Source organism: Sus scrofa, chromosome 7, assembly GCF_000003025.6.
Source record: "Sus scrofa isolate TJ Tabasco breed Duroc chromosome 7, Sscrofa11.1, whole genome shotgun sequence".
Lineage (NCBI taxonomy): Eukaryota > Metazoa > Chordata > Mammalia > Artiodactyla > Suidae > Sus > Sus scrofa.
Window position 1 is genome coordinate 23,310,163 of NC_010449.5, and position 71,591 is coordinate 23,381,753.

Consider the following 71,591-nt stretch of genomic DNA (forward strand, 5'->3'; position numbering starts at 1 on the left):
TTCATCCACTGGCCATGCTTACAGAAAGGACAGCAGACCCTCTTGACTTTTTCTAATTTGTATACCTCCAAATTAGATGATCCATAAATACTTCTTTCCAAATATCTGCATTTATTGTGGATTAAAAAAGCTGAGCTGCCATCAGGATCAAAACACTTGTCTTTAATTTATCCCAAATTACAATTCTTAAAAATCATTACTTTCTCAGAACTCTTCACATTCTCATCATTTCTATCACCAGTGTTAATAACTGGCTTTTTTTTTGGAGGTGAGGAGGTGCAAAGTTTCAGTTTTTTATTTTTTTGGCTGAGGGCAAGTGGAAGTTCCCAGGCTAGGGATTGAACCAGAGCCACAGCAGTGACAATGCCAAATCCTTGACCGCTTGCTAGGCCACTAGGGAATTCTGAAACACAGTTTTTAAAAACACTGTTTTCCAGTAGTTGTCTGCCTACTGGACCACCTACCGCCTAGTGGCTGAGTGGTCAACCACACCCAGCTCGTGGGGGTGAGGGGGTGGGCTTCTTGCCAGTGCTTCAACAAAACCATGTGTTCCCACAGTCAGGGGTCTTCCCTGACAACTAAAGCAGCCAAAATGTTGGGGTTGCAGATGCCACATGTTTACTGAATAGCCATATCAAGGAGACACAAGCAAGGAATAAAGCCATGAGATCTATTATTCACTGAAATAATTCTAGATATGATTAGTGGTAGCTACAAACTTAAGCCCCAATGTTAATTATGTTTTGGTGTGTGAATTTTTTCTTTTTTTTTTTTGACCACACTCACGGCATATGGAAGTTCCCAGGCTAGCGACTGAATCTGAGCCACAGCTGTGATCTACACCACAGCCGTGCAATGCCGGATCCTTAACCCACTGTAGTGCCAGGCTGGGGATGGAACCCTCGCCTTCGCAGCACTCCCAAGCTGCTTCAGTTGGATCCTTAATTCACTGCACCACAGCAGGAACTCCTGGTGTGTTTTTTCGGGTAAAATTAATGGGAAAACAATTCAAATGTTGCTCCTTCACTGGGGACAGTCAGAATCCATGCAACAGGAGTTTGCTTTTCTGCCTTCTGTGTAAATTCCTCTCCCTTTCTGTCATTATCATTATGTCATTATTGAATCTTCAAGGCATGACCCTTGTTAGGAAATGATGGAAAAAAATGCAATGGTTCTATAATCACCAATTACATTGTCACTTCTTGCATGTAAATGCACCCAACTTTGTCTCATTCATTTATGATAAAATTGTAAGAGGTCCAACAGTCTTTGTTCAGCTGGATTTCCTGAAAAAGGATCCAGAATAGTGGATGGCCAGATGACTCGCTGTGGGGGAAGCAGCAGGCTGGTCATGGGTCACATCAAACACGAAGCCCTGACTGGAAGAGCTTGGCATCTTTTGGACATTTTTGTAAAGATGGCAAATTTCTTTATTTTATTTACATGCTTTTTTTTTTTTTTTTTGCTTTTTCGGGTGGCACATGCAGTATTTGGAGGTTCCCAGACTAGGGGTCTAATCGGAGCTGTAGCTGCTGGCCTATGCCACAGCCACAGCCACAGCCACAGCTATTCAGGACCCGAGCCACGTCTTCGACCTACACCACAGCTCACGGCAATGCCGGATCCTTAACTCATTGAGCAAGGCCAGGGATGGAACCTGCAGCCTCGTGGTTCCTAGTTGGATTTGTTTCTGCTGTGCCGTGACGGGAACTCTTATTTACTTATTTTTTGATGACCAATTTCCTTAGATAGGCCTCTGCTTAAACATTACATAGAAGAAGCTTTGTTGATTGTACCATGGAGGTCCATGGCCCCCTAAAGACCTCAGACCACCCATGTTGGACTGAGACTACCCCTCCACCAACTTTGCTACACATATGAAAGCATTACCTGCTGGGCTGTTGAGCATATAACAAGGGATGATGCATGAAAAGGACCTAGTCTAGCATCTGGCAGGTGGTAAGAACTAAATAAACATTAAGTTATTACTATTTTTATCATCTGCCTAGCAGTTTTAGTTCTCTCAGCTTCATATGCCAGTAACACTTCCTGATCTGCTCTGCCTTGGGTCCTTTTCTTGTCCTTCCTTGGGTTCTTTTGTTTATCTTAGGTTCTTCTGTCCGCTGAAATACGGAGTGTGCTCTCCATATCACATCTAGGGTTGAAGAGCTCAGAGCAGGGAAGGACTCGAGTGCTGCTGCAGTATCAGATCGGGATGATGGCTGATTCCCAGGTCTTCTGACTTAAGAACAATCAGGCCCTTGGGACAGGGTTTTCCTTTCTCAAGCTGGAATCCCGTATTGCCCAGTTTATAGTACTCCAGTCTGTGGTGGTGCTGCTGGTGGTATTTGGTAGAACATCTCAACCACCTCCTTTTCCAAATCGCAGGCCCAGTTGGGATCAGGGCTGTTAACTCACTTCACACAAGCAGAACGTGTTTATTTGGCACATTCTGAATGATACCAAAACCTGAGCTCTATAGGAGCAAGGGCCTGGATGAGAGCAACCTCAAGAGAATCATCTGCCTGGAGCCACAGTCTGAGTAGCTCAATGTTCTACCCACCTGGTTTTCTCTTCTGCTGCGGGTGGCCGCAGGAGCCGGGAAGCCTGGGGGGCCAGGAGGGAATGGGAGATGTGGCTTTGTCTGTTAGACTCTTGCTCTGACATGCCAACTGGAGGAGTTGTTCCAACCCTGTGGTTCTGGGCTCTGAAGTGGTTTTTACTTATAATAGCAGTAATGCCAGGCTCAGGCCAGTGAGAAAATAGACTGGAATCTAGGAGCCTCAGATTTTATTTTTTTCAGATTCCCCTAAACCTCTTATATCTTTATGAGCTTACTTTTTCTGAATCAGGATTGAAATAAAGTCCATTCATTACTTTGGTCGATGTTTTTCTTGTTTCTTTTGATGTATGGGTTCTCTCTCCCATTCCCCCCATCTTTTTTTTTTTTTTTTGTCCTTTGTCTTTTGAGGTCCACACCCGCGGCATATGGAGGTTCCCAGGCTAGGGGTCTAATAGGAGCTACAGTTGCCGGCCTATGCCAGAGCCACAGCAACAGGGGATCCGAGCCGCATCTGCGACCTACACCACGGCTCACGGCAACGCCAGATCATTAACCCACTGAGTGAGGCCAGGGATCGAACCCACAACCTCATGGCTCCTAGTTGGATTCGTTTCTGCTGAGCCACAACAAGAACTCCTTTTTTCCCCTTGAAATGTATTTGTAAGAAACTGTGTGTATGGGTGCGTATGTGTGGTGGGGGAAGGAACAGGGGGTTTCTTGTAGAATTTCCCACAGTCTGGTTTTGGTTGACTATATGCTTGAGGTACTATGTGACATTTTCCTCTCTCCAACGAATTCCCTGTAAATTGGTAATTTCATCTAGAGGCCTGATTCAGTGTTTACATTTGCAGGACTCCTTAGAGAATGCTGCCAACTTCCGACCGAAAGTGCATAATGTCTACTTATCTCTCTTTTGATGATGTTATCAGTCATTAGTCATTGTTGACTAATCCATGATTTTATTAGGGGTTGCAAAATGGTGACAGTGAAAGTCTTGGAGTTCCCGTCGTGGCGCAGTGGTTAACGAATCCGACTAGGAACCATGAGGTTGCGGGTTCGGTCCCTGCCCTTGCTCAGTGGGTTAATGATCCGGTGTTGCCGTGAGCTGTGGTGTAGGTTGCAGACACGGCTCAGATCCCGAGTTGCTGTGGCTCTGGCGTAGGCCGGTGGCTACAGCTCCAATTCGACCCCTAGCCTGGGAACCTCTATATGCCGCGGGAGTGGCCCAAGAAATAGCAACAACAACAAAAGACAAAAAAAAAAAAAAAAAAAAAAAGAAAGTCTATCATTCCACTCATTAACTAGCTGGATTACTTCTGTAAGAGAAATCCCCTCATCAACCATGTGGTCAGGTATGGTTCCTACAGAAAAGATAGGATAAATGTTGATTTCTCTTTATTAGCAGTTTTCAATTTCAGAGCTGGCTACCTGGAATCCTCCACAAGTGATCAATTAAAAAATCCTGCAAAAGTCATAGGTTTAAACGTACTCAGTGTACTTTAGTTCATGGTAGTTATGACTCTTGTGAACGCTTACATTGTCCATCTTTGGCAACAGCACCTCCTTTCAATGTGAAGGTTTTTGTTTGTTTTTCTGCACCTGCAGCATATGTAAGTTCCCAGGCCAGCAGCTACGGCCAGCAGTGGCAACACCGGATCCTTAACCCACTGCACCACAGCGGGAATTCCTTAATAGATTTTGCTAGTTCTTGAACTTCCAATATGACAAGATATCCAAGCACATCTTGTACATTTCCTTCTCCAGAATGAACACCAAACATTTTTTCAAGGTTTCTATTGATGGGAATGGCAATTAGGGACCATGGTCAAGGTGCTAGAGATGCTCATTGCTACTGGGTTGGTCCTTGTCTCTACAGCTTTCTTTCTTTCCTTCTCTGTCTTTCTTTTTTCTTTTTGGTCATACTTGCAGCATATGGAAATTCCCAGGCCAAGGATTGAACCGAGACCTCCACAGTGACCCTAGCCACTGTGCCATAGCAGGAATGCCTTCATTCCTCTTTTTTTTTTAAAGAGTTTGATTATTCTACAACTCAGTTTTTAGCTCGAGCCCCCTGTCTGCCTCACGGTGAATACTTTTGCCAATTCCAGGAAATCCACCACTTCTATAAGCTTTCCCTGCCACGGTCTAATTTATGCTTTTTCTTCCATTTTCTCCTCCTTACTTCTATTTTTTTAATTTTTTATTTTTTTTTTGTCTTTTGTCTTTTTAGGGAGCCAGTTGGAGCCAGATCCGAAGCTTGTCTGTGACCTATGCCACAGCTCACGGCAATGCCTGATCCCCAACCCACTGAGAGAGGCCAGGGATCAAACCCGAAACCTCATGTTTCCCATCGTTTCCACGGCGCCACGATGGGAACTCCCCTTCATTCCTTTTTTATGCTCCATAGTTCTTCGCATTTTATTTAAGCAGCCCCTTATCATTGGACATTTGCGTTGTTTCTAGTCTTTTGCCATTACAAACAGGGCTACAATAAATAACCTTATGCAAACATTTTTCCATATTTTTGTCAGTGATGTTTTGGGATAATTTCCAAGAAGTGGTATTGCTGGATCAAAAAGGAAGTATATATGTAACTTTGCTAGTTATTGTCAACCAAATTCCCCTCCATAGGCATTGCCTCATTTTGCATTCCCACCAACAGTATACTTGAATGCCGGTTTGCCCACAGTTTTGCTTATCAAAAAAGTGTTGATAAGCTTTTGGATTTTTGCCAGTCTGCTAGGTAAAAAATACTACCTTAGTATGGTTTTGTTGTATTTTTCTTATTAGAAACTAGATTGAACATCTTTTTATACATTATGGAGTCCTTTCCATTTCTTTCTAGAACTGTTTGTTCATGTCTCTTGTAATTTTTAAGTTGAGTTTGTGGGAATGGAAAAAATTTCCCTTCTTCCCTTCTAGATTCTTTGGCTGGTCTATTAATTAAGTTGACATAATCCAGATTAATAGGAGAAAAAAAACAAATTTATGACATATAAGAGCCCCATAAAAACAAGAAACTCAAAGGCAGTTGTGTCATTGAGGCTTATTTATTCATTTGTCTTTTGTCTTTTTAGGGCCACACCTGTAGCATATGGAGGTTTCCCAGGTTAGGGGTTGAATTGGAGCTATAGCTGCTGGCCTCTGCCACAGCCACAGCAATGCCAGATCTGAGCTGCATCTGCAACCCACACCACAGCTCAGGGCAACTGGATCCCCAATCCACTGAGCAGTGAGGCCAGGGATTGAACCTGTGTCCTCATGTTGTGAGCTACACGGGAAGTCCAAACCTGTGTCCTCATGGATGCTAGTCAGATTGTTTCCACTGAGCCAGGATGGAAACTCCCTTTTTTTAATTTTTTTTTTTTCCTGCAATTGAGGCTTATAAGCCATCCTGAGCTAAGGAATGAGATAAGGGCCTGGGGCTTTAAGGGAAGGTAGGTAATTCACAGGAGGATGAGAAGAGCAGATGTTGAGTAGATATTTGTCTTGCCACACAGGTAAGTTTTTTAGATGAGAAAACCATCTCTGATTAGAGCTCTCTTTCTGGTACAGGCCCCTTATTTAAATTCTCTTAGGCAGGCATTCCCATCCTGGTTCAGTGGAAATAAATCTGACTAGCATCCATGAGGGTGAAGGTTTGATCCCTGGCCTTGTTCAGTGGGTTAAGGATCCATCGTTGCCATGAGCTGTGGTGTAGGTCGCAGATGTGGCTTGGGATCAGTGCTACAGCTCTGATTTAACCCCTAGCCTGGGAACCTCCATATACCACAGGTGCAGCCCTAAGAAGACCAAAAAAAAAAAAAAAAAAAAAAATTTATCTTAGGCAGTTAAAGGAAAGGTAAAAAGCTTTTCATAAGTCTACTGGGGCTTGGGCTCAAAATGGCCCATATGCCAAAATGACACATTTTGGGATGCCATATTCTGCTCCCCTTCAAAGTGGTTCTTTTCTCTCTACTTTTAGAAGCTCTTAATATATTAAGGATGTCAGCCATTTGTCTGTGATGTTTGTCATTTACTTTGTTTCTGATAATGTTTTTTCTCTTAGAAAAGTTTCGGCTTTTAAATTTTTATATAGTCAAATGTATCATCTTTTTTCTCAACGGCAGCTGGATTTAGTCATAGTTATGAATGTCTCCCCCACTCCCAAATTATAAAGAAATTCACCCATTCCCCCCATCCCTAGTACTTATATGGTTTCACTTTAAAAAAAAAAAAAACGATATGGAATTTATCCTTTTGTATGTTGTGATAAATGGACCATGATTTTTTTATCATATAGAGTTTCAAATTTGACATTATGAGCTGCCTCCCCAGCTTGCCTTTCTTTGGACATTTTATTCTTTTCTAGGTTTGCCAAAACTGGACATGGATCAAAATAAACGTCTCTTCAACTCCCTGCATTTGTTTTCATTTTGCTGTCTATTTTTCTTTCCTGGACTCTGTGATTTCTGCACAGTGTTTTTCCAGCAATTCAAGAGAGTTATGACCTTTTGGGCGTCAGGAAGAGTGGAATAAAGACCTGTCCAGAGAGTGATTCAAACTGGAGCAGTTTGTGCAGACACCCGGGAGGGCTGGCTCTGGGGGTAGGGTAGAGAATGGCTTCCTGGGGGTGGGAGTCAGGGTGGAAAGGTGCTCGCAGGTGTGGGGCCTTGAGTAGCTCAGTGTTTGTGGATGACCCATGTTTCCTGTTTCCACACACCTCCCGCTCTTATTTTCCACAGTAGAAGTGTTTTCTTATTTATTTATTTATTTTGCTTTTTAGGGCCACACCCGTGGCATATGGAGGTTTCCAGGCTAGAGGTCCAATCGGAGCTACAGCTGCCGGCCTACACCATAGCCATAGCAATGAGGGATCTGAGCCGCATCTGCGACCTACGCCATAACTCTCAGCAACGCTGGATCCTTAACCCCACTGGGCGAGGCCAGGGATCGAACCCGCAACCTCATGGTTCCTAGCTGGATTCATTTCTGCTGCGCCACAACAGGAACTCCAGGAAGTGCTTTCTAACTGGAGAAGACTGGTGGCAGAGGGAGGAGGAGAAGGGGGCAGAAAAAGGGAGGATGGAATACAGAGACAGGAACCTCTCCTCTTGTACTGTCACATGATATCCAAGGTAGAGCCATTTAGTAAACCTCCCGTTTACTAGCTGTTTTCTGCAACCAGGTGCTAAATGCCTTACAGGGAGTAAATCATCTCATCTTGACTGTTGGTTGACTATGGTTGTTATTCCCAGAAGGGAGAACAGGTTCAGAGGTAAGGTCACTCAGTTGCTAAGTAGTAGGACTGGGGTCTATGTGACATCAAATTCCAGGCTCAACACCCCTAAGTCTGTGGCCTCAACACCCCTAAGTCTGGTGCTCCACAATTCTGCTCACTTTTCCATGTGAGGGCTAATCCTTCCCACTTCACTACCCACCCCACTGAGCTCAGATGTGGGCATCATGCTGGGTTGTAAGGCTCTATGGCTGGGGTGGGGTGGGCACGTCATCGTTTTTTTATTCTGTTGCCAGCACAGTGACGTACGTGGTGGACATTCATTAGGTATCTGCTGCTGATGGAAGAGATGAAAAAGAAGGGGAAAGGAATGTGTGCTGGAGAGGAAGGGTCACGAGAAGAGGAGGCCCAGGGGAAGAGAGGCAGATCTGGGAGTAAAACAGTGGGGCCTGAGGGGTGCTGGTCAGGTGGCTCAGGTTGCTGTTTGTTCAGAAGCACAGAAGAGGGGTTACTTGCAGGTCAAGAGTGTTTTCAATTTTTTAGCAATTTGATCAGTGAGAAAATGACTGTGGTCACCTTTTGTCTCTTATCTTTTTTTCAGCTATATTTTGTTTTCTGAACACGTCATCTAATGTGCAGACCTGCCCAGAGCTGCCCTCCTCACCTCTGAATGTGTATCTCCTCTTCCAGCCTTCAGATTTTGAACATTTCCATTCCATAGTCAACCCTCTACCCTCCTTTCAACTGGGAAACAAAACAAACACACAAACCCTGACTGTCTTTGACCAACAAGCTAAGGTGAAGGAGGTGCTCAGCTCCTGCAGGTTGCAGAGAACCAGAGACACCCAGATCAGCACCGGGGATGGGCTTTTTGTAAGGCCACAGAGGGGAGAAGGGAAAACAGCAAATGGCATCTGCAGGCCTGGGGGAGAACTGGACTGCCATTCAGGATGAAACAGCCATGGGACAGCGTGGCCTGGCAGAGAGGAGGAAGCTTGTCAACAAGCACAGGAGAAGATGGCAGGAGCTCTTCGAATTCTACCGCCCTTCCGGGACCTGACCAGCAGCCCTAATACCACATCAGCTCCAAACAAACACTGCTCCACTTTCTCTGCTTCTTCTTTCTGTTCTAGTACCACAGCTTCTAAAGCTGGCAGGTTTGTCTCTTTGTTTGTTGCGGGGGGGCAGGGAGAGGCATGCCAATGGCATGTGGAAGTTCCTGGACTAGGGAGCAAATCTGTGCCTCAGCAGTGATCGAAGCTGCTGCAGTGACAACTGCTGGATCTTTAACCCACTGTGCCACAAGAGAACTCCCATGGCTGTTTGTTTGTTTTTTTCCCTTTTTCCTTCTTTTTTTCTTTCCTTCCTCCCCCCATTCTTTCTTTCTTCTTTTCTTTCTTTCTCTTTTAGGCATATGGAAGTTCTCAGGCTAGAGGTCAAATTGGAGCTGCAGCTGCCGGTCTACGCCACAGCCACAGCAACGTCAGATCCGAGCTGTGTCTGCGATCTACACCACAGCTCATGGCAATGCTAGATCCTTAACTCACTGAGCAAGGCCAGAGATTGAACCCAAATCCTCATGGATATCAGTGGGTTCGTTACCGCTGAGCCACAACAGGAACTCCATCTTTCTGCTTTAGGGTATGGTGAAATCATTAATTTTGGGGAATACTGCTCTTTCGTGAGAGAACATTCTTTTTATTCTTTGATTACAGAGTTTGAACTGAGAGGCTGTTCAAAGAGATGTTCCATGCTGAGCACAATGAAGAGAAAGGGTGTCTTCCTTAAGCAGAGAGGTGAGAAATGCCCAGAGTGGGGCACCCTGGGGCAAAGATCATTTTAGGAATAGTCATTTCTGGAGTTCCCTTGTGGCTCAGTGGGTTATGGATCCAATGTCACTGCAGTGGCTTGGGTCGCTGCTGTGGCAAGGGTTTGAAACCTGGCCTGAGAACTTCCACATGCTATGGATGTGGCCAAAAAGAAAAGAAAAAAAAAAAAGGAATAACCATCTCTGACATGGAATTCCACCATGTCTCCTTTTCTGGGCTATAATTTCCCTTATTTACTTGCTTATCTGTAGTTCAAGCCTCCACAGAAGCTCATTTGACAACTAGCCCAGTGTCAGCTTGTAAAGGAAAGGAAAGGCTGAAGAAGCTGGACTCTCACAGGGAGATGGTGAGAGAAAGGAGAAGCAAGAGGTAATATTGACCAGGAAAATGATGGCACCTCCTGGATCAGGGCTCTGGACTTCCTGCAGTTGTAGACAAGTGGGAGCCTAAATTATGTGACTGTCAAAAGAAAAAGCGATGGCCAGAGGCTGAGACAATGGTGGGCTTTCCCTTCTCCATGCAGAACCGCTGTTCTCCCCACAGTCCCTGCATACTCCTGTCTCTCTCTGCCGAATAACTCTAACCCCTCCCTACTCACTCCTACCTTGTCTAGTCTCCTCCTTTCAAGTCTTTATCTTCTTGACCTTCTCCCTCCTTTCTTCACTCCCTCCCCATCTCTTGCTCACATTCCTCAATATTTTTTCTTTCTTCCTTTTTTTTTGGCTCTTTAGGGCTGCACCCTCGACACATGGAAGTTCCCAGGCTAGGGGTCAAATCGGAGCTACAGCTGCTGGCCTACACCACAGCCACAGCAACTCAGATCTGAGCCAAGTTTGCAACCTACACCATAGCTCACGGCAACGCTGGATCCTTAACCCACTGACAGAGGCCAGAGATGGAACCTGCATCCTAATGGATACTGGTCAGATTCGTTTCTGAGGCGCCATGAGGGGAACTCCCCATTCCACCATCTCTGGCCTTTTCCGTCTCCTCCTCTGCCGCACCTACCTTCAGGCAGCTCTTGCTTGACCCCTGCATTTCTTTGCAACAGCTTCTTATCCCAACCATTCCGCATACTAGGGGGTGCAAACTGATGGCCTGCTGCCTGAATATCTTCAGAAACATATAATTTGCTAACAGAATGTTTAAAAAAATATTGAATGCATTCCCAACATTTAAAAATGGGCAACTGTACACACACACACACAAAAATCCAGATTTCCAGCTTTAAAAAATTTAGACTATCTGCATTGTGGGGCCCACATTCATTGCTGGTAACAAGGGAACCGGATGGTAGCTGCCCTTCTCAGGTCACCAGAGTCTACACTCTGGCCTCCTTAATCCCGAGGGAAAATGTCAATTGACATTTATCATTTAGCTTGAGCAGCTGTTTTTCCTCTAGCACAGACATTTTAGTCCCTACCCACATGTTTACTCCAAAGTGGGCAAACAAAGAGACAGCCAGAGCCTTGTTTTTCTCACCCCCCAAGTGCTGTGACGGCGTTTGCATTTCCTGCTTTGCTCAGGCCGGCGGCTGAGTTTGCAAACTTTGCTATTGACAAAGACTCTGGTCTCCCTCCCTGCCTTCTCTCCCCCTCACCTCTTTCTCCATTGTACCCTCTCCTCCCACCTTCGGTTCACTTGAAGACTAGTGTTTATGGCATTGCTGTGAGGCTGAATAACTTCAGGACCACTGAATCCTCAATCTTCAGAAAAGGTCTGTGAAAGATCATTGTATTTTTGCAAGTGTTTCATGTGTGTACACAGAAGATGAGGGCAGTTACTTTATCAAGAACTTATTAGTAGCTTTGCTGTTTGTGTCATCCACTAACAACTTATTCCTATGGATGAGATCTAAGAAACCCAATGAGCCAAAATAGCCTTCTTTTACGGTCATTATTTGCTGGGGGATGGCATCTACTTGGTAGTAACAGAAACATGAAAAACAGTGATCAAACAAATTAGGGGTTCAATTTTTCTGCATTTAAAATAACTCTCAAGGTGAGAAAAGAGCTCCTACTAGCATAGCAGGAACCTGGCTCCCTGCAACCTTCTGAGTTCTCATTTGTACGGGTGACCCTGTCCTGCATCCAGAACCTCATAGTAAGTTAGAATGTGGTGTCAAGAGTTGGCTCCAGGAGTTCATGTCATGGCTCAGTGGTTAACAAACCCAACCAGGATCCATGAGGACATGGGTTCAATCCCTTGCCTTTCTCAGTGGGTTAAGGATCTGGTGTTGCCATGAGCTGTGGTGTATGTTGAAGACTCCGCTTGGATGCCGAGTTGCTGCAGCTATGGTGTAGGTTGGCAGCAGCAGCTTGGATTCGACCCCAAGCCTGGAAACCTTCATATGCCAGAGGTACGGCCCTAAAAAGCTAAAAACAAACAAACAAACCCAAAAAAACCCCAAAAAGTTGGCTCCAGAAAAGAACTCTTCTTGCAAGTCCATTTAGTGACTTAGGCTGGTAACCCCTTGGCCAGAACTTTGTCACCTGGGTAGAGGACAAAAGGCTGAGGAAAAAAGAATTTTTTTTAAAGCAGAGGAATATTGCTAATAGAAATAAAACTGGGGTTCTGCTGGATGGAGGAATTGGGGAATGGAGATCAGGTCTCTGCACGGTGGCTGTCTGATGCCCTTTCTTTGAATGTCTAGAGCTCCAGAGAACATCTACGGGCCCAACATCAGCTTCCTTGAACTTCACCACACTTTGATTCCTTATTCCAGGAACTATGAGTAGTAAGATCCCCTTCCCCCAAATCTGCTGACAGTTCTATTTTTTTTTTTTTTTTGTCTTTTTTTGTCATTGTTGTTGTTGCTATTTCTTGGGCCGCTCCCACGGCATATGGAGGTTCCCAGGCTAGGGGTCAAATCGGAGCTGTAGTCACTGGCCTACGCCAGAGCCACAGCAACTCGGGATCCGAGTCGCGTCTGCAACCTACACCACAGCTCACGGCAACGCCAGAATGTTAACCCACTGAGCAAGGGCAGGGACCGAACCCGAAACCTCATGGTTCCTAGTCGGATTCGTTAACCACTGCGCCACAACAGGAACTCCTGACAGTTCTATTTTTAGGCATTATTATTCTTCCTGAAACATTCAGTGGCTTCAGCTCTACCCTACAGGCCTCTGACTGTGTGTGTGCACATGTGTGCATATGTGTGTGTGTGTGTTTGCACAAACCTGTGTCCATACGTCACAAAAAAAGAAGAGGGAGGAAGACTTTCCACACTCCTTCCTCCACCCTTCCAAGGCTGATGCTGCCCAGAACTGAAAACACTTTGATAAATAGAATGCAGACCTGTGCACCCCAACAGGTAACTGGAAGCACAGGAAGAGCTGGCACTTCGGGGTGAGTCACTAGTAGGGGTGAATTCCAGCCTGTGCTCAGCTCCCTTGGCCTCACACCCAGGCACAGTGTGGGGGCTGCTTGCCCAGAGGAAGGGGCCCTTTTTTCTAATTTGCACAAAAAGTGCCCTTTGTTGCCAAGCATGTAGGCCTATGGGTTGCTTGTGCCCAGAGGAAGTGCCTTTTCCTACTTAATTCACCCTGAGAAGGAGTCTTTATTTTATTATTATTATTTTTAAATTTATTTTTTGCCTTTTCTAGGGCCAAACTAGAAACATAGGGCATATGGAGGTTCCCAGGCTAGGGGTCTAATAAGAGCGGCAGCTGCTGGCCTACACCACAGCCACAGTAACATAAGATCCAAGCCGCGCCTGCAACGTAGGCCACAGCTCACGGCAACACTGGATCCTTAACCTGCTGAGCAAGGCCAGGGATTGAATCCGCAACCTCATGGTTCCTAGTCAGATTTGGATTCATTAACCACTGAGCCATGACGGGAACTCTGAGGAGGAGTCTTTAAAATGCACCGAAAGGTGCCCTGTGGGCTGGCTGCAGTCTCCCCTGTAGGGTGGTTGGTAGATTTCGCCCCTGCTTGTTCTGAGAGCCAGAGATCTGTAGGTTGGACTGACCACCCCATTCCTTCTTTCCCTCCACAAAGCCGATCAGGCTATTGAAGGAAAACAAGCTGAAGGCAGACACATTCTATTCCTCTCAGCAGACCAACACCTTCTGTTAAGAAGCCATCTCCCTGTGTGTTGCTATGAGTTAGAGGTAGCCCAGCACATGTGGGGTCCAGCCTATGCCCTGCTCCATTGAGGGGTACTCAGGAATATCCCAGTTTAGTCACAGCTCATTTCCAAATTGCCTCTGCAGGTGTCTGACCTCAGCCTCCCTCATCTTTTTTTTTTTTTTTTTATAATTTTATTGGAGTATAGTTGACTTACAATGTTGTATTAATTTCAGGTGTATAGAGCAAAGTGAATCAGTTAGACAGACATACAGCCATTCTTTTTCCCATATAGGTTATTACAAACTATTGAGTAGACTTCCCTGTGCTGTACAGTTGGTTCTTATAAACAGCCTGCCTCATCTTTTTTTTTTTTTTTTTGTCTTTGCTATTTCTTTGGGCCGCTCCCATGGCATATGGAGATTCCCAGGCTAGGGGTCGAATCAGAGCTGTAGCCACTGGCCTACGCCAGAGCCACAGCCATGTGGGATCCGAGCCGAGTCTGCAACCTACACCACCGCTCACGGCAACGCCGGATCGTTAACCCACTGAGCAAGGGCAGGGACCGAACCCGCAACCTCATGGTTCCTAGTCGGATTTGTTAACCACTGCACCACGACGGGAACTCCAGCCTGGCTCATCTTAATGTCCTCTTGGAGAGTGACATCTTCTGATACTAGCACCCAACTGGGATAAGCTAGAGCCCCATGTGCACTGATCACACCTTCTTACTTGGAGACTCTATGAACGTATGAAATAAGCTGACCTTAAAATGCTCAACGAATAATGAAAGTACAGAATAGTTGCAGAGCAGACTGTTTTTGTTTTTTAAATAGACAGATTAGCCCACATATCAAGTTAAATCTCATAGAGAATCTCACTACATAACAGAAACATGAAGGCGGAACCTCTCTGGGAGAAGAGGGTGGAGGCGTTGAGCACTGCCCCCTGTGTACCTGCCCCGGATATAGGTCAGAGCCCCTCAGGCACCTCCTGGAGCGCCAAGCATCTGCTGAAGGTGGTTTGCACATGTATAGGGTAGTGGAAAGAACCCAGGTTTGGACTTAGGAAATGACTTGGGTTCTTGCTTTGCTACTAACTCTCTATGTGGCCTGCGGCAAGTGAAACAACTCAGGCATGCCTCATCAGCCTCGTGTCACCCACAGGAACAGGAGAATGAGTCGTGCAGGTACCTGCAGCTCAATGGAGAATTAATTACTTAGGCATCACCTCCTTCTCATCTACTTGGTATGTCCTTTCTCATCGGCCTCCTCCATCTCGGCTTTTGGCTGTGTGTCTTGATATACTCTGGGAGGCTGAGCTGATGGCCGCTTCACATTCTACTGTCCTCTTCTCCCTCAACAGTGGAACCTCAACCGTGTCTGGGTGTCAGTGTGCTTTTTTAAAACACTTCCTTGGACCCCCTTTTGTCTAGGGCTGGCCACATGACTGTTTAGCTAATGAGTCATTAGAAATGTGCTTTTAGGAATTCACTTAGTTTTCTGATTGACTTTTGGTTTTTTTTTGGCTGCATCTGCCCAAGGTATATAGAAATTCCTGGGCCAGGGATTGTACCCATGACACAGCAGCAACAATGCACCATTCTTAATTGCTAGACCACCAGGGAACTCCCTCAGATTGACTTTTTTTTTTTTTTTTTTAAGACAGATTCAGTTGCGATATGCCTTTTTTTTTTTTTTGGCTGTGCCCATGGCATGTGGAAGTTCCTAGGCTAGTGATTGAACCCACACCACAGCTATAACCAGGGCCACTGTAGTGACAATACTAGATCCTTAACCCACTGAGCCATAAGGGAACTCCTGCCTTTTTTTCTTTTCACTTCCTTTCTGCTTGAAATGTGGATGTGATGCTTGAGGGCAGAGCAGCCACCTTGCACCCATGAGGCAGAGGGATGGACAGATTAGATTTTTGGTGACTTATTGAGCAGCTGCATCAACTCCGGACTGTCTGCTCCAGTCTTTGAGAATACTGCATAAGAAAATAAAATCCTATTTGGCTAAGCCAAACGCAACTTGAACCAGGATCCCCTCTCTCTATGCAATTTTGTTTGGAGCTAAGTAAACAGTACCTGCTGTGTCCCTGCCTTACAGTGCTGCTTCCCCAAACTGCTTCCCAGATGCAAAATTCATAAATATATGAGAGATGCCCATGCTACCCAGTCCCTCAGGCACTGCCAAGGCTTCTGGGAAAATAGACTCAACCCCTGCTTCTCTGTGCGGGGGTTGGACACAGCATCTTTAAGCTCCAGTTTCCTCCTCTGTAAACTGGGGAATTGGTAACTACTTAGCAGGAAGAGTGTGTGAAAATCCCCAACCTCATTAGCAATTATAATTATTACCAGCACTCCTCATTCCTCTGCGGTTTTTTCAGCATCTTCCCAGTGGGAATTGAGAGCATTTGCTGCCAAGCTTACCACATGAGGTCACCAAGTCCACAGCATTCTTGTCCTCATGAAACTTCATTTCTTTTCATTTACAATAGAGAACGAGAAAGAATGTTCTCAGTTACAACTGGGACATTTGGGCCCGAGGCAACACTATGGACAACGTTGTACCAAACCAGGAGCGATGGATCAACACAGCAGCAACCTCTTGCTTAGTGAGCACTGTGTCCTCCTTGGGGCGCTGGATGGAGTTGGGGTCTGGGAGCCACTAACACCTCTTGACGGATGATGGCGAGAAGAGAAGTTCCAAAAGAGCGGGGTGGCTGGTGTGGGGGTGCTGTGAAAGTAACGGGACAGAGATTTTGCCTCTTCCCCTCCACCTTTTGTACTAATATTTTAATAATCTTTTCCCCATGACCTTGCCTCTCTCTATCTCTTGGGGTATGTCTATAGTCTCAGTATTTGGCCTTAGCTAAAAGAAAATTTCCTTACTATTCTTCTTTATTTTACAGTTTTCCAAAGATATTCTTCTAATATAGCCTTTTGCCATTTGTCATTCTTCTCTCTCGTCATTGCGTATGAGCATTCTTTCTTGCTTATTTCTGTCGAATGATCTATCCTTCTAGGTCTGTCTCAGGCGCCTTTATGGAGTCCCCTTGGATGGAGATGCTTCCCTTCTGTGGAGCCTCACAGCACTTAGTTTCTATGGCTTCTGTGATCATCAGCAACCTGGCATGTGCTTGCATTAGATTTACTGCTTGCCCCACCCTTCAGATTCCTTAAGGCAGGAATTGTGGCAGGAATTGTCTTGTAGTCAGGCCCGCCCTTGGCACATTGTACCAGCCTGATACATATTTACTGAATTCAACTGTAAGTGCCAATTTGGGAGGAAAGGACAGACGTACCCCGAGCATAATACATTTAAAGAAAGTAGAGATGATTTTCCATATTTCCTGAAGAAATGCCTCCTATGTAGGCCTCTGCTACATGCATATAGGACAGGAAGTAAAAGGCGTGGCTAAAAACCAGATGCTCAGAGAACTCTTCTTCACGAGGGACACAAGCTATTAAAGAAATCACCACCAGAGTTCTCCTTATGATGCAGTGAGCTAATGATCCGGCATTGTCTCTGTGGTGGTGAGGGCCCTTGCAGTGGATTTGCAGTGTGGTTGCAGCTGCAGCTCAGATTTGAATCCCTGTTGAGGGAATGTCCATATGCCTCAGATGTGGCCAAAAAAGAAAAAGAAAAAAGAAAGAAATCACTACCACCTCTCATTGCTTATAGTAAGGGAATTCTGAATAACTCTTTCCTGGGGAGCCACTGAGTCAGAGGTTCACACCTGGTTAGGTAAGTGGTGGGTGTGGTCAGGGAAGAAGTGATGAATTTTTTTTTGGCCTCCGCACCAGCATCAGCTATTTATGTATCAGTGATGCAAATTTCTTTTTTTTTTTTTTTTCTGTCTTTTGTCTTTTGTTGTTGTTGTTGTTGGTATTTCTTGGGCCGCTCCCGCGGCATATGGAGGTTCCCAGGCTAGGGGCCGAATCGGAGCTGTAGCCACTGGCCTACGCCAGAGCCACAGCAACGTGGGATCCGAGCCGCGTCTGCAACCTACACCACAGCTCACGGCAACGCCGGATCGTTAACCCACTGAGCAAGGGCAGGGACCGAACCCGCAACCTCATGGTTCCTAGTCGGATTCGTTAACCACTGCGCCACGACGGGAACTCCCAGTGATGCAAATTTCCATATGCAGAATCTTGCTATTGTTCAAAGTGCTTTTATACACATGCCCAAACAAGATCGAGTGAGGTGAGCTGTCTGGAAAAGGAGCTTGACAGAGTAGGTTCAAAGGATACCTCAATTCCTGGACTGGGCCCGGAACAAGGTGGGAAAGAAACAGAACTTCCCTGCTCTGACAGTGTTAGCATGGAGATGTCTAGCAACCAATCTGATATGAGAATCAGAAGCTGAGGAGAGAGAGAGAGTGGGCTAGAGAGTAGATTTCAGAGTCATTGGTATGTAAATGGGAATTAAAGCGCTGATAGTGCTCCAGGTCACCCGGGGAGGGTGTGAGGAGGAGGAGGGAGACGGACTGGAGATGGAGTCCCAACACTTAGGGGGTGAGGGGAGGACAAGACGCCTGAGAAGGCCAGGAAGGGATGGCTGAGAGGTTAGGAAGAGGTCAGAGAGGAAGTCATTATGAAAATCATGGGAGACTTCTGAGGGAGGGAGGGGGGGAGACAGAGAGATTGGGAATCAGTCCCAGTGGATGCAGCAGAGTTTCTGTTGTAAAGTAAGAACCAAAATGTGCCTATCTGATTTGGGTTGGGGCACTGGGAGACAGGGAAGGAATCCTTGAGGTTCAGGTGGATGAAATGCTTTCCCGCACAGAGACAGAGAATCTGGGGAAGAAAGGCAAGTTTTAGTACAGCTGTAAAGAGAGAAGAAACCTTGGGCAAAACTCATTAAACAAGAGAATGGGATCTGGGACAGAGAATGGAAAGACCCGCTTTATCTATGAGAATCTGTTGGGTCTGTGTCCGGATGGGTACTGGTTTTGGGAGCCAGTAAACTTTCTACTTCTTAAAACTCTGTGCTAGCAGTTCTCCTGTGGTGCAGTGGGTTAAGGATCCGGCATTGCCACTGCAGTGGCTTGGGTTGCTGCTGTAGTGAGGGTTCAGTCCCTGGCCTGGGAACTTCCACGTGCTGTGGGCGCAGCCAAAAACAAAACAAAACAAAACTCTGTGCTATCCACATACTTGCTAAACACACAGAAGCCATGATACAAATGTTGAACAGGGCAGGACTGAGGTGAGAACCTTCTAGCACCTTTGGATACTTTCATTTAATCAGCTCCAATTTCTCCTAACTGTACAATTATCTATTCCATCTGTCACCATTTGTTCCAGAAGGATGTGATTTGAGATGACATGAAATGCCATAATCAAATGCAGACCCTTGTCTATCACGCTGCCTCATTTTGTCAGTCCACAACCCTGACAGGAGAACATGACTTGAGGACAGTCTGGCATGACCTTCCCTTGCTGAGTCCCCATGAGACCTTGGTGGCCACATTGACTTCTCCTAAGGGCTCACAAAACACCTTTTTTACATCTCATTTGAGGATTTTTGCCTAACACAGGCCACTGATGAGTAATTTTTAACATTCCTCTCTTCCCCATCTTTGGAAGTCAGAGCTACACCATCTCCTGCCTTCTAACATCTCTCTGCCCCTCTGCGACTCCTCAAAGATTGTTGGCAGTGAGTTGGTGATACTCTGTTATTGATTTATTGATTGACTGACTAATTGTGCTTTTTGAGGCCGCACTTGCACTTGCGGCGTATGAATATTCCTGGGGCAGGATCGGAGCTGCAGCTCCTGGGCTACGCCACAGCCATACCAATGCGGGATCTGAGCCATGTCTGTGACTTACACCACAGCTCATGGCAACCATGGATCCTTTTTCTTTTTTTCTCTTTTTTGTCTTTTTGTCTTTAGGGCCACACCTGTAGCATGTGGAGGTTCCCAGCTAGGGGCCCAATTGGAGCTGTAGCCACCAGCCTACACCACAGCCATAGCAACGTGGGATCTGAGCCACGTTTGGGACCTACACCACAGTTCACAACAATGCCGGATCCCTGGCCCACTGAGCGAGGCCAGGGATCAAACCTGTAACCTCATGGATGCTAGTTGGATTCGTTACTGCTGAGCCACAACAGCAACTCCTTATTTCTTTCTTTCTTTATTTAGTACAATGGTGTGGAGACCGGACAGTTTGAACACATTTAGAACAGCTATATTTTGGAATTCCCTTCATGGCTCAGCAGTTAACGAACCTGACTAGGCTCCATGAGGATGCAGGTTGGATCCCTGGCCTCACTCAGTGGGTTAAGGATCTGGTGTTGCCATGAGCTGTGGTGTAGGTCACAGACGCAGCTTGTATCCAGTATTGCTATGGCTGTGGCATAGGCTGGTGGCTGTAGCTCCGATTTGACCCCTAGCCTGGGAACTTCCATGTGCCATTTGCTGCAGGTGTGGCCTTAAAAAGCAAAGAAGAAAGAAAGAAAAAGAAGAGCTATATTTTCTCTTACATTCTTTCTCAGGTGTTGGATTCTGAATCCTGCTTATCACATTGTTCCACCCTATTCCCTTCTAACACCTTGCTTCTAATTGAGAAGTTGGAAGCATTAAAAAGATTCTGTCTCACTCCGTCATCTGGAAACTTGACACAATTGGTCACCAGCAAAGGTGACCTCCCTACCAAGACAAATTTCCTTATCTTTCCCTGCAGAGATCCAGATACCATCAAGTTCAATGCCCTGACACTTATGGCGTGATTGATAGATTCTAATGGAAAAATGGGAACGTAAAAGACAAAAAGGAATAACGCTAAATAGGACGTGTGCACACGTTTTTTTCTGCAACTACAAAGGCCCTGCCCCAGCTCACTGTGTAATTTCATGTTTCTAATTTATTTGGCCACCAGATGGCATAACTGAGTGCAATTTTTTTTTAAAGGTAGGGGAAGACAGCCTTTCTAAAACCCCCCAACAAAACGTTATTAATCAATGCCGAAAAGGCCCAGGAGAAATCACATTCCAAGTATCTGTTCTAAGCAACAGTTGATATTTTGATATAGTTTCCTCTCCATAGAAGTACAGAGAAATACCTTTTTTTTTTTTTTTTTTTTGTCTTTTTAGGGCTGCTCGCAGCATATGGAAGTTCCCAGGCTAGGAGTTTAATCAGAGCTACAGCTGCCGGCCTACACCACAGTCACAGCAATGCCTGATCCTTAACCTACTGAGCCAGGACAGCAACCAAACCCACAACCTCATGGATCCTAGTCGGATTCATTTCTGCTTTGCCACAACGGGAACTCCAAGAAAAAACTTTTTTAACCTTAAAATTCCTGAGATAGGCCTCCTGGATTTCTCTTCCCCTCCCGTGGCTGTGGCTGTATAGAAAGCTCCCTGGGAGTCGGAACTAGAAGCGGGTTGTCTTTACCTGCATCTAATATGTACTTCCCTTGGCTACAAACTCCTCACTATGGAGCCACTGAATTTCTGAGTGGATGAAGAGATCGATGAGGAATTCGTGCTAACATTACATCTTTGGACTAAAATATGTATTCCATTTGTGAAGAGAAGTGCTGAGTGTCCTGTGTGGGGCTGAGGACAAGCACAATTGATCCCTGGGTCTGTCCCTCTTGGTTACATCTGGATAGGACTTGGCTCTTGTGGGCTTTGGAGTCTGAGGTCGGGGTGCCCAAGAGTCTGCTATGGGTCTTTGAGGCTGAGGAGGTGGGAGGAGGCGGCGTGAGAGTGGTTATGACAAGAGGGAACTGAGAAAAGTGAAAACATTCAGTGCTTGTTTTGTGCTTCTGTACACTTTCGACCCTGGGGAATTTTACAGGACTTTTTCGAATATTTATCTTGGATGGATGGAGTCATTCATCCAATAAACATCCCAGATACTGTGTAGGGGTTGGGAGTAAACAGTAAACGCTGCAGAGTTCCAGCCTTGGAGGAGCTTTCTAAGTTTGGTTGTGAGCCCCACAGGGACAAGGTGGAAATGCCAGGAGAGGCACTTTGCCTGAGGCCCCAGGGAACACCCCATGCCCCAGTGTATGGAGGGAGCCATGGCTCCCGAGGTCCCCGCAAAGCAGGATCCCTCTAAAGCCCTCTTGACTGTGGGGAATACGTCAAAATGGAGAAGCTTCAGGATAACATCCCGGCTCATTTTTTTTTTTTTTTTTTTTTTTTTTTTTGTCTTTTGTCTTTTGTTGTTGTTGTTGCTATTTCTTGGGTCGCTCCCTCGGCATATGGAGGTTCCCAGGCTAGGGGTCGAATCGGAGCTGTAACCACCGGCCTACGCCAGAGCCACAGCAACGCGGGATCCGAGCCGCGTCTGCAATCTACACCACAGCTCACGGCAATGCCGGATCGTTAACCCACTGAGCAACGGCAGGGACCGAACCCGCAACCTCATGGTTCCTAGTCGGATGCGTTAACCACTGCGCCACGACGGCAACTCCAGCCGGCTCATTCTTATACACAGGCAAACACTGAGGGTTTGATGAAAAAAGGAGAAAGCAGGGTAATGGGAACCACGCTGCAGAGATGTCAGTTGCTGGCTGGTGGTTGCCAAGATCTTGGTGATCTGATAAAATGGTGTATAAGGCAGAGCAAACACACCCTTGCGATGAAGCCAGGCACTTCATCCACAGTGCAAGATGCTACAGAGGCAGTGCCGGGGTGGGTTGGAGAGGATCAGGATTGGAGTCTGGAAAAACAGTTGGGAGGCTGTTGACACTGTCTTCGGGAGCAGTGATGAACACTTGAATGAAGACAGCTGCCAAGGGGCAGGTGGGGACAGAGGGGAGACAGACCTCCAGGCTGGAAGGACCAGTGGGAGGGGAGGGGGAGAAGAAGATGACTCTGGAGAGGACACTTAAGGGCCGTGTTCCTCCTCACATACCATGTTGCCTCGACGTGGAATGAGGATCCCACTTCAGTTCAGTCCACTTCTTTGACTTCATAGCAAAAGGAGGACCTTCCAAGCCAGGAAATGGAAACCCTCATCCATGGCCCAACTGGTGCTTGTGGGAGGCGCCCAAGAAGAAGCCAAGTCTCCCTTCCCTGATCCCACCCCTTCCACAGGAGCCCCTTAGAGCCCGCCTGGCCCTGCCCACACCCCGGGGCCTGGGCCACACCCCCACCAGAGAATCAGAATCTGATTCTGGGGCTGTTCCAGGGCAGTGCACAAGCCGCTCCTCCTGCCTTGACCTTGAGAGCACGTTCTGCCTGTGTCACACTTTCTTTTTCTCTGATTCATAAGTGCATTTCAGAATCGCAGTTTGCATTACATACTCCTACTGATAACTGGAAAGGTGCTGAGTGTCTGGATGGAGAACTCCATGCAAATAAAATCCTTCTTCATAGGCTCAGTAGCGGTGATAAACTAGAACTAATGTACAAACATCTCATTGCCGCTGCAGGAGAGGGAGGCCTTTGGAGGCTGCTCTCCAATAAGGGAGGGTGAATGGACAGTCATTGTTCAGGAGGCAGTTACTCTGGTCCAACTGATCATCCCTTCATGAGTTTACTTCAGTAAAAATGAAGAATATTTTAGGGAGCTCCCGTTGTGCTACAGCGGAAATGAATCCGACTAGTAACCATGAGGTTGTGGGTTTGATCCCTGGCCTCGCTCAGTGGGTTAAGGATCCTGCATTGCTGCGGCTGGCAGCTGTAGCTCCAATTTGACCCCTAGCCTGGGAACTTTCATATGCTGCAGCCGTGGCTCTTAAAAACCAAAAAAAAAAAAAAAAAAAAAAAAAAAAAATTTAAAACATAAAAAACGAGATCTCCCTGAGACACATTACAGCTTCAAAGACTATACTCTTTCCACAATGGAACACTGCCATCTCTTCTAGGAGGACTTTTTCGATTTGTCCAAGGAGTGTAATTCCTCCTTACATTTCTCTTTTATATTTAAGACCCTCATAATGCCCTTATAATGTTTAAATAAAGGAATGCTGTTAAGTAGTAATAAGTAAAACAACATCTTACCAACAAGGACCTACTATATAGCACAAGGAACTATGCTCAATGATTTGTAATAACACATAAAGGAAAAGAAGCTGAAAACGAGTAACTGAACCCTGTGCTGTACACCCAAAACTAACATGATATTATACTTCAATAACAAAGAAACAAGGGCCAAAGAACAACAATAACAAAAACTCTTAAACTCTTTTTTAAAAGGTGGTAAAATACAGATAATATGAAATGTGTCGTCTTTGCCATTTTTAACTGTACAGTCCAGTTGTGTGAAGTACAGTCACACTGCTGTGCAGTCATCGCCACCAACCGTCCCCATCATCCATCGTACATCTTGCATGACTGAGGCTCTGTACCCATGAAGTAGCAACTTCCCCCAGCCCCTGGCAACCTCTTTCCTCCTTTCTCCATGAACTTGACTACTTCGTGTGTCGGGAATCTTACAGTAGTTGCCCTTTTGTGGCTGTCTTATTTCATGCAGCATAACATCCTTAAGGTTCATCCGTGTTGTAGCATGTGTTAGAATTTCCTTTCCTTTTAAGGCTGGTGATAGTCCATTGTATGTATGGACCACGTTCCGATTGTTCATTCAGTCACTGGTGGGCACTTGGGGTGCTTTCATCTTCTGGCTGTTGTGACCAATGCTGTTATGAACATGGGTGTACAAATAGCTCTTTGAGACTCTGCTTTCAAAGAGCCTATCCCCAGAAGCGGAATTGCTGGATCACATGGTAATTCTATTTTGTATTTCATTTATTTTTATTTTTTGGCCGAGCCCACGGCATGTAGAAGGCCAGGGATCAAAACCTGTACCACAGCAGCAACCCAAGCTGCTGCAGCGACACCACCAGATCCTTAACCCACTGTGCCAAAAGAGACCTCCCCTATTTTTAATTTCCTAAGGAACCACTGCACTGTTTTCCGTAGTGGCTCCACTGTTTTCCATTCCCACCAACAGGGTGCAAGGGTTCTAGTTGCTTCGTATCCTCACCAACCCTTGCTGTTTTCTGTTTTGATAGTAGCCATCCTACTGGTGAGGCGGCATAAAACCTAAAAGGACATAGGTTTCCTAGAGATTTTGATCTCTCCTACCCCTAACTTTGCAGAAAGCCCTAAGTTCCCTAAGCACAATGTTTTTATCCAAGGAGATTTTTAGCAACACGATAACCTCATGGTTAGAGAAGGAATGCTCCATTGTCATCTTAAAGTCTTTACCAGCTAGAAAGGTCAACATTAAATTCTTTTGAATTTTCTTTCATTATTAGTGAGGCTGAACTTTTCCCTAAATTGTTAGGTTTGGGTCCTCTGTTGTGAATTGTTTGTGTCTGAATTTCTTAGCTGGTACAGTGTAAATCAGAAAATGCTATTAAGTGCTTTCTATGTGCTAGTTACTATTCTAGCATGCGATAAGAGCTTTACATGTAATAATTCAGTAGCTTGGTGAATCCTGATCCATCAGGAAGCAGGTGCATTATTATTTTATGGAAGGAACAGAAGCATAGAGAAGTCAATTAACTTGTCCAAGGTCCTACCCAGAAAGTCTGGATTCAGAGCTTGTGACCTTAGCTACAAAATGAATAATATTTTGCTAATATATATATATTTTTTTGTTTTGTTTTGTTTTGTCTTTTTGCCTTTTCTTTTTTTTTTTGTCTTTTTGTCTTTTTGTTGTTGTTGTTGTTGTTGTTGCTATTTCTTGGGCCGCTCCCGCGGCATATGGAGGTTCCCAGGCTAGGGGTTGAATCGGAGCTGTAGCCACCGGCCTACGCCAGAGCCACAGCAACGCGGGATCCGAGCCGCGTCTGCAACCTACACCACAGCTCACGGCAACGCTGGATCCTTAACCCACTGAGCAAGGGCAGGGACCGAACCCGCACCCTCATGGTTCCTAGTCAGATTCGTTAACCACTGTGCCATGACGGGAACTCCTGTCTTTTTGCCTTTTCTAGGACCACTCCCAGGGCATATGGAGATTCCCAGGCTAGGGGTCTAATTGGAGCTGTAGCCACCGGCCACAGCAACTCAGGATCTGAGCCACGTCTGCAACCTACACCACAGCTCATGGCAATGCCAGATCTTTGACCCACTGAGCAAGGCCAGGGATCAAACCCGCAACCTCGTGGTTCCTAGTCGGATTGGTTAACCACTACGCCATGATGGGAACTCCTAATTTTTTTCTATTAACTATAACATTTTTAAAAATTTTGTGATTAAATTTATCAGTCTACTCCTTTCTTTGGTTGGTCCATTTTTTTCTTTTAGCCAGCTTAGAACACCCTTTTCTTTTCAAAGAATTGAAAGTATTTGGATTTTTTTTTTGTATATTATGTTTTGCGTATGTGTTTTCTCAAATAATCAAACGTTTCTCCCAAATCATTTATTTAAGTATATTTTCTTCCATTTTTTAGTGATGGCACTTTTCTGCTGGTTTCTATTTCCTAATTGCTTGGGGGGGGTTGATGAACAATATTTATTCAGTCATCTCTTTGAGGATATTAAAGTCTTTTTCTCATTGTTCTGTTCTTTTCATTTTATCTGACATGAATCTGCCTCTGGAGTATTAGTGTTGTTGACTGCCTTTCTCAGTGTGAGTTTTTGTGTGTTTGGTGATTTTAGCTTGCAGGTTCATTTCCAGGATTTCTACCTCACTCCTCCCTGCCCCAGGGCCCTGTCCCAAGTGGTGGTCAGGGCTCCTGCCCTGGCATGACCCTGGGGATGACACGGGTCCAGCCCTAGGGCAGAAGGAGGCTGGGTTAAGGCCACATGGGTGTCCATTTGGTTATCCAGAGGCCATAGTCCCAGACTAAGTCAGTAGAAATTTATTTCACTCTATTTTCTTTCTTTCTTTCTTTCTTTCTTTCTTTCTTTCTTTCTTTCTTTCTTTCTTTCTTTCTTTCTTTCTTTCTTTCCTTCTTTCCTTCCTTCCTTCCTTCCTTCCTTCCTTCCTTCCTTCCTTCCTTCCTTCCTTCCTTCCTTCCTTCCTTCCTCTCTTTCTCTGCACACATGGCATGCATGAGTTCCTGGGCCAGGGATTGAACCCACACCGCAGGAATGACAATGCTGGATCCTTAACCCACTGAGCCACCTGGGAACTCCTCAGTCTATTTTCTTGAAGATGGTGGGAAGAGGTCAGTTGTGTGGCTCTTGGATTTTGAGCAGTGAACATGATTCTTGTCCCCCATCTCAAGTGGGCAGTTTAATACTTTCTCATCAGTCGATAGGACTTAAATCACCATCTGCCTTTGACTATATCCAGATTCCAACAGGGCACAGCTTCAGCCCTGATTATTTTTTGCCTTTATATTCCATTTCTGAGAATACCCGTGAGGATTGTCTACCCTGGTTAAATATGAATTTTTGACTTTCTATAATATTTTATCCATCATTGCTTTGTACTGGAAGCCTTGGACTGTCTATTCTGTTTCACTTGTGTATCTGTGTCTTTTTGTACAGGCATTATTGCAGCTCTCTGCTAGGAGTTAGGGAACCACTCTGATAAGTCCCTCCAATCATGCTCTGATACCTTTCTCAAGGCTGGATCAGGTTGCAGGCTCTACAGCAGTTATCTGAGATGAGAGCAGAAGTGGTGCTGTCCTCCACCCAACATGAGGACGCATCAGAGGAGCCCTGCGGTGGCTGCTCTGGGACAGGAGGAAGGTTTCTACTTGGTGGCTCCATGCCAATATTTCATCAGGGGTCTCAAGCCAGGCTAGATCCAGCACCAGGAAGTGTATGAGAGCAAATACTGGTAGCTTGACAGAGTTGCTAGATGGACACCTAGAAATCTCAGAAATATGGGATCCCTGCAGAAGATGATGGTGTATCTGGCAGCCAGGATGCGTCTGGGGCATTATGTAGCCATGTCCTTAGGACCCTATGAGTAAACTGTCCAACATTCTACACCCACCCCTGCCTGGAGGCAGAGCACATATGTAGCCCCAGCTCCTTCCCCATCTCCTGCTGCACCAGGCTATTTCTTGTGCCTTGGGCAAGGTGATCAGAACACAGAGCTCCATACAAAGTGGTGCCTCTTTTGCAATAAAAACAGAACCAGATATCCCACTGGAGTGCCCTCCTGGCTATGAATTCAGGGGCAGTGAGCAGCAGCCTCTGCCCCACCCAGAGGCCTGGCTCCCTTTTCACTGGCATGCCCTGCAATCAGGCTCAGCAGGGCTGCCAGCAGACACACTGGGCTACCCGCCTGGCCAGACTGTCTCTGGAGGTGCCTGTGCAAGTTTGTCCCAGAAACCAGTTCTTCCTGGAACTGGGTGTCACCTCAGGACAGAGAATGCCAGGAGTCATAACTTGGCCCTGCAGCAAATGAGGTCTTCTGATTCTGCCTGAGACAGCAGGTTGTCGCGCCTGGGCTTTGGGCCTGAGCTGGGACTTGCAGTTCCATGGGGAAACCTGGGGCAGTGCCACCAGGGGGAGCCCTTTCCACATCTTGGGGCAGTGCCACCAGGGGGAGCCCTTTCCACATCTTGGGTCTGTGTTGGCCTCCTGAGCATTGGTGAGGAGTGCACACTTGACTTAGTTTCTATATGATTACGGTATTAAACAGGCCTCCGTTTCCCTAATTTATGTAGTCAACTTCATCTCTCGCCTTGGTCTGAGTTCTATCTTGCTTCAGATGTAGTTATGCAACGTTGCAGTTGCCCATCAGCGTGGGGTCAGAGAGAAATGAGTGGGCTCACATGCATCTCCACTAGCCAAACTCCACCCTCTCCACCTCACCTGGTAACCAAGGTCATGAGATTGTCCTGAGCTTTAGATGCAGCAGGCGGAGAGGGATGCGGAGGTGCAGTCAGTGTGGGGGCCTCTACATTGGCTACACTGCCCTCCAGCAAACACCTCCACTAGGACAGAGAAGCCTAGCTGCCAGCAAATCCTTCCTGCTCTTGGTGGGTGCTCTAGACACCCCCTTGGTGGGGGCTCCAGGCGGTGCAGGGTTCAAGGAGGCTCAGGGAAGATGCTGCCTGGACGAGAAGAGAGTGTGGCCATCTGAGGAGGGTTGTGGCTGGCTCAGCTTCAGGTGTGCAGGAGAGCAACTGGGGAGCTGGGTGAGGGCTGGCAGGGTTGCTGAGTGGGGCAAGGCAGGGCCAAGGGGACCTTTCCAGCTTGAACTCCACAAACACCTCCCAACTCTGGCTCCTTGTGAAGCACCACAGGCCCCCGGCCTGGGTCACAACACTGGAGGGTGACGTGGATGGTACGTCTGAAGCAATTTCAGAGTCTTGGGAGCTGTATTATTTTCTGGTGTGGAACTGAGAAAATGCCAGGATCTTCTAGAAAAAGAACCATGTTCAACATAGTGCTGCCTACATTGTAGGTAAGAGACGGGAGGAAGGAGGGATCGATGTGGAGAGAGAGGGTGGAAGGCAGGGCCTGCTGTCTTCTCATAGCTCCTCAGTTTCAAACCCTAGACCCTTGAGGAAAATGAATGGATTCACAGCATCAGCTTGGTACTTAGAAATGGAGACTAAGAGCCACCTCCTCCCCTATGAAGGAAAGGGCCTGCCTCGGACTGGAAGGCAGAAGGATGAGGCTGTGGACACTTGTGGGTCCTAAAGAATGGGGTCCTTGGGCTGAGCCCTGGTGAAGGGGCAGAAATGGCAGAAAGATCTGTGGCATCAGAGAGAGACCTCTGTCTTGCTTCTGTGAGTCTGCAGCCCCTGAGAGGGAGGCACCGAGTGGAGCTGCCCACAGGGTGAGGCCTCAGAGGCCTTAGAGGCCTCACAGCTGAGCCTGTGCCTCAGCCAGAGGCGGGAGAGAGCTGGTCCCCCACGGAACATGCTGTAGCCCAAACAGGAAACCACCCTATACCTTTCCACAGGGGAGGAAAGCTGGAGCAGACTCATGCGGTGGATACTTCTCGGTGAAGAAAACAAATCTTCCTAGAGCCCCACGTGACACCACGTGAGACAAGTCAAGGGGAAGAGGCCAGGTGCAAAAGGGCACATAGTGTATGATTCCACTTATAAAAAGCTCAAGTCCAGGCAAAACTGTAGAGGTCAGGAGAGTGGTTACTCTTTGGGGAGGGTAGTGACTAAAAGGAGACACGAGGGGTACCCCCTGGCATCCTGGGAATGTTCTCCTCTTTTATCTAGGTGCTGGTAGCATGGATGTGCTCAGTTTATTGGTAAATGTGTGCTTTTCTGTATGGATGTTATATTTGTGTATATTTTTTATTTTTTAATTTTTTTTTTGTCTTTTCTAGAGCCGCACCTGCGGCATATGGAGGTTCCCAGGCTAGGGGTCTGATTGGAGCTATAGCCGCTGGCCTGCGCCAGAGCCGCAGCAACTTAGGATCCAAGCAACCTCATGGTTCCTTGTCGGATTTGTTAACCACTGAGCCACAACGGGAACTCCTGTGTATATTTTTTAAAAGATTTAACTGTAAGAAAATGAGACTACAAAATGGAGTAAGGGGTGGAAACAGTCTTCTATTATTTCAGTGCCCACTGTGCTTGGTGCCCTCCTCATGGGATCTTTGTTCTTTTCTTATTGAGAGGAGGGGAGGCGGGGCAGAATGTAAATTATGAAGGACTTTCTGCTTTGTCGCTCCTGACATCTTCTATGAATCAATTTTTTTTCGATCACCTGTTTAATGGCATCCTGAATTGATCTCATGCATTTTTCAGCTTCCGCAAAAACTGAAATAGATTAGATGGGTTTGTGTTATTGTGAGCCCTCCGTTTGCTGCCTCTTTCATTAAATACTAGCTGGACTCTTGAGTATGAGCATTAGCCTCTGTCAATCCAGCAGTGAGACCTGTGGGTTTCTCACATCAACCAGACAGACACTGTTGATCAAGTTTGAGGTGTTCTTGGTATTGTCTCCAGAGCCCTCGGTTTCAGAGGCATCACTGCTAAGGCAGGTCCCAACTCACCTGGAGTCACCTGGAGATTAAAGACAGCCACCAATCCTTTGCTGTTTGTCCCATTGAGAAGTGGGGTCCCCTTGAATTTAGATGAATTCTGAGGCTTTTTTTCCTCTTTTTTTAGGGCTGTACACGTGGCATGGAAATTCCCAGGCTAGGGGTCGAATGGAGCTGCAACTGTTGGCTTACACCACAGCCATAGCAACGAGGGATCTGAGCTGCATCTGCAAACTACACCACAGCTCACAGCAACGCCAGAGCCCTGACCCACTGAGTGAGGCCAGGGATCAAACCCACCTCCTCATGGATACTAGTCGGATTCTTTATCTGCTGAACCACATCGGGAACTCCCTCTGTGGCTTTTTGATCAACAAAAATTGGTGGAGCTGATGCTGAGCCACTTTCCAGACTTAGGCAACTTCTACTTTTTATCTCTTGGAACACTCTCTGGGAGCCCTGAGCCACCATGCAGGAAGTCCAAATTCCCCGAGACTGTATGATGGAACAGCCGTGTCCAGCCCTGGGGTCAACCACCAGCAGAGCCCAGCTGTCCCCACCAAGGAGACAGAGGTGTAAGGGAAACTGTCCTGGACTCTTTTTCTTTTTTTTTTTTTTTTTTTTTGTCTTTTTGCATTTTTCTAGGGCTGCTTCCCGAGGCACATGGAGGTTCCCAGGCTAGGAGTCTAATTGGAGCTGTAAACACCGGCCTACGCCAGAGTCACAGCAACACAGGATCCGAGCTGCGTCTGCAACCTACACCACAGCTCACGGCAACACCATATCCTTAACCTCCTGAGCAAAGCCAGGAATCGAACCTGCAACCTCATGGTTTCTAGTGGGATTCGTTAACCACTGAGCCACAACAGGAACTCCCGTCCTGGACTCTTTAGACTAGCTCATCTGCCAAATGATGGCCCTGAGTGACCCCAGTTGATATCAATAGGAGTAGACTTGCGAACTGACAAAGTCACTAACTTTAAGCCACTAGGTTTGAAGTAGTTATGCAGTGAGTGGTTTTAAGCCACTAGGTTTGGAGTGGTTATGCAGCGATAGGTAACAGGAACAGCTGAATCTTTACCTAGTCCACAGCCTTCGTGTCCATGATGAGCTCTGTAAGAATCCATCTCATTAACTTACTTTGCCAGTGTGGCTACAGTATTTGCCAAATCTTCATTTCATTAGAATTCTTTTAGCTGTCAGGCTTGTGGCAGGATAATTTATTATGGAATTATTTTTTGTTTTGTTCTTGTTGCTCTATGTGTATTTCCCTCACTGAGAAGGTTATGAAGTTTTTGTTCTCATTTCTGAGCTTCTGTTTTGGATATGGAGAGGGTGGGTGAGTGTTGGTGTTAGGGTCATGTATAAACATCTAGGCTGAGACAGAAGTGGGTTGTGGGTATGTGCTTAGCGGAGGTTGAGATTCTCTGGGACCTGGAAATTTGGTACCTTCTGCTCAATGAGTAGTGGAGACTCAGGCTTCTGATTTTTCCCAGGGCATACCTAGGCTGAAAGATGGCTGGACAAAGCCCAGAGAGGCCGGACATGGTTTCTCTCCACTAGGGACACAGGACATGGTACCCCAGGGGAACTCTGTGGTCAGTGATATGGACATCCATAAGGGGCAGTGCCTGATCCAGAGGACACCAGGGTTTGACAGAAACCTCTGAAAGAAGAGGGATCAATGGAAACCATGGCTGCTGCTATGGATGGAGTGTTTGTATCACCCCTAAATTCATATGTCAAAGCCCTAATCCCCAACGTGATGGTATTTGGGGGTGGAGTCTTTGGAAGGTAGTTAGGTTTAGGTGAGGTCATGAGGTGGGACCCCAGTGGTAGAATTAGTGCCCTGATAAGAAGAGGAAAAGACCAGATCCCTCCTCTGTCTCTGTCATGTGAGGATGCAGAGAGAAGCTGGCCATCTGGAAACAAGGAAGAGAACTCTTACCAGACACTGAATCTTCTAGCCCCTCGTTCTAAGACTTCTGGGCCTCCAGAACTGTGAGAAAGAAATGTTTGCTGTTTAGGCCACCTGGTCTGTGGTATTTTATTATAGCAAGCCTGAGCTGTGACAGCCACCACTGGTTACTAAGGACCTGGCCTTGCTCTCAGCTTTTCTGGCACTGAATAAACCCCTGATGTTTTATGATCTCATGAAGGGAGGAGGGAGCCCCACTAATGACTAGGGTTGAATTTCCTCACAGTCTAGCAGTTTGGAACACAGAGCAGATTCCATTTGGTTGAGGAAAACATTAGGAATGTGATATTTCATGCACATTTTATAATCAACAATGATAAATGTAACATACTTTTAAAGCCATCCAAAACATTTTGTGGCTTTCTCTTTATTGCATTGTGGGCTCCTGTGCCCATTGAATTCTTGGTATTTTCCTTGGCAGGATTTTTGTGAAATGTCTCCAAAGTCTGAATTTTTTTTTTAATATAAAGAAGGGCATGGAAACAAGGGAGGGGCTGGCTCAGAAAAATAAAACCCAACTATTTTTGATGCACGTCCTTTATTTCTCACTTACTGAATATCTTCTCTCTGTAGTCTTTGATTTTAATAAATTGTGTATGGATTTTTAAAAATTTCTAATCTTTTTTCTGCATGATCAAGCAATCCCACTCCTGGGCATGCACCTAGACAAAATTATAATTCAAAAAGATAACACACCCCTATGTTCATTACAGCACTATTCACAATACCCAAGACAAGGAAACAATCTAAGTTCCATGTATGGACAGATGAATGGATAAAGAAGATATGGTACATGTATAATGGAATACTACTCGGCCATGAAAAAGAATGAAATAATGCCATTTGCAGCAACATGGATGGACCTAGAGATGTTCATACTAAGTGAAGTACGTCAGAAAGAGAAAGACATCTGGGAGTTCCCGTCGTGGCGCAGTGGTTAACGAATCCGACTAGGAACCATGAGGTTGCGGGTTCGGTCCCTGCCCTTGCTCAGTGGGTTAACGATCCGGCGTTGCCGTGAGCTGTGGTGTAAGTTGCAGACGCGACTCGGATCCCACGTTGCTGTGGCTCTGGCGTAGGCCAGTGGCTACAGCTCCGATTCAACCCCTAGCCTGGGAACCTCCATATGCCGCAGGAGCGGCCCAAGAAATAGCAACAACAACAACAACAACAACAACAAAAAGACAAAAAAAAAAAAAAAGAAAGAGAAAGACATCACTTATATTTATAATCTAAAATATGACACACATCACAAGGCTACCGGGTGTCAGCACTATCCTTTGTCATCCTGGGGCAGTAACATTATTCATCACATTTCCACCAGAAGAACCCCTTTGAAGTAAGATTCCAGGGTATAAACAGTTTTTCTCCTTTTTTATGTAATGCAGATAATTATATAGTAGCAGAGGGTGGGTGGCCTTCAATTCTGCTCAGAAGGACATAGATCAGATCTGGCCCCTTTTCCCATAAACGTTCTCATAAAATTAAATAAGGTAGTTAAGCCCCCCTCCAGGACCTGGAGGTAATGATTGCTTTGCTCTTGAACAAGCTAAAACAAAATTGGAAATGTGGTTGATTATTGCATCATTGTACCACCCTGGCTGCTGGGTAGCAAGAAGCCAGCAGTCAACTAAAGCCATGGTGAGAATCAGCTGAAGAAAATCTGCGAGGCGAGAAAGGAGGCCCTAGCGAGAAAGGAACTATCTCAGGCTGTGACCACTGCTGAGAAGTATTGCTGTGTGTGAGAGACGGGAAGTGCCAGTGATACATGAATCCTCAGCACAATGAGAATCTGTGGTGGGGTGGGTAGCCTTTGCAGCTCAGTTAAAGACAGTCTAGAGAAGCAGTTTGTCCCAGCACAAAATGACAGTGGGAAAGTAAAATGTTCTCTCCAGTTCAGAGAATTTAAGCGATGTATATTTGAACTTGTAGCAGGGATCTGTATTGCACAATAGTCACTCACTGATTTGTTCTGTAGAATCCATTCGCTGCTTTGCTTGTGTAAAGGAAACATCAAGATGGCAAACCTCTGATGAAAACTCAGATTGATGACCATCACACACACACGCAAACACACACAACTAAGGACATTCTGAGGAAAAATGGAGGCAGCAGGAAATGTATCCTGAAGGTATATAGGTTAGACTCATGCAGTTATATCATGAGCATTTGCCAAAATCTGGATAATCTAGTAAAATCAGAGAAACAAAAGCTAGGGCAGATAATCAACAAGCAAGAAATTGTAAAAATTCAGGGATGTATATTAGAAGGCATTGGAATTTGATTCTTTGGGTAAATCTGCCCTCCCTTGGCCTCTAACCTTTATGAAATCATGCAGACGTGAACATCCCAGCAAGGCCCTGGCAAGGGAATGACACGAGTGTAGATGTATAGGGACTGGAATACCGCAGCGTGATTCTGATACAGTCGCCCAGAGTTAAGTGTCAGATGCCCAAGTTAACGACACAGTCCCCAACAAGACGCCCTTACTTCACATGCCAGGCACAAGTTTGGGGGTCCCCAGGCCACTTGCTCCAAATGGCTACAAATCTGAGGTGTTCCCATGACACCTCCTCAGATTTGATAACTTGCTAGAACAACTCACAGAATTCAGGAAAATGCCATACTTTCAATTACAGTAAAGGATACAAATTAGGAGGACCAGAGAAATGAAAAGACATGTAGGGAAAAGTTTGGGAGGGTCCCAAACACAGAGCTGCCATGTGCTCTCCCTGTGGGATCAGGGGACATCACGTTCCCAGTATTGGTCTCATTCACCAGCCAGGAAGCTCCCTCAAAATCAGTGTCCAGTGTTTTCACATGTAGACATGACTGATTGAATCATTGGCCACACGATTGAATTCAGTTCAGGCCCCCTTACCTCCCTGAAGGTTGGTCTGGCTTAAAGCCCCAACCCTTTAATCACATGGGTATCTTTCTGGTGACCAGCCTTTCATCCAAAGTCATTTCATTAGCATAAACTCAGGTATGATCCAAGGGTCTCACGAATAACAAAGATACTCCTATTACTCAGGAAATGCCAAGGATTTAGGGTCTTTCTCCCTCCCAGGAACCAGAAACAAAGGACATCAATTTTTTATTGTTCAACAGGGGCATCTCAAATCATATTAGGTATTACATGGGTTCTGCATCCACAGATTCAACCAACTGTGAATCCCGTGCTATGTTTACCATCAGAGGTTGGTGAAGCTGCAGATGTGGAACCACTGGATACAGAGAGCTGACTATGGAACTTGAGCATCATCAGATTTTGTATCTGCTGTGGGTCCTGGAACCAATCCCCTAAGGCTACCAAGGTACGACTGTATCATAAAATAGTGATGAGAAATGCTGACTTATCTTGAGAAGAACTTAAGTATTCAGCCAAGTGCCGTCTCTCATCATGGACTCATAGGATCCAAGCTTCCAGTTATTGCAGGAATTGAAAGTTGATGTGATAAAGTCCCAATGCTGTAACGGAAATAGTATTCCAAAAAGTGAGAGAAGTTGAGGACTACCTCAAGATGCAAACATGAAAGATTTGTCACAATTTACTTATTCTTTGCTTTCTTTTAGGGATGGAACAAGATTAAAGGTCAACCCAGGAAGAAAATAATATAGTTGGCTTCCTCCCTCATCCAATTCCATGTTTTCATTTCCCACATTAAACATTTTTGACATTTATATTCACATGGAATTGATTTTGAGAATAAAGAGACCATTCTAATCATACTGTATTCCAAATGGTTAGAACCAATATACCATTTATGTAATAAAGCTTTCTATTTCCACTAGTTTGAAATTCGTATTATACCATATACCTCTTGACCTAAAACAAATAGGCTGCCAGTTATTTCTCCAGCAAAAGTAGTTTACTCAGATCAGCAAATAATTGCAATTTGGAGTTTATAACCATGGCAAGTGCAAGTCTCTGTGCAGAAAGGAGAGGAAAACTCTTTTAAAGAGGGGAGAAGGAAATTGGGATGGCTATAGTAAACAGAGACTCCATTGGAGGAATTGAGATCTCAAGTATAGGGGCTCTTCCTTGGCTGAGTTGTGACAGTCTCTCATTGGCTGAACTCTTACCAGGCAAGAAAAGGAAGTCTTTCTTCTTCCTGTTTGGCTCTGCTGTTGTCATGGGGCATGAGAGCTCCCTCTTCTGGCTTCTGGACTCTTAGTTGAAGTTTCCATTTATTAATTTTTTTTTTTTTTAAGGGCCAAACCTGCCGAATATGGAGGTTCTCAGGCTAGGGGTCCAATCAGAGCTACAGCTGCTGGCCTACACCACAGCTCACAGCATCGCCGGATCCTTAACCCACTGAGCTGGGGCAGTGATGGAACCCAGGAACCCACATCCTCATGGATACTAGTCGGATTCATTTCTGATGCGCCACATGGGAACTCCTCCATTTATTAAATTTTTACTTTTAATTTTTCTTTTAGGGACGCACCTGCAGCATATGGAAGTACCCAGGCTAGAGGTCAAATCCAAGCTGCAGCTGCCGGCCTATGCCACAGCCACAGCGATGTGGGATCTAAGCCGAGTCCGTGACCTATACAACTCACAACAATGCTGGATCTTTAACCTACTGAGTGAGGCCAGGGATTGAACCCGAATCCTCATGGTTCCTGGTTGGATTCATTTCTGCTGCACCATGACGGGAACTCCCCCCATTTATGAATTTTTATATACCAAATTCTTATACACAACTCAGATCTTCTTGTGGACTTTGCATTCTGTTTCGTTGATTAAGCTGTTTTTTGCACCAGCAAAACTTGATTTTCATTATTTGGTCTTTTCAATATATTTTAACATCTAGTAGATCTGATATTCTTTCATTCCTTTTCTTCCCAAAAAATATCTTGACATTTTATTATATTAAAATACTGTTATTATTATTGTAGTTCACAGATAACTTGGAGAAAATTGATGTATTTACAATATTGAGGATTCACATTCAAGAACCTGGAGTATCTGCATTAATGTTCATTGTTCTTCAGGAGTTCCCGAGGTGGTTCAGCAGTAACAAACCCGATTAGTATCCTTAAGGACTCGGGTTTGAACCCTGGTCCCGCTCAGTGGGTTAAGGATCTGGCGTTGCCCTGAGCTGTGGTGTAGGTCGCAGACTCGGTTCAGATCCCGTGTTGCTGTGGCTGTGGCTGTGGCTGTTGCCGGCAGCTGCAGCTCCGATTGGCCCCCTAGCCTGGGAACTTCCATATGCCTGCCACGGGTGCAGCCCTTAATAGACAAAAAAAAAAAAATTGTAATCTTCTTTCCATGAATGTAAACGGATGTAAATGTTTCTTTTGAGTATGTTTCTAAGTAGTTTATATATCAATATTGTGAATGAGAATTTTTTGAATTATATTTTCCAACAAATTGTTGCTGATAAACAGAAAATCTATCGCTTTTATATGTTATTTTGCAATTGTCCACATATCTGAACTTAATAATTTCACAGTTAATGTACTTTGACTTTCTAGGAAGTTAACTCTGCAAGTAAGAATACTTTGGAGTGTTCCCATTGTGGCTCAGCAGGTTAAGAACCCAACTGGTATCCAAGAAGATGTGGCTTCGATCCCTGGCCTCACTCAGAGGGTTAAGGTTCCAGCGTTGCTGCAAGCTGTGGTGTAGGTCACAGGCATGACTTGGATCCCTCCTTGCTGTGCCTGTGGTGGAGGCTGGTAGCTGCAGCTCTGATTCAACCCTAGTCTGTGAACTTCCATATACCGAATGTGCGGCCATAAAAAGCAAAAAAGAAAAGAAAAAAGAATACTTTGGTCTTTTCTTTCTTTCCAATATATCATATATCCCCCCCAAAAATATATATATATATATTTAAGCTCTTTAATTTTATATTATCTTATTGTATTGGATATGATTGTATAAGAAATGTAAATAGTAGTTAGTGATAGTGGTTATAGTGAGAATTGTGCTTAATCATAGGAATGTTTCAGCATGAAATGTTGGTTGTTGATTTGAAATAGACATTCTTCAGCCTGATGAGGAAGAATCTTTGCTTAGTGGGTTAAGGATCCAGTGTTGTAGTGAGCTACAGTGCAGGATGCAGATGCATCTCAGATCCAGCGTTGCTGTGGATGTAGCATAGTCCGGCAGCTGCAGCTCTGATTTAATCCCTAGCCTGGGAACCTCCGTATACTGCAGGTGTGTGCGCCCCCCAAAAAATAGACCCCCCCACTTCTAGAAATTCTATATATCCAGTCAACTTCCTAAACCAACCTCTCAGAAAGAAGACATTTTTTTTTCCTCCTTGCTCTTTGTCCAATATCAAGGGAAACCTCCAAATTTCAAGTAGGTCAGGCTACTAATACCCACAAATCAAATCTGATAAAATCATCATACAGAAAACAACTATTGTTTATTAAGTGAGGACTTGGTGCTAGGCATTGGATTAAGAGATATATTATTTTATTTAATACTTAAAATTACCCTTAGTTTGTCATCAAAAGTATACTGTAGTGATAACAATTCCTCTATAATAAAGAGAATAGTGATTTTTTACAACTGTTTTTAAAAACTCTGCTTGCGATCATAATTTTCAAACCTAAACAAAAGTAATGAGAAGAGCATAATGAATCTTCTTGTATCCATCACAAAGCTTTAACAACTGCCAAAATTTGGCCATACTCTCTCAATCTATTGCCTCCCCCACCCGCCTTGGGGATCTTTTAAAACCAATTCCAAACATCACACCATTTCATCTATAAATTCTTGAACATTATACCCAACTCTTATGGAGAGCCTGCAGCCGATAGCATAATGCCAAAGCACAATATAAAGGTTTAAACGATGTAACTCAAATTCACAGTGCAGTGAATTCTGTAATTACACAAATCCACAGAACTGGAGGGACTGCATCATTCTTCAAGGAATTCTATGCAGACTTTGTTTCACTTAACTGAGTTTTTGATAAGAATTGGGAGGAGGGGAATTCCCTTGTGGCTCAGTGGGTCAGGGATCCAGCATTGTCATTACTGTGGCTCTGGTCACTGCTATGGCTCTAGTTACTGCTGTGGTGTGGGTTTGATCCTTGGCTGACAGCCAAAAAAAAAAAAAAAAAAAGGAATTGGGAGGAGGGAGTGATGTTCAGAGTTACGTATTCTGACAAAAACTTAAGAGTGCATATTATTCCTATTGGTTAAGGGGAATGCATTAAGCAGAAAGTAGATGTGGCATCCCCAAAGAGAAATTATGTAGCTTAACCAGAATTCATGACTCAAGTCACTGCACTGGCAAGTGGCTTGAGCTCTTGGCAGGATTCTCTGAGCTGAACTTTCATCAGAATGGTATGTCTTAAAAGTGGACAGCCAGGGTGAAAGAAGCCAGATTGGGAAAAAAAGAAAGAAGAAGAAGCAGAAGCACATTCTGTATGATTTTATTTATACCAAAGTCTAGAAACTGCAAATTAACCTATAGTGACAGTAAGTACATCAGTGGTTGCTTGGGAATGGGGGTGGGAAGGGGCAGGAGAAAGGGAATTATAAATAACATGAGAAAACTTTGGGGGATGTTCACTAGCTTGACTGCAGTGATGGTTTCATGGTGCATATATTTGACAAAACTTATTGAAGTCCACACTTTAAATCTGTGTAGTTTATTTTATGTCAGTTATACCTTCATAAATATATATATTTTTTAAAAAAGAATGGCATAGCCAAAGGGCAGAGTAGTGGAAGCCTGCAGATGCCCTTTCAGAGATGCTGCAGATCCAGATCACAAGTATAGGAGTTCCTGTTGTGGTGCAGTGGTTGGCAAATCTGACTGGGAGCCATGAGGTTGTGGGCTCGATCCCTGGCCTTGCTCAGTGGGTTGGGGGTCTGGCGTTGCCGTGAGCTGTGGTGTAGGTTGCAGACGCGGCTCGGACACCGCGTTGCTGTGGATCTTGCGTAGGTCGGCAGCTACAGCTCCGGTTCGACCCCTAGCCTGGGAGCCTCCATGTGCCGAGGGAGCAGCCCTAGACAATGCGAAAAGACAAAAAATGAAAAATAAAAAATAAAAAAAAAACAAGTATAACTCGAGATAAGAAGAGATGGGCCTCTGAGAGCTGACATCTATGAGCCCATAAATTAAGGAAACCACTCTTTGGGTGCAGAGTTCTAATCAGCCAGTTGATTGAGTCAAAGGTGGAGACCTGAGTCCTGTTAGCTCAGAAGACTGCCCTGGAGGTATAGTCCTTGCTTCCATGACTTTCCTGGGTGTTCTTCAGGCAGCCTGATAAAGCTCTCAGCTTCTGAAAGCAACGGGACACTTTTTGTGCACATGGACCTTGTGATGTTCATGTGAAGCTGAGAGCATGGTGTCTTTGTTTCCAGTCTATTGTCTAAATCTAGAAGCCAGAAAGAAACAAAAATGGGTCTGGGAATTACCTGGTACCTAAATCCCACCAAGAATTGTGTTGGGTGTCTAGTGGAATTTAGCCATCAGCCAGGAGAAGATGCCAGCCCATCTCTATGGTCTAGAACTTTGCCTGCCAGTTCAGGACTTCAACCTGGACAACTGAAATTTTAAGGATTGACCAATACTTTAGGACAAACTGGTCCAAGCAGTGGCTCAATGAACGTGGGTAGAGGAAAGGCTGCTCTTGCTGGTTTCTACCTACTCACCTAACAGGCTGCTTCAGAGCAAGTGTCCATCACTGGGGAACAGCTTTACCTACTCTGCCAGAGTCTTGCCTCTTCATGCTTTGGCGTCCCATCTCAAGGCTTATGTTTCTCCCACTGAGAAACCCTGGGGTTGCCCAGGGCTGGCAGTGGAAACCATCTAAGCCCAATCCTAAAAGCCTCGAGCTTTTCCTCATGCCTAAGGGTCTTTTGGCTGCTGTGAGAGACTAGTGCCACATCCTCCTGCTTTGGAGGATGGTTGAAGTACTCATCTAGACCTTGAACCAGTCCTCAGGGGCTGACTAGAGCAGAGTATCTTAACCTAGACAACAGAATTTGGGAGGGCTTGGGAGGGTGGGCCCAAGATAAGGCCTGGGAGACAGCTGAGTGTCAAGCCAGGGAGCCTGAGTTCCCTGCAGGTCTAGGATAGGAGAGGGAGCTCAGTCAGGACCAACCAGAAATGGGAGTAGATTGGGAACAAAATAGAAGATGGGTAAGGGTTGCTCTGAATAGTCTGTAGCTTGTGCCACTACCTCCACAGGCCGTGAGGGCATCATTCATGAGATTGGTAAGCTGGTTTGGAGCTATGATGGCAGGGCGAGCCCCACTCACACTCCTACTGCAGGGCTGTGGCTCCCTTAGAATCACCCACGGAAGACTCTGAAGTGTTCTGGGCACTTGGGGTAGGAGGCTGTTTCTTTTCTTTTCTTTCTTTCTTTTTTTTTCTTTTTAGGGCCACAACTGCAGCATATGGAAGTTCCCAGGCTAGGAGTGGAATTGAAGCTGAAGCTGCTGGCCTATACCACAGCCACAGCAATGGGGGATCTGAGCTGTATCTGCGACCTACACCACAGCTCACAGCAATGCCAGATCCTTAACCCACTGGGCAAGGCCAGGGACAGAACCCACGTCCTCATGGATACTAGTCGGGTTCTTAACCCCCTGAGCCACAACGGGAAGTCCTTGGAAGGCTGTTTCATAAAGCCATATCATTGGGCCACACCATCCCATGCCCCTAGTATTTGGCAGTGGCCGTGATGCTTCATCCCCCAAAAGATCCAGGTGGCTCATACTAGTGGCCGCCTATTTCCAGGAACCTCTCAGCAGATCATATTTTTTTCAGTCACTGGGAGTTGTTCGTGCACATTTCATCAGGAAAAGGCCAGCCTGACAACAGTAATTAAACAGTGAGTCCAGAAGTGCTCCCCTAGCGGGGTGGTTCCCCATTAGTCCTGGCAGACACTAAAGGCATTACCTAGATGCTGCTCTGGTGCCAGGTCCTCAGTCTTGCTGAGCACTACACCCTTGGCCTGAGTTCCTGATCATTCTTGAAAATGATCAGGAGGTTCCCTCTCTTTGTTTTCTCTTCCTAGTCATGGGAGGAGGGTGAGCCACTCCTGCCCACCACTCCTGACCTGATGGGGTAAGCCAGAACTGCCCTCCTTCATGGCAAGTTACCTTTCTCCCCCTACCTTTTTTTTTTGCTTTTTAGGGCCACAACCTTGAATATGGCCTCAGATATGGAGGTTCCCAGCGTAGGGGCTGAATTGGAGCTACAGCTGTCGGCATGCAACACAACAACACAGCCGCTTGGGATCTGAGCCGTGTCTGCGGCCCACACCACAGCTCTTGGCAAGACCAGATCCTTAACCTACTGAGGGAGGCCAGGGATCGAACCTGCAACCTCATGGTTCCTAGTCAGATTTGTTTCCGCTGCGCCACGACAGGAACTCCATTCTTCCTCTTTCTTTAAAGTGGTTTCTAACACCTACACGGGGATGTTTTCCTTTGCATTCTAACATTTGCTGTGAAATTTACTGGCATGGTTCTGTAGCTCTCCATAACTCTAAATCCTGTGCAGGTGCCACCCCAAGCATCCTGCCCCAGAGCCCAGCCTGCATTGATGCCAAGGATATTGCTGGTATAGGGCCCATAGCTTTATACCAGCCTCCTTCTCTTTTTCCTTTTATGACTCTGTTACTCCTCCATTGTCTTAGAGGACACTGATTCATATTAAATGGTTCATTTAATAGCCCTGGCCCAACAGAGATCACCTTCAGTCCAAAGGCTTCAGATTTTTTTTTGCTTTTTAGGGTTTCACATGAGGCATATGGAAGTTCCCAGGCTAAGGGTCGAATCGGAGATGCAGCTGCCGGCCTACACCACAGCTGCAGCAATGTAGGATCTGAGCCTCGTCTGCAACATACATCACAACTCACAACAACACTAGATCCTTAACCCACTGAGCGAGGCCAGGGATGGAACCGGTGTGCTCACGGATACTAGTTGGGTTCATTACTGCTGAGCCACAGCATGAACTCTGCTTTGGAATTTTGTAACTCATTATAAACATTGCATTGTTACAACTATACCTTGAGTAAACAAAATCATGGGGCAGTAATCCTGGAGACTGCCAGCTACATAGCAAAATTCTTTCTTCTTTGGGTACACAGACTACATTTCCAACCACCCTTCCAAACAAGTTTGCTCACATGACTAAGGTATCTCCAGTGGAATGTAAGCAGAAATGCACATGCCAAACTCCAGGCCTGGCCTATTAAAAACCTCCCACATTCCTCCTCCTTTCTCTTCCCCCTTCTGGCCCACTGGGAGCATGACACCCAAGGTGACATTGGGAGCCATAAATTGAAACCAGCAGAGCCAGTATCAGTCCAAGATCCTGATTGACCATGAGGAGGAGAGCTGCCCTTGGAATAAAAAACCTCAGGAGTGTTATATAAGAAGTAAACTCGTATTATGTTAAGCCCTGAAACCTTAAGGTTTAAAACAATTTTTTTTTGTTGTTGTTACTACAGCCTAGTCTAACTAATGGAAGGTGGGATCAGGAAGGAAATTTATTTTTACTTTTTTGTCTCTTTAAACCCATTTTGTGGGACCCATTCTCCCTCCACTCCTTGGGGAACATTTAAAGCAACCTCCAGAGTTCCCATAGTGGCACAGCTGATTAAGAACCCGACGAGGAGTTCCCGTCTTGGCACAGTGGAAATGAATCTGACTAGGAACCATGAGGTTGCAGGTTTGATCCCTGGCCTCTCTCAGTGGGTTAAGGATCTGGTGTTGCTGTGCCTGTGGTGTAGGCCAGCAGCTGTAGCTCCGATTGGACCCCTAGCCTGGGAACCTCCATATGCCGCAAATGTGGCCCTAAAGAGCAAAACAAAAGAATCCGATGAGTATCCATGAGGATGCGGGTTCAATCCCTGGCCTCGCCCAGTGGGTTAAGGATCCAGCATTGCCACAAGCTGCGGGGTGGGTCACAGATGTGGCTTGGATCCCATGTTGCTGTGGCTGTGGTGAGGCCGGCAGCTGCAGCTCGGATTCAGCCCCTAGCCTGGGAACTTCCATATGCCACAGGTGCGGCCCTTAAAAAGAATAAATAAATAAAAAGGAACTTCCATAACTTTTCTGGTCAGTATTAGGTAGTGAAAGGCTATCTGGCCTAATTTCCAAAAAGTTTGGTAATTAAATGGTCTAGTTTCATGTAATGGTAAAAACTCCAAACTTAAGTTCAAGGCTTCTTCCTTTCTCTCTCTCTCTCTCTTTTTTTTTTTTTTTGGCCGCACCTGTGGATGAGGAAGCTCTGGGGTCAGGGATCGAAGCCCACACCACAGTGGCAGCAACACCAGATCCTTAACCAGTTGAGCCACGAGGGAATTTCCTTCCTCCCTTTCTTTAAGCCATAGACAGACCAGCTGTCCTCAGTGGGAAGTGAAGTGTGCGGTGATCTCTCACTTCCCACTCTATGGTTTGTGGCAGAAACTGTTACTGTCCCCCAATATCCATTTCCATTTTCTTCCTTATTAATAGGACTCCCAAATTTTTGCTAGATTTGTGGCCACCCTTAATAAAGACTACATTTCTCAGCACCCCTTGAAGGGATGGCCATGTGACGGGCACCCCATCTGGGCAACCAGGTCTGTGTCAAGTGAGTAGCAACGTTTTGCTAATGCTCTGGAGGAGAGGGGAGCACCAGCTCCCTTTCCCCTCTCCCCCTTCACACTGACTGGAATAAGGACCCAGGGGATGTGGCGATGGGTCATTTCAACCTTCCAGCTTTCTATAGAATGGCAAAACAGCCAGACAGAACAGCCAGGGTCCCCAGCATAGTGGAGCCCAGGAGCCCTTGTGCTGGAATTATTTAATGAGAAATACTTGAACTTTTGTCTTTTATTTAATATACAGTTTTTTCCTCCAGTAGCTGTCATCCTGTATGCATGCTTCATGCTTCTGTCTTTCCGCCTTCATCTTGCTAACTTTGGAACTTAGACCTCAACAGCGTTGGAGTGGTGAGAGGGAGGGGCTGAAAGAGGCCAGGAGAGGAGAGGTCTTATTTGGTAAGAACTACTGTGAGATGGTATAGCACTCCCTGGGGTTTTAGGCATAGTTGATCCTTCCTTTCATTAGGCCTTTTTCTTTTTTTTTTTTTTAAGGCTGAACCTGCAGCACACGGAAATTCCCAGGCTAGGGGTTGAATCCGAGCTGCAGCTGCCAGCAACAGCCACAGCAACATGGGATCCAAGCCGAGTCTGTGACATACGCCACAGCTTATGGCAACAGCGGATCAAACCTGAATCCTCATGGATACTAGTTGGGTTCATTGCCACTCAGCCACAACAGGAACTCCTCATTAGGCACTTATGTAATTTTTTTTTTTTCTTTTTGCCTTTTCTGGGACCATTCCCGAGGCATATGGAGGTTCCCAGGCTAGGGGTCGAATTGGAGCTGAAGCTGCCGGCCTATGCCAGAGCCACAGTAACGCGGGATCCGAGCTGCGTCTGCAACCTACACCACAGCTCACGGCAATGCTGGATCCTTAACCCACTGAGCAAGGGCAGAGACCGAACCCGCAACCTCATGGTTCCTAGTCAGATTCACTAACCACTGAGCCACAATGGGAACTCCCTTTTTTTCCACCTCCTGATTCTTTGATGTAGGCAAATGCTTTTCGTAGGCTGGTCAACTATATTTATTTCTGAAGCCTCTAAAAGTCTAGCAGGATCACCAAATCCCTCCAGGTGATGCTTCTGGACTGGATCTAACACCACCCTGTGTTAGCCCTATCTTTCCCAGGCCCCACGTCTGGTCCACAGGAAACGTCATGAACCCAGTGCTGGAATTTGGGAAGGTTGGGAGCCCTTCCACTCAGAAACTTCTTTTGTTCCACCATCAAGGCAATCAGCCAACCTCCTGGGGGTTTTTTGCTGTTTTTTTTTTTTTTTTAATTTTATTTTCAGAATGAGCCAGCAACCGTTCACCCTCCTTCCACACTGCAGGGAACACACATTAAACTCTCTGAATGGTACTATGAAGGTCCTTTCCTTGGGCTTGAAGGGAAGCAAATGCCTGTCTCAGATTTCCTCAAGAGGCTGAATAGCTTCTCTCTTCCTACTCCCTCTATGGTCCCACCTTCACAGGGACACTCCCAGGCCTGGCACTTACGGGTGCTCTGTGATTTCCCTCTTATTGAGGAAGACGATCAAACTTTTTAGAAGCTCCTTTGTCTTGAATAAGAGCCACTGTTTGCTTTCCAAATACCAGCCCCACCTACCCACCTCATATCTTACATGGCATGACAGAGGAATTAACATGCCCAGAAGCTCTGGTGAAGCTACTTCTAATTCTCCCTCTATTTGAACTTCAGGCCCACCATACCCAAGGCCACCTGCAGCAGGACTCCACGAGTGCCACTGTCACTGCAATATTCCTGATAGAACAAGGGGCTTTCCTCCCAATGGTAGTAATTAGTCTGTGGTGCAAGCAGTACTTCAAGGTTGAGTTCAAAAATGTAACCTGACAATTTCTTTTAAAATTGCATCCAAGGAGTCCCCGTCGTGGCTCAGTGGTTAACGGATCCGACTAGGAACCATGAGGTTGCGGGTTCAATCCCTGGCCTTGCTCAGTGGGTTAAGGATCCAGCGCTGGCGTGAGCTGTGGTGTAGGTCACAGATTGGCTTGGTTCCCGTGTTGCTGTGGCTCTAGTGTAGGCTGGCGGCTACAACTCCCATTCAACCCCTAGCCCGGGAACCTTCATATGCCGCGGGAGTGGCCCTAGAAGTGTCAAAAAGACAAAAAAAATACATAAACAAACAAATAAAAAATAAAAAAATAAACTCAAAATGGTTTTAAGACTTGAATAGAAGATATGACACCATAAAACTTCTAGAAGAGATCACAGGCAAAACGTTCTCTGACGTAAGCTGTACTGTACCAATGTTTTCTTAGGTCAGTCTCCTAAGGCAATAAAAATAAGAGCAAAAATAAATAAATGGGACCGAATCAAACTTATAAACTTTTGTACAGCAAAGGAAACTATAAGCAAAATGAAAAGACAACCTACAGACTGGGAGAAAATATTTGCAAATGATTTGACAGACAAGGACTTAATTTCCAAAATGTACAAATAGCTTGGCATTCCCGTTGTGGCTCAGTAAGTTATGAACCCGACATAGTGAGGATGTAGGTTTGATCCCTGGCCTCACCCAGTGGGTTAAGGATCTGGCATTGCTGCAAGCTGTGGCATAGTTCGCAGATGTGGCTAGGATCCACCGCTGCTGTGGCTGTGGCACAGGCTGGCAGCTGCAGCTCTGATTCAACCCCTAACCCAAGAACTTCCATATGCCAGGTGCAGCCAAAAAAGAAAAAACAAAAAAACCAAACAGCTCATGTGGCGTAGGCCATCTGCTATAGCTCTGATTCAAGCCCTGGCCTGAGAACTTCCATATGCCGCACATGTGGTCCTAAAAAGCAAAACAAGCAAGCAAACAAACAAACTAAATAGCTCATACAGCTCAAAACAACAACAACAAAAACCCAACAAAACAAAACAACCCAATCAAAAAATAGACAGAAGACCTGAATAGACATTTCTCCGAAGAAGACATACAGATGGCCAAAAGGCATATGAAAAGGTGCTCAATATCACTAAATACCAGAGAACTACAAATCAAAACTATAATGAAGTACCACCTTACACCAGTCAGAATGGCTATCATTAAAAAGTCTACAAATAACAAATGATGGATGAAGAGAATTGTTACCACCATGATTGTAACTGAGGCACACAGAATGGTGGTTTAGAGCACACAGAGGCTGCACCTAAGTTTATATGAAACTGTTTCTTACCAGATCCTAAAGCATGAGCTTAACACTATCCATGGGCAATGAGGTGCTAGTCAGAATTAGCTAAAAGTTGAAGGGGTGGACTTGAGTCTTTGACATGTCCAGGCCAACTTTTTTGGGGGGGATCTGGTATATATGTTTTTATCTGTGGATGCAGATTTTGGGGACCCTTTATATAAAGGTGTGAAGAGAGGAGCTGGCTATAAGACATGGGACAAGTTTTAAGGAAAAGCAGATGTTCTGTTATCCTAAAGATTTCAAGGACATTTATGAGCAGTAGTCATGCAGCACACCAGTTGACAGGCAGCTGGATGGATGGTCATGGGATAGAGAGAAGAGTAAACAGCTTTGAATTTATTTTATTTTAAAAAAAATTTTGCTTTTTAGGGCCACACCCACAGCATATGGAGGTTCCCAGGCTAGGGGTTGAATCAGAGCTGTAGCTAGCTGCCCGCCTACACCACAGCCACTGCAACGTGGGCTCCGAGCCGCATCTGGGACCTATACCACAGCTCATAACAATACTGGATCCCAGACCCACTGAGCGAGGCCAGGGATGGAACCCATATCCTCATGGATACCAGTCGGATTTGTTTCCCCTGCACCACAATAGGAACTCCCAAAGCTTTGAATTTTAACAAATATTTGTTTATAAACAACAACAAAATTCTGGAGAGGGTGTGGAGAAAAGAGAACCTTTCTCCACTGATGGTGGGAATGTAAATTGGTGTGGTGCAGCTACTATGGAAAATAGTATGGAGGTTCTCCAAAAAACTAAAAATAGAGTTGCCATATGATCCAGCAATCCCATACCTGGGCACACATCCAGACAAAACAATAATTCCCAAAAGATACATGCACCTCAGTGTTCATTGTAGTACTTCTCACAAGAGCCAAGACATGGAAACAACCTAAATGTCCATAGACAGATGAACAGATTAAGATGATGTGGTATACATAAACCATGGAATACTACTCAGCCATAAAAAAGAATGAAACAATACCATTTGCAGCAACATGGATGAACCTAGAGATTTTCTTACTTAGTAAAGTAAGTCAGGAAGAGAAAGGCAAATATCATATGATATCACCTATATTTGGAATCTAAAATATGACATAAATAAACGTATCTACAAAACAGACTCATAGACATAGAGAACAGACTCGTGGTTGCTAATGGGGGTGGGGTGGGGGAGGGATGGATTGGGAGTCTGGGAGTAGCAGAAGCAAACTAATATATATAGAACCGACAGACAATAAGATGCTACTCTATAGCACAGGGAACTATATTCAATATCTTGTGATAAACCATAATGGAAAAGAATATATATATATACACACACACACACGTGTGTGTGTGTGTGTAACTGAATCATTTTGCCATACAGTAGAGGTTAAATAACATTGTAACTCAACTATACTTAGATAAAATAAATTAAAACAACACAAAACACAAAAATGTAACCTGAGTTTCCCTGGGTCTCAGTAGGCTACGAGGATATGCAAATAGGGCCATCTTAAGGTATTAACCTAAATTTCAGCATCTCTTCCCAACCCCTGCAAAGTCCCCCTCTCTGCCTAAGTATTTCTGGGGATCTGAGGGAAGCCTCACATGCGCTCATAAAATCAGTCATCCAAGTAGACTGTTAACTCTCTCTCCATCTCCTGCTGAGCGTCACTCCCATTGAACTGGAGCCCTTAAGACGCCAGATCTGCAGGAGGCGTTTGACTATGCCCAGTGGGGAGAGACCTTTCCTCTCTTTTGTGACCCACTTCCTTAGAGGGACATCCAAGCAATACCTGTGGCCTCAGGGTCTTGCAGAGCTTGTAAGACCACAGCTTCTGGGTTGACATTCAAGCTTCTTTTTGCCTGGGATGGAAAAGGAATGGTGACAAACAACATCCACTTACTCTTTTAGTCAACAAACATTTCCTGAACTCCTCTTCCACGCTAGTCACATGGTGAACAAGACAAATGTGGTCGCTGCAACCAAGGAGTTTACAGCCTGATGCAAGACCAAAACCCAAACCCAAACATACACACACCAAAAAAAGCACTTAAAATGTAATGTTCAGGACTTTGTTGTTATTGGTTCAAGTTCATTGCCCTTGGCTGCTGCTTCTGCTTGGGTGAGTTTTGTGCATGAAGCCTGTCAACTCTCAAGCAAATAGATGCTGACAGTCTGCCTCACCTAGTGTAGCACCACCCCTCCTCATCCCACAGCTACATTAATCTCCTGGGGCCCAGGGCAGGAGGTTAGCCCTTAGCGTGCTACAAGTGTCTGATTTTTTTTTACACTCAGTGACAACAAAAGTAAAACACGAATGGTATCTCTCCAAGAGTTTTCTTCCTCCCCTATCCCACACCATGGTTCCAAACTCTCCATTCCCTGTAGCAAAACTGGACGGTTAAGGGATGGCCAGGCCACTGTGATAATTTCAAAATATAAGAGAAGACCAGCAATTTGCTAATCCTGGAGGAAGAGGGGTCAGGCCAGCACAGATGTGAGGAGGTGAGAAACACAGAGAAGGTGAAGGAAGGGAGATTGGGGGGGCGGGCCGCAGGTTGAAGAAGGAGGTATGGGAGCTCCTGTTATGGCTCAGTGGAAGCGAATCTGACTAGCATCCATGAGGATGCAGGTTTGATCCCTGGCCTTGCTCAGTGGGTTAAGGATCCGGTGTTGCCCTGAGCTGTGGTGTAGGTTGGAGACTCGACTTGGATCTGGCCTTGCTGTGGCTGTGGCATAGGCCGGCAGCTACAGCTTTGATTCGACCCCTAGCCTGGGAACCTCTATATGCCATGGGTACAGCACTAAAGACAAAAAAAAAAAAAAAAAAAAAAAAAAGAAGGAGGTATGGGAGGAATCAAGGGCATTTTGGAAGCCCATTCTCTGCTGGTCTAGGGAACCAGAGAATGGAGAGAGAAAACCTAGGAATGAACTTGGAAACTAAAATTCCAAAATACACAAAAGCTAACACTGAGAAAGGCAGCCAGCAACACCAACACTCCAGAGACAGATTCATGCCAGATGAAATGAAAAGAATAGAACAACCGGAAAGAGACTTCAGCATCCTCAAAGAAATGATTGAACAAATGATGTTCATTAAAAAAATAGCAATTAGGAAATAAAAACCAGCAGAATGGTACAATCACTAAACAATGGAAGAAAAATATAATTCAATAAATGATTTGGGAGAAATGGTCATTTAGGAAAGTTCATACATACATGAAACATTTAATATACCACAAATCCAAATATTTTCTATTCTCTGAAAAGGAGAGGATGTTCAAGACTGGCCAAAAGAAAAAGCTGGCCAACAAAAGAAAGGAGAACACTGATACATTTAACCACAAAATTAAAAAAAATTATAGTTAATAGAAATAAATCAAACAGATATATCAGGAAAATATTAGTCATTTTGTAGCTAAGGGCACAAGCTCTGAATCCAGACTTTCTGGGTAGGACCTTGGACAAGTTAACTGACTTCTCTATGCTTCTGTTCCTTCCATAAAATAATAATGCACCTGCTTCCTGATGGATCAGGATTCACCAAGCTACTGAATTGTTACATGTAAAGCTCTTATCGCATGCTAGAATAGTAACTAGCACATAGAAAGCACTTAATAGCATTTTCTGATTTACACTGTACCAGCTAAGAAATTCAGACACAAACAATTCACAACAGAGGACCCAAACCTAACAATTTAGGGAAAAGTTCAGCCTCACTAATAATGAAAGAAAATTCAAAAGAATTTAATGTTGACCTTTCTAGCTGGTAAAGACTTTAAGATGACAATGGAGCATTCCTTCTCTAACCATGAGGTTATCGTGTTGCTAAAAATCTCCTTGGATAAAAACATTGTGCTTAGGGAACTTAGGGCTTTCTGCAAAGTTAGGGGCAGGAGAGATCAAAATCTCTAGGAAACCTATGTCCTTTTAGGTTTTATGCCACCTCACCAGTAGGATGGCTACTATCAAAACAGAAAACAGCAAGGGTTGGTGAGGATACGAAGCAACTAGAACCCTTGCACCCTGTTGGTGGGAATGGAAAACAGTGGAGCCACTACGGAAAACAGTGCAGTGGTTCCTTAGGAAATTAAAAATAGGGGAGGTCTCTTTTGGCACAGTGGGTTAAGGATCTGGTGGTGTCGCTGCAGCAGCTTGGGTTGCTGCTGTGGTGCAGGTTTTGATCCCTGGCCTTCTACATGCCGTGGGCTCAGCCAAAAAATAAAAATAAATGAAATACAAAATAGAATTACCATATGATCCAGCAATTCCGCTTCTGGGGATAGGCTCTTTGAAAGCAGAGTCTCAAAGAGCTATTTGTACACCCATGTTCATAACAGCATTGGTCACAACAGCCAGAAGATGAAAGCACCCAAGTGCCCACCAGTGACTGAATGAACAATCGGAACGTGGTCCATACATACAATGGACTATCACCAGCCTTAAAAGGAAAGGAAATTCTAACACATGCTACAACACGGATGAACCTTAAGGATGTTATGCTGCATGAAATAAGACAGCCACAAAAGGGCAACTACTGTAAGATTCCCGACACACGAAGTAGTCAAGTTCATGGAGAAAGGAGGAAAGAGGTTGCCAGGGGCTGGGGGAAGTTGCTACTTCATGGGTACAGAGCCTCAGTCATGCAAGATGTACGATGGATGATGGGACGGTTGGTGGCGATGACTGCACAGCAGTGTGACTGTACTTCACACAACTGGACTGTACAGTTAAAAATGGCAAAGACGACACATTTCATATTATCTATATTTTACCACCTTTTAAAAAAGAGTTTAAGAGTTTTTGTTATTGTTGTTCTTTGGCCCTTGTTTCTTTGTTATTGAAGTATAATATCATGTTAGTTTCGGGTGTACAGCACAGGGTTCAGTTACTCGTTTTCAGCTTCTTTTCCTTTATGTGTTATTACAAATCATTGAGCATAGTTCCTTGTGCTATATAGTAGGTCCTTGTTGGTAAGATGTTGTTTTACTTATTACTACTTAACAGCATTCCTTTATTTAAACATTATAAGGGCATTATGAGGGTCTTAAATATAAAAGAGAAATGTAAGGAGGAATTACACTCCTTGGACAAATCGAAAAAGTCCTCCTAGAAGAGATGGCAGTGTTCCATTGTGGAAAGAGTATAGTCTTTGAAGCTGTAATGTGTCTCAGGGAGATCTCGTTTTTTATGTTTTAAAATATTCTTTTTTTTTTTTTTTTTTTTTTTTTTGGCTTTTTAAGAGCCACAGCTGCAGCATATGAAAGTTCCCAGGCTAGGGGTCAAATTGGAGCTACAGCTGCCAGCCGCAGCAATGCAGGATCCTTAACCCACTGAGCGAGGCCAGGGATCAAACCCACAACCTCATGGTTACTAGTCGGATTCATTTCCGCTGTAGCACAACGGGAGCTCCCTAAAATATTCTTCATTTTTACTGAAGTAAACTCATGAAGGGATGATCAGTTGGACCAGAGTAACTGCCTCCTGAACAATGACTGTCCATTCACCCTCCCTTATTGGAGAGCAGCCTCCAAAGGCCTCCCTCTCCTGCAGCGGCAATGAGATGCTTGTACATTAGTTCTAGTTTATCACCGCTACTGAGCCTATGAAGAAGGATTTTATTTGCATGGAGTTCTCCATCCAGACACTCAGCACCTTTCCAGTTATCAGTAGGAGTATGTAATGCAAACTGCGATTCTGAAATGCGCTTATGAATCAGAGAAAAAGAAAGTGTGACACAGGCAGAACGTGCTCTCAAGGTCAAGGCAGGAGGAGCGGCTTGTGCACTGCCCTGGAACAGCCCCAGAATCAGATTCTGATTCTCTGGAGGGGGTGTGGCCCAGGCCCCGGGGTGTGGGCAGGGCCAGGCGGGCTCTAAGGGGCTCCTGTGGAAGGGGTGGGATCAGGGAAGGGAGACTTGGCTTCTTCTTGGACGCCTCCCACAAGCACCAGTTGGGCCATGGATGAGGGTTTCCATTTCCTGGCTTGGAAGGTCCTCCTTTCGCTATGAAGTCAAGAAGTGGACTGAACTGAAGTGGGATCCTCATTCCACGTCGAGGCAACATGGTATGTGAGGAGAACACGGCCCTTAAGTGTTCTCTCCAGAGTCATCTTCCTCTCCCCCTCCCCTCCCACTGGTCCTTCCAGCCTGGAGGTCTGTCTCCCCTCTGTCCCCACCTGCCCCTTGGCAGCTGTCTTCATTCAAGTGTTCATCACTGCTCCCAAAGACAGTGTCAACAGCCTCCGGACTCCAATCCTGATCCTCTCCAACCCACCCCGGCACTGCCTCTGTAGCATCTTGCACTGTGGATGAGTGCCCGGCTTCATCGCAAGGGTGTGTTTGCTCTGCCTTATACACCATTTTATCAGACCACCAAGATCTTGGCAACCACCAGCCAGCAACTGACATCTCTGCAGCGTGGTTCCCATTACCCTGCTTTCTCCTTTCTTCATCAAACCCTCAGTGTTTGCCTGTGTATAAGAGTGAGCCGGGATGTTATCCTGCAGCTTCTCCATTTTGACATATTCCCCACAGTCAAGAGGGCTTTAGAGGGATCCTGCTTTGCGGGGACCTGGGGAGCCATGGCTCTCTCCATACACTGGGGCATGGGGTGTTCCCTGGGGCCTCAGGCAAAGTGCCTCTCCTGGCATTTCCACCTTGTCCCTGTGGGGCTCACAACCAAACTTAGACAGCTCCTCCAAGGCTGGAACTCTGCAGCGTTTACTGTTTACTCCCAACCCCTACACAGTATCTGGGATGTTTATTGGATGAATGACTCCATCCATCCAAGATAAATATTCGAAAAAGTCCTGTAAAATTCCCCAGGGTCGAAAGTGTACAGAAGCACAAAACAAGCACTGAATGTTTTCACTTTTCTCAGTTCCCTCTTGTCATAACCACTCTCACGCCGCCTCCTCCCACCTCCTCAGCCTCAAAGACCCATAGCAGACTCTTGGGCACCCCGACCTCAGACTCCAAAGCCCACAAGAGCCAAGTCCTATCCAGATGTAACCAAAAGGGACAGACCCAGGGATCAATTGTGCTTGTCCTCAGCCTCACACAGGACACTCAGCACCTCTCTTCACAAAGGGAATACATATTTTAGTCCAAAGATATAATGTTAGCAGAATTCCTCATCGATCTCTTCATCCACTCAGAAATTCAGTGGCTCCATAGTGAGGAGTTTATAGCCAAGGGAAGTACATATTAGATGCAGGTAAAGACAACCCGCTTCTAGTTCCGACTCCCAGGGAGCTTTCTATACAGCCACAGCCACGGGAGGGGAAGAGAAATCCAGGAGGCCTATCTCAGGAATTTTAAGGTTAAAAAAGGGATTAGTCAAATTAGGAGGACGGGATTAATATATATACACTATTATATATAAAATAGATAACTAAAAAGGACCTACTGGAAACACAGGGAAATATATTTAATATTCTGAAATAACCCATATGGGAAAAAAGAATGGCTGTATGCAGATGTACAACTGATTCACTGCTCTGCACCTGAAACTAATACACCATTGCAAGTCAACTCCAAGAAAATTTTTTTAAAAAGAAAGAAAGGGATTTGTCTGTATCTTTATGGTGAGAAAACCATACCAAAACATCATCTGTCACTTAGAATAGACATAGTCTCAGGGCCTGGGCAGCGTGTGTGTGGCAGGGTATGAGTGGTGTATTCCCGGAGACTCTGCACTGTTTGGATTTGGGTCTTGAAAACCTTCAGAACCAACCTTCTTCAGGGTTTTCTGTGAAGCAGGAGAGTCTCCTCAGCCCCCCAAAAGGAAACTAAAGAAGACGTGTTCTTGCCTCACTTGCTACAGGTGAGGAAAGGATCTTGTAAAGAAAACCCCAATGAGACTCAGCCCCTTGCCTGCCTCTCACCCTGTCCGGGACCCTCCCACTGCACACCTCTCCACTGTGCAGGCCAGAGACACCCAGCTGAAGCTCCTGCTCTGATTGATGGTCATGCAGAATTTAATACCAGCCTGCAATTTCAGTTTCCTCTCCAGGAAAACCAAATTGTTGTTGTTGTTGTTATTATTATTACTATTATTATGGTTTTTTTAGGGCCACACCTGCGGCATATGGAGGTTCCCAGGCTAGGGGTTGAATCAGAGCTGTAGCTGCTGGCCTACACCACAGCCACAGCAACGCAGGATCTGGGCCATATCTTCGACCTACAACACAGCTCATGGCAACACCAGATCCTTAACCCACTGAGGGAGGCCAAGGATTGAACCAGCATCCTCATGGATACTAGCTGGGTTCTTTACCACTAAGCCACAGTGGGAACGCCATTATTATTGTTTTCAACTGTTAGAATTTCAGATTTCCATTTTTCATTTGCTACTTTCTGATTGTTCTGTTTCTTGGAACACAAGAACTTGGTCTCTCTCTCTCTCTCTCTCTCTGTTAAGTGTCTACTGATGTGAAAACACTCTATGAAAAGGTTAAGAGAAGATGCTATTTAATGGGATCATGTGATTCTTTATCAAGTGAGAAATTCTTCCACAAATTTGAAAAATCTCACTCTGTTTGCAAGTACAGTGTTCTGGAACTGATATTATAAAATCAGTTCTGTAACTTTAAAGGCTGGAGTTCCCACTGTAACACAGTGGTTAAGGATCCAGGCATGGCTGCAGCTACAGTATAGGTCACAGCTGTGGCTCAGATTCCATCCCTGGCCTGGGGAACTTCCATATGCTTCGGGTGGGACTGAAAAAGAAAGAATAAGAAGTAACTTAAAAGGCTGATTCCATGATGGGTAGGACAGATCTCTGCAGAGAAGTTTTCTTCCTCCACCTCCCAGTTCCAATTCCTTCTACTTGGCCCAGGGTTTTCATGGAGCACAGGCCTCCCTCCAGGTTGGAACCAGGCTGAGGCTGGAGGAAAGCCTCCAGAAGGTGACTAATACATTGCATCTGGCCCCTGGTTGTGGGACAGGTGAAGTCCGAATGCTATTTTCCAGAGACACGATGTGACCGTCAAGCCTCAGCTGATGGTCATCTGGTTATGAGGTGGTGGTGGACTATTTCTTGGATGATTGGAGAAACTCAGGCAGGGCAGAGGATGACATGGGTCACTTTGTCGGTATCACTATTGCTCTTGGGTTGGGGGCAGGTCATTATGAAGCCCTCGCCAGTGGGTTCCCTGGAGTCTAAGTGAGAGACACATGAGACGTCCCTTGGGCATTGCCCCTGCACCCCCACCATGAATGTGTCGTGGATGGGAGTATATTTTCCATCATGACACTTAAGATTAGGCAATGAGGAGACTCAGGTTGTCACTCCTGGCATCCTCACTGGGTCTTGGTGGTCTATTTGGGAAGCACAATCGCAGAATTTAGCACTTGTATGAGCCTCCTTTGAGTAAAACATTATCAGTCTTCTCCTACCTTGACCTCTGATAACGCCCCCTGCCCCCAATGTGGTTCTGGATCCTAGTCAGGCATTAAGTGCCTGCTGTTTGTACTCAGGTTAGCTCTACCTATGGATGGAGAGCTGTGAAGTTCAAGGTGGAAGATCTGTAAGAGGAGCAGTTTTTGCTGCCCCTGTGATCCAGCAGGCAAGATAAGTTATCCATCCATCCATCCATCCATCCATCCATCCATCCATCTCTTAGTTCTGGTTTCCTGGTAGGGGTATGATTTAGAATTAAAAGCACATAAAAAATAGCCTTATTACTGGCACCTCTGCTTCTAATCCCACTTTGCTTTCATTTCATTCTTTAGGAATTATGCAAATCTGATCATGTCCAGACTCAATTTTTTAAAAAGTATTTCCAGAACCTGCTGGATAAGATCTGAACCCCTTGACATGGCAGGCAAGTCCCTTCAAGAAAGTTTGTCCAGGAGTTCCCACCGTGGCTCAGCGGTAATGAACCAGACTAGGATCCATGAGAAAGCAGGTTTGATCCCTGGCCTCACTCAGTGGGTTAAGGATACGGTGTCGATGTGAGCTGTGGTGTAGGTCACAGATGCGGCTTGGATCCCATGTTGCTGTGGCTGTGGTGCAGGTCTGCAGCTATAGCTCCTATTCGACCCCTAGCCTAGGAACTTCCATATGTCTCAGGTACAGCCCTAAAAAAAAAAAAAAAAAAAAAAAAAGAAAGAAAGAAAGAAAGCCTGTCCCATAATTCCCTTGTGGCACAGTGTGTTAAGGATCTGGCGTTGTCACCGCTATGGCTCTGGTCAATGCTGTGGCACGAGTTTGATCCCTGGCCTGGGAACTTCTGCAAGTTTCGGGAGTAGCCAAAAAAAAAAAAAAAAAAAAAAAACCTGTCCAATCTCAAGAAAGCCTTTTGTAGAGGACAGTATTGGTGCTAACAAATCAGCCATCCCTCCTTCCTTACTCTCAGCTTTTACAAATTTTATTTCTTTACTGTTTCAGTGCTGCCCTCCCATATATTTAGAGAAGAGGTCCCTTCACAGTCCAAGGAGATATATTACTATGATTGTTCTAAGCCAGCCACATGACTTCCATACCTCTTGCCATGATGGATTTAGGATTAGGGCTCTGGGCTCAATGAGACATGGGGGTGGCATGGGAGGGAGTCAGCTGGGGCACTTCTGGGAAAAGCTTTCTGCCTCCTGACATGGTTGTTGAGAATGTGGTGTCTGCAGCTGAGGTGGCCAACTGAAGTCTAAGGGAATGAATGCCGACACACTGAGGATGGGAGAGCTGAAAGATGGAAAGAAGCTGGTCCTGGATGACAACATAAAGCCACCAAATCAACTGGAAACCTTTCTTTCCGGGGAACTTTTAAACCCAGAACAGCTTTTGGTTTTGTTTGTTTAAGCCTTCTCTTTTTTTTTTTTTCTTTTTTTTGGGGGGGGGTCTTTTGTCTTTTTAGGTCTGCACCCGAGGCACATGGAGGTTCCCAGGCTAGGGTTCGAATCGGAGCTTCACCACAGCCACAGCAACTTGGGATTTGAGCCGTGTCTGTGACATACACTACAGCTCACGGCAAAAATGCCAGATCCTTAACCCACTGAGCGAGGCCAGGGATGGAACCCAAATCCTCATGGATACTAGTCAGGTTCGTTAACCACTGAGCCATGATGGGAACTGCTGATTAAGCCTCTTTTGATACTTGCAGCCATAAGCAGTCTCACTGATAAACCCAGCCAACATGATTTACAATTCAAATTTTCTTTCTTTCTACCTAAAGCCTGTAGTGGTCTCTCTCACATCTCCAAGTTTTATACATCCTTACCTCAATTCTCAGTTCCATCACGTAAATTCTTTTTGGAGTTTTCCCCAGGTGCTGCCCTATGACCTCTTCACTTCATGACCCTTCTTCCCCTCCCTCAGTGTCAGTAGCCCAGAGGTCTGGGTTCTCTCTTCCTTCCTAGCCCTGATCTTGGGGGTGGGGGAGGCAGATTTTTGGACTTTAACAGGGATTTTTTTTTTTTTCTTTTTCTTTTTAGGGCTGCACACGAGGCATATAGAAGTTCCCAGGCTAGGGATCAAATTGGAGCTACAGCTGCTGGGCTATGCCACAGCCATAGCAATGCAGGATCCAAGCTGAGACTGAGACCTACACCAAGCTCACAGCAAAATTGGATCCTTAACCCGCTGAGCAAGGCCAGGATGGAATCTGCATCCTCATGGATACTAGTCAGGCTTGTTACCGCTGAGCCACAAAGGAACTTCCAAGGCTAGAATTTAAGTAATGTATGGATCCTTTTGGAAGAAATACAATTCTTATAAACTTGACAAATTATTTTTATAACTTGTGTACAAACCATGTGTGCAAATACAGCTAATCATGAACTCCTTGTGCTTCAGTTCTTAAGCAGTCATAAGCCCAAAACAAAATAGCAACAAATACAAACAAAATAGAAAGACAGGAGTTCCTTTTCTGGCTCAGTGGAAACAAATCTGACTCGTATCCATGAGGATGCAGGTTTGATCCCTGGCCTTGCTCAGTGGGTTAAGCATCTGGCATTTCTGTGGCTGTGGTGTAGACAAGTGGCTACAGCTCCAATTCAACCCCTAGCCTGGGAACCTCCATATGCTGAGAGTGCAGCCCTAATAAGACAATATATAAATAAAATTAATAAATATATAAATAAAATTAATTTAAAAAATAGACAATTTAAAGTAAAAGTAATTTGATATGATGAATAGGGTTTTTCTGAAGTGAAGTTGCTGCTGGCAACATGTACAATACTGCCTAACAGGTTCTTTGGAACTTGACACAATATTCCGCTGTGTGCCTGGGATGACTCAGTTATCCCCCTACTTGTGTCTATTCAAATAACTAAGAAATCTTTGTTAGCACATGTCCCCCTGGACCAGCCAGCCTATACCACAGCCCCAGCAACACCAGATCCGAGCCGTGTCTGCGACCTACACCACAGCTCAAGGCAACGCCGGATCTTTAACCCACTGAGCAAGGCCAGGGATTTAACCTGGAACCTCATGGATCCTAGTCGGATTCGTTTCCACTGTGCCACAATAGGAACTCTGAAAAAATGGAATTTTATAATTTCCACAGAGTATTCATGGGTCTGGATCCATGTTTGAGAAACATTAACCTAGCACTGACCTTGATTTCAGCGTAACCTTGAGCAAATTGTTTGCTACTGTTGGATCTCGGCACATTGTTCGTGCACAAACAAGAATAATTTAGGACATTAGTATTCTTGGGAGATGAAGGAAGTTAAAGGAGTTAAGGACAACGTCCCCAAATCTTCAAGGACTATAAAGGAAAGGGTGAGGATTTATGACAGATTCCTAGAGCTGGAGAAACAATGATAGCTAAGACCCTCCAGTCCATCTTTGACTTTGGGGTCAAAAGAACTCGGGTTTGAATTTGTGATCTGCCAGTTGCTGTGTGTGTCTGTTACTTGACTTCTCTGGCCCTCAGTTTCTGCCCCTGTAAAAGTGGGTATATCTCAAAATGCCACATCACAGAGCTGTGGTAAGGGCCACATGAGGTGCTGAGGACAGAGCTGGCACTTAGCAAGGCTCAGTAATCAGCACTCTTATCAGGAAGAGGCCAAGGATTGCTGAGAATGCCACAGGCTTTGCCAAAGGATGACAGAAAACAGAAATCCAAGATTCTGTCTATAAATAAAAGGTTTCTGCTAAGTGACTATCAGAATATTTCACTCTAATGAGTCCCGCAGCTACCCCAAGCTTCGCCAAGCTTCCTCGAAGCCTTTCTCTTTTCTTCCTGCCTTTTTGCCCCTCCAGCACCCTTCTCCCAGCCTCCACACCCAGCCTCCAATCTCCTTCCCTCCAGGCTTTCACTTTCCCCAGTGATTACTGCAGCGTTGGTCACCTGTGCAGCCAGCGCCCCCCAGTGGCCCTCCTGTTCATTTCGGGGAATATGGCTGACAAAAGACTGATGAAAGGTGGGGTTTCCAAGGAGGGGAGGACTCAAGAGGCTCAAGCCTTTGCCTAGTCCAGACCCTAAGGGAGACTTTCTGGAGCTCCCTCTAAGCCCCTTCACCTCGAAGAGTGAAGCAGAATCTTGAAGTCCTAAGTGGGAAGCAGCAACTTGTCAAAGATCTAAGGCAAGTTACAACCTCTCTGGGCCTGGTTCCCTTTTTATGAAGAGCCCTACCCCAGCTACCTCAGAGGCCCTGAGGAGACAACCAAATGATAGGCAAAAACCTGGGAGAATATCTAGCATGTCCACTGCTTTTCTGAAGGATCCCACCATTTCCTCAGGGTATTCCTGGCTGGGGGGCTGCAGGGGGAGTGGGGACTCCAGGTAGATATGGACAAGTTAAAGGTGGAATTAACTCCTCCCTCCCCCTCAGCCATGGCTGTGCACTGTGCATCCAACATGCTGCTGCCAGAAACCACTTTTAATTTAATACACATCTAATCATGCCATTTCCCAGCGCAAAAGTCCAAGGCCCTTCCTCTTCCCTTTCAGAGTAAACCAAACTATTAATGAGATCACCCCACCTCATTGTGCCTTTCTGGGGTTATTCTCCTGGACAGACTCTGTCCTCCAGTCATAGCTGCATTTCACATAATCGTGTTTATGTCTCCCTGCTATCATTCCCTCAGCTTCTTCAGCCAGGAATGGCCTTGCCTCAATTCTGCAAATCTTGTTTGACTTATGGCTCAGTTCAAGCTCCAACTCTTTCATGATGCTATCTATCCTTGCTCTTTCCTCCCCTCCACCTCAGGAGGACCTGGCCTGCCTCTCTCTTAGGTTCCCAAGGCCCCTTCCAGCTCTGACTATAGCAGAGATCACGCTATCTTCTGTGATTTTATACATACATATACAGATATATAAACACATACAATACACATATGCATATTAATACCTACACACACACGCAATGTATACATCTTGGCTCTCCCTCTAGACTGTAAATACTCAGAGGATGAGGACTGGATTGTGTTCCTCAGTGTATCCTTTATAGCTCTTACCATCAGAACCCTGTTCTGCACAAATCCTTCATAACCATGGAAAGAATTGGGAAGTGGAACTTGGGGACTTAAGTGACACATGAGAAAGCCACAGATGGAGATCATGCTAGTGGAGTTTGGATGGTCGCTTCCATCAATGGGGCCTGCATATCATCTCACATTATTATCCCAACAGACACCCGGGGCAGGTACTCTTATCTTCTTCTTACTGATGAGGGGACTGGACGCCACAGGGATGGTGATTGGCAGTTTCAATCCTAGCTTCTCAGAGGCAAAGCCTTGCTCTCTCTCCTCCCCTTTTAGTACTTTGCTTCCTCTCAGGTGAGGCCTTGTTACTGCTCCCTCCTGGCCCTACCCCTCTCCAAGTCTAATCAGCCTCCTTTGCTTTGGGGAGAATATTTTCCAAATCAAGAACTGGATTACATTGTTCGACGATGGTATTTGTACTTCACAGATAACAGGTAAGAATATGTTTGAAATTGGGATTACTATTGAAAACTGAGGGTGCCTTTTGGCCTTGGGTACCAGCTATGCTTTGGTATGGCTGGGGGAGGGGTGGCATTAACCGCATAATACTCTGAGGGCAGCCAAGTGGGACGCTGGAATTCTAGTCCTCCCAGAGTGCAAACCCTGGAGGAGGAAGTGAATTGCTGGGGATTCAGGAAGGGGGCCTCCAAAGGACCACTGTTAACTTCCTCTCCCACCTTGTGTCTGTCCCTCCTGCCTGAATCCTCCCCTCAACAGGACCAAATGCCTGCTGCCTCGGCTCTCAGCCATCACCAGCCGCTGCCGCTTTCTCCCTCGCTCCCTCCCTTCATCTCCCTTTGTCTGGGGTCTTTGTCTGTGGTCTACCCGTGGTTCAGTCCTCTGCCTTCCCTCCCTTTCTCCCCGGCCTGGCTGCTCCCTCCCTCTCTGCGGGGGCCGGGAGGCTCGGCCTGGGGAGCGGGCTGGGTTGCCATGGTCACGTCGTGGAAGCCAGCCGCAGCTGGCCCAGGCAGCTGCTCCGGGGCCCTCGATGGGCGGACAAAGCCAGGCAGCCTTGGCGGCCCCAGAGCTGGAACCCCAAAGGCCTGAGACTGGGGTGACTGGGACCCAGGAGAACCCTAAGCTGGAGGTGAGAGGGAGGAAGTCGGAGCTGAATGGGGAGGGCAGGAGTTGGGACTGGAGTTGGGCCCTCCCCTCACAGGGAGGGACCAGGTGGTCCAGGCTGGAGGTGTGGTGGGAGGAGAGGAGCGTGGATGGGCTGCCGCCAAGGAGAGGAAAGGAAGGATGGGGAGTAGAGAAGGCGCTGAGGTGTGGCAGAGGAGGTGCAGGCTAGGATGTTCCCAAGGGGAGCTCTGGGGCCTCTGTGCCCTGCCATCCAGAAGCAGGTCTGCTTCAGTCTTTGGAAGTGGGGCCTCTGTCCCCCCACCCACCCGTCTGTCCCTCAGTTGCCCCTTCCCTTCTCTTCTCCCCAGGCCCTTCGTTTCAATCCCTGTGCCCCTGTCTTCCTCTGGGTTTCATTCCAACCCCTTCTCTCCTTTGTCCCCTTGGCATGTGTCCCCCCCACCCTTTTCCTGTCTCCACTGCAGCTCACTCACTCCCCCAGCCCTTCTCCCCACACCGCAGGGCACCAACCTTTTGCTGTGCGCCCCTCTGTCTCCATCCTCCCTTTCCTCTCTGGTCCCCAGTTCCCCTCCGCCTCAGCTGCAGTTTTTGTCCCACCTAAGTTCCACAACCACAGGCCTATCTCCCTCCAGCCCCAGGCTGCCCATAGCTGAGCTCAGTCTCACCTTTCTTCCTGTGCTGCACCATCTCTTACTCCTCCTCCCACTCCTGGGCCTCAGTTTTCCACGTGGACTTGGTGGTATCAGGCCTGACTCCTACCCACCGCCTTGTCCACCCTTTACCACCCCCCCCCAAGTGGATTCCCACTCTCCCCAGCTGCTGACCCAGCCTGCTTGCCCCAGAGGCAGCTGTATCTCACAGGAAGGGGAGTGCAGCTTGTGTGGGGGCCCTTCTGGCTCATCGTCTCTCACTGGTCCCACTGGGCTTCCCCATAGTGGCCGAGTGGTCGCAGGCCTGATACTGCTCTCCTCAATGTGCCTCTCCTCACATTTTTTCATCTGTTCCTCCTCCTCTCCTTCCTGGGCAGCAGGAGGCCATTGGCTTGAAGAGGAGGGAAGCCCAGAATGGGAGGACTTGGACGGTGGGAAAGGTAGAGGGTCCTTTGGGGGCTCAGGAGGACGGGGAGGCTTCTGGAGTTGTGAGGGATTCAGGAGATGTGGGATGGGCTCTGGGGGCCATGGATGGGTGGGTTGATGGATACACTCCATCTTTGGTGCTACTCTGGGGGACTCTGGACGGCTGGTATTTCCCTCTCTGGCCCCTGAGAGTCTCGGCTCCGAGCCTCACATTCCAGCCGGCTCCAGCCCCTTTCTGCTGTCACTTGATTCCGTTGGGCCCCAGCCCTGCATCCCTCACACTCCTCCAGCTCTAGGCTTGGAAGAGGTGGGCATCACCGACTAGGAATTTCTCCTGGGGGAGAAGAGGGAGCAAAGGTTTCAGGATTCTATGGTTTCCTCTATTCTCCACAGTGGACCCCTCTGTCTGGCACCGCCATGCCACCTGGACGGGGTCAGCGTGGGCCCGGGGTGTGGTATGTCCCACTGGGGTGTGAGGGGCTGCGGCTACTGCCGCTTCCCTGAGGGGTCAGGCTGCAGCTCAGCCGGGCCGCCTGCCTGGAGCTCCCCCGGAGGACAGCCCCTAGAAGGAGGGGCGGAGAGTCCGCCCAGGTGAGGTTACTTGGGAAACCTTGGCCCCACCCCCATCCTGGCTCCGCCCCGGGCCCTGCCTCTTCGGGCCCAGATTTCCCAGCGATTGTCTCCGGTGGGGTAGGTGCAGCGGGGAACCCTGGGGGTTTGGTAGGAGGGAACGATGGGAAGAGGCAATTCTCAGAATGGCCCCGGGGCTGTTAGTGAGCCCCTTAGCAGTTATGGGGCCCTAGGGTTTGTGTGTTGACCCGCGGGTTGGAGTTCGTGCCCATACGTGCCTTGGCCTCTCCCAAGGGCCAGCCTCTTCCTGGTAGTGCTTTTGTGTACTAGTCTGGGACTTCGTGTTTTTTCTTGGGACTGTTGTCTGGGACTGCACGTAGGGTGAGTTTTTATCTATCTGCTGTGAGGTGCAAGGGGGCAGAGATCTGCAGTGGGGTGAGACCTTACCCTGTAGGTGACTGGCAGGTGTGGGGTGTGGAGAGAGGTGGTGGGGCCCAGGAAGGGCTGAGTGGGGTGGAATACCTCCTACCACAGCTCTTCTGTCCTGCTCACCTCACCCAGCAGCTCCCGGCTTGACTTGCAATCTCCCGCTGGATTTCATTACTCAGTCTCTGCATCCATCTTCTCTGAGTCTCCGGTATGGTTCCTTTTTGGCTGTGTGTGATTTTCTCTTTGCCTCTCTATCCTCCTCCTCCTCCCTACCACTCACCTTGTCCAAGCCTATCCTTGCCAGCAGTCGACCCTTCGACCCCACCAGGGCCAAGCTGGGCCTAGGGGAGGCCAGCCACGAGGAGGACTCCTGGGCTTCCAGCAGGGAGCACAACAGAACCCCGGGGCCGAGAGTCTGGACCCCAGGGTCCTTGAGAGGGCTGGGGAGGGCTTTGTGGAGTTATGAGGAGCAACTGGAGGGTGCAAGTGGAGAGGAAGAGGCTGGGAGAGAGGGGGCTGGCCCTTAGGCTGGGTTGGAGTGTAGGGGACCAGAGACTCAGAGGGTGCCCCAGAGAAGCAAATTTTGCTTGGTAGTCGGTGTATAAAGAGTGGGTCTAGGAGGCCTGATTGGACAGGTGAGGCCTGTTCCCTTCCCCCATTCAAACTCCTGCTGCTGGACCGGGCACCAGGCCTGTGGGAACCTGCTGCTTCCCTGTGCCCTGGGGCTGCTCCCCTTCACCTCCCTCTCCAGGAACTGAGCCCAGAAAAAAACGGGAGTAGGGAGGGGGGCCATCCCCTCATGGGGCCAGAGAGTGTGGGAGGCCGGGAGCGGGTCTGGGTCCGCAGCTTGTCCCTGGGGCCCCAGCTTCTCCAGTTCTTCTTTGTGGGTATCCTGGGAGTGGGCTGCGGGTGAGTGGAGGGGGATGGGCACGCAGCGCGGTTACCTGGGGGAGTCCCGGGCGCGCGGGGGAATGCGGGGTGGCGGGGCGGGGCGGAGAGGAGCGCAGGGCCCCGGAGGGCGGTGCTGGGCGTGGGAGCAGCGGGGACATCTCGGCCCGGGAGGGGGAAGGGAGGGCAGAGGCCCGGGCGCGCGGCGAGCAGGCGGAGGGGGGAGCGGGGAAGGGGAGGCGGCGCCTGGGCCTGAGCCGCCCCAGCCCTGGCTCCTCTCCCCGGAACAGGCCCCCGACAGCTGCTCTCGGGAGCCGCCTCCCGACACCCGAGCCCCGCCGGCGCCTCCCGCTCCCGGCTCTTGGCTCCCTCCGCCTCCCCCTCCCCGCGCCCCGTCGCCGCCACCGAGGAGGCCCCACTCGGGGTCCAACGCTGGGGTCTGCCGCGAAGAGCGATGAGAGGTAGGGAGAGCGGCCGGAGGACCCCTGCGGGGCGGAGGGGCGAGGGCGGCAGCTAGGTGGCCGAAAAACGAGGGCCTGGCAGGGAGGCAGGATGTTCCCCGGGCTGGACTTGGTTGTCCAGCGCTCGGTATGTGTCTATTCACTTCCCCAAGGCTCTGGCTCACTGTCTGAAAATGAGGGGAACCCCTTGACCTCTGAGAAAGCGTATTCTAGCCTTGAGGAAGGACCCCCTTTACCCGGTATGGAGGAAATGAACCCTAGGAAGACAGGTGCTCATATGTGTTCCCAATGAATCATCTCCTGACCTCCTGGAGAAGCGGGTCTGCCTTCCCACCTGGCCAGTCCCTGCAGGCATCTGCTAACTGTTACGTTTCCACCGGGGCAGCCTGGCCTCAGCCCAGCAGAAAGAGGACATGATGCCCTGATTTGCCATTGACAGCCGCTTATCCACGCTGGATGGTCAGTTGGTTCCACCAGGAGTTACTGTCATTGCCCAGTGAGCACCATCGTCAGTGTCCCTCCTCTGCCACCTCCTCTCCAGTCTTCACTCACAGGTCCCCTGCTGGCTGGACATTTCAGCACCTCCATCCCAGCCAGAGTCTGGTGCTCAGACTCACTGTGGCCAAGGGCACACAGGTGTGTCCAGAATTTAGTAGTACAGTGGAGACAGGTGACAGCTGAGCATTTGGGAAAATAGAGAGATGGCTCTTCTTATTGTCACTCTAGGCCACCCAAGTTTCCTTCCTCTCCCTACTCTTTTGTCTTCCCTTTGGCTTGGTCACCTTGAGTAATAGGGGATGGGCTCCAGTTCTCTCGGGATCCTGTGCCTGAGGACCTGAGTGTCTGTGTCTCACACTGTCCTCTGATCATAGGAGCATGTCTGTCATTTCATGTTCACAGGTGTCTGAAAATAGCTATTCACTAAGTGATGGGATTGAACTTGAAAGAATGCTGAGGTATGGATGGCACTGATGTGTGTGTGAGTGCCTGTTTGCCCTGGCTGGGGGTCTGTCTATGTGTAATGGATTTAAGAGCATGTCACATGTGAATGTCTGTCTCTGAAAGCCTGTGAGGCAGGGTTGTGTGTATTTGCACGTGCACACAAACATGTGTGTGTGTGTGTGTGTGTGTGTGTGTGTGTGTATGCCCAAATGCTACATCTAGCCCCAGTGTTTACAACTGGCTCTGGAAGTTCTTGTGTCTGACCATGAGTGCTGAGTGTGTGTGTGGGGGGGAGTGGGGTGTAGAGTGTGGGGATGTGTACAGAGCTGTGTGGGTGTCATCTGGGTTGGGGAGTGGGGGCAGGAGAAGCCCTTAAGGGCTTGTGGCAGAGTGTTCCAGCCCCTGGCTTGTAATTGGTTGCAGTGGAGCAGAGTTAGAGTAGGTCTTCTGGGCCTGTCCTTGGTGTTTCTGACCCAGTGGAGAGAAATGGGGTAACTTGGTGTCAGAAAACAGATTGCCCCAGACGTCTCTCTGTGCGTTTCTCTGCTTGGCTCTGTGCCGTGTGCTTAGAAGCCTGCTCTGTTTACCTCTTGCTTTGTGTTTCTTGCCCTGTCTCCCCCTGCCTTCTATCCTCTGCCTGTCTTTGTATCTCTGCCCCGGGCTCCTCTTGCTCTGTCTGGCTCTGATGACTCATCTGGGATAGGCATGAAGGTTACTCAGGGGAACAAGGGCCCTGCTGTTCCCGGGAGAGGTGGGGGTGGAGAGCAGCACCCAGGAATCCCAGGCTGGCTGCCTGGGGCTCTGGCAGCCTGCTCCCCTGTGCCTGCTCGTGGACTTCCAAGGGACCAGGCATGATGCTTCTGGTTCCAGCTCTCCTTTGATACCCAGGTCCCCCCACAACTCAGTCAACCCCCTCAGCTGCTGCTTTGGAGCTGTGGGGTCTCAGCTGCCTCTTACATTCCTGCCCTGGAGCATTATGGGAGCAGCTGGAGGACAAAAGGATGGGGGAGTATCCCCCATACTCCTCCTACCTCCTGGGGTGACCTGGCTTCCCTGTCTTTAGGCCCGCCCTCATCTCCAAGGCAACTCAGCCTTTTCCTCAGCCCTGGGCTCTTTCTTCAGAAATTGGGAACTGGGGATAGCAGGGTCTTAGGAAGGGAAGGCATAGCAGGGAGAGGGGATGGGATGCTTTGGACCTGATGACAGAAGGGGTAAGGGTGTGAAGGGTGGCCCTAGGGGTCCCCAAGGATTCCAGGGCCTGGAGGACTCAGTGAAGACCTCTGTTGGGAAGAGGACTGGTCAGGACTGCTTTTCCTGAGGCTGGGGAGGGTAGATACCTAGGTTCATAAGAACTAGTCGTTGGGAGTTCCCGTCGTGGCGCAGTGGTTAATGAATCTGACTAGGAACCATGAGGTTGCGGGTTCGATCACTGGCCTTGCTCAGTGGGTTAACGATCTGGCGTTGCGTGAGCTGTGGTGTAGGTTGCAGACGCGGCTCGGATCCCGCGTTGCTGTGGCTCTGGCGTAGGCCGGTGGCTACAGCTCCGATTAGACCCCTAGCCTGGGAACCTCCATATGCCACGGGAGTGGCCCAAAGAAATAGCAAAAAAAGAAAAAAAAAAAAAAAAAAAAAAAAAAAAACTAGTCGTTGGAATGGTTTTGCGGGGAGGTGGGGCAGGGAGGGGCGGCAAGCTGCCTGGGCACCAGTGAAGAAGAGTGAGGATTCTCAAGCTTTAATAGGCACAGATAACCTGGAGATTGTGTTAAAATGCAGATTCTGATTCAGCAGGTCCAGGGTGGGACCTGAGATTCTGCATTTCTCCCAAGTGCCCAGATGTTACTGAGGCTACTGGGTCAGGAACCAGAAGGGCTATAGAGAACATTGAGATTGGAAGGTGCTGGGTTCCCCCACTTCTCTTAGAATTAAGTTCCTAGGTGGGGAGGGGACCAGAGTTCAGCTCAGTCTTTGGCACATGGGAAACAGTCTAAAAATTATCCCAATTATCACTGCAATTATCCCAAAGCAGCCCATTCTATTTGTCTCTTGTTGGCTGTGACTCAGTTTCCCTGATTGCCCTTTAACTTACTCCCCCCCCAATACCCCTTATGTTCCCTGCAGAGATGCTGCCCCCACCCCCTTAGGCCCGAGGGAATAGGAGCTATGGGGCCAAGGGCCCTCTCATCTCTACTGCTACTGCTGCTGCTCTTGGTGGCAACGGGAGATGCTGACATGAAGGGACATTTTGACCCTGGTGAGGAGACTGGCTCTTGGGTCCCTGAGGGATGGGGCTTGGGAGACCGAGTCAGGAGCCATGACCCTCTGTATGCCTGTGTTCACCCAGCCAAGTGCCGCTATGCCTTGGGCATGCAGGACCGGACCATCCCAGATGGTGACATCTCTGCCTCCAGCTCCTGGTCAGACTCCACTGCGGCTCGCCACAGCAGGTATCTGGCATACCTGGGGCTGCCCCAGAGGGAGCACCTGGGGCCTCCACTCACCCTTCCAACTCTCTGCCCAAGCCAAGAGGCTTATGAGAGGGCCAATGCCAATAAAACCCCCACAGTACTGGGCGGGGGCAAGGGACTTTAAATACTGGAGACTGAGGCAGACCTCAGGCCAGGTGTTCCCTGTGACCTCCTGCCTCCTCCCAGGCTGGAAAGCAGTGACGGAGATGGGGCATGGTGCCCTGCAGGGCCAGTGTTTCCCAAGGAGGAGGAATACCTGCAGGTGGACTTGCGGCGGCTGCACCTGGTGGCGCTGGTGGGCACCCAGGGGAGGCACGCGGGGGGCCTGGGCAAGGAATTCTCCCCCAGCTACCGGCTGCGTTATTCCCGAGACGGCCTCCGCTGGATGGACTGGAGGGACCGCTGGGGCCAGGAGGTAAGGCTGGCAGGGGCAGCGCCCAGGGAAGGCTGGCTCTGCTCTCCCCTCCAGCTGTACTGCCTATGCACTGATGACTTGTAATGTCTCCCCTCTCCAGCCCAGGCACCCCCCTGAGCTCCAGCTAGTGTTGCAGACCTGACCACTCTCCACCTAGATGTCTAATGGGCATCTCAAACTTCCATAAACTTCTCAAGCTGAACTTGAGTCCCATTCCCACCCTAAACCTGTTCCTCCCCCAGCATTCCCCAGCAAGTGGTACTGCCGTATGTCCAGTTGCTTAGGCCAAAGCTAAGATGATATCCTTGATTCCTTTTTTTCTCTCACCTTCTACTTCCAAAGCATTATTTAGCGTAATTTAGCAAGGCCAGGCTGTTCTAGCTCCATGATGTTTCCTGAATCCAACCCCTTCTTACCACTTCTACCTCTATGGCCCTAGGCTGGGCCCCTACCAGCTTAGATCAGTGCAGCAGTCACCAAACTGTTCTCCCAGTTTCTTTCTTTCTTTCTTTTTTTTTTTTTTTTTTTTTTTTTTTTTGGCCTTTTTAGGGCCAAACCCACA

At 47.0% G+C, this 71,591-nt stretch overlaps 1 protein-coding gene and 1 long non-coding RNA gene across 27 annotated transcripts in view; both read left to right on the top strand.

The window, feature by feature from the left end:
• LOC102164321 lies at positions 10,897-38,086 on the top strand. Of its 2 annotated transcripts, none has more exons than XR_001297781.2 (3): positions 10,897-11,327; positions 35,663-35,821; positions 37,989-38,086. It is a non-coding gene; the product is annotated as an uncharacterized LOC102164321 (long non-coding RNA). The 2 variants fall into 2 exon arrangements; XR_304362.3 differs by lacking the exon at positions 37,989-38,086 and adding an exon at positions 36,081-36,744 and having other exon boundaries at positions 10,899-11,327.
• DDR1 (discoidin domain receptor tyrosine kinase 1) overlaps positions 61,196-71,591 on the top strand; it is a 20,228-nt gene continuing 9,832 nt past the window's right edge. For 2 of the 25 annotated variants that reach the window (XM_021097930.1, XM_021097937.1), the window contains exons 1-6: positions 65,522-65,549; positions 65,994-66,066; positions 67,037-67,207; positions 70,268-70,400; positions 70,491-70,593; positions 70,801-71,029. In XM_021097930.1, coding sequence (XP_020953589.1) covers positions 70,310-70,400; positions 70,491-70,593; positions 70,801-71,029 — 423 coding nt within the window. In that variant the 5' untranslated portion in view covers positions 65,522-65,549; positions 65,994-66,066; positions 67,037-67,207; positions 70,268-70,309. 25 annotated transcript variants of the gene reach the window in all.